Source organism: Talpa europaea, assembly GCF_964194135.1.
Source record: "Talpa europaea genome assembly, chromosome: 8".
Taxonomy (NCBI): Eukaryota; Metazoa; Chordata; class Mammalia; order Eulipotyphla; family Talpidae; genus Talpa; species Talpa europaea.
The window spans coordinates 58,802,130-58,874,218 of NC_140075.1; the positions used below are offsets into that span (position 1 = coordinate 58,802,130).

Genomic DNA, 72,089 nt, shown 5'->3' on the forward strand with positions numbered 1-72,089 from the left:
ACATAGATAACCAAGAAAAGTACAAAGAGAAGAAACTGAATATTATGGGAGCTGGTCAGTCCCAGCAAAATGAATTCTGACACTTGGGACTGATTCAATTGTTCCAGGGACTCCATGTATGGCTTGTTCTGGGATGATCTGTAGAGAGAAAAAGAGAATAATATATAATGTAAGTTGCTGATATTTCTCTTTCCTTTGAGTCTTTTCATCATTATTTGTTTTTGAAATTGAGTATTACCTTTTTTATCTCTAGAAGGAGGGCTTATCATCAAAATTTTCTACCTCTAACATTGGCTAGTAAGCAATAATTTATTGATTGATATATTTCTTGGTTCACACAAACAATCCATGAGCCCAGATGCTTCTTCATAGGACAATGGAGATACTATCATGTTGAAGAGTTTTGTGTTTTTCCCATGAGATGAAATCCCTTAGTCTGAATTCTTGGAAGAATTTTGGGGCTCTGAAAATGGATGAATCTGGGTGTTATTGTCTGCCCACAATTGCCTTAAGGAATTCTGTTTTAGTTCTGAATCAGCCCCGGAGTTAAGAATGTCTGTGATCCTGGAACTCTGGATAGTTGAGTGAGTAAGATTGGAGTGAACCCGGCTGCTTTTTCATTCTTGAATTTCTACCAATCCAAAGTGATAGATATCGGATATCTACACACTCTTGGAAAGCCTTTCTGGCAGAGACTATTATCCTAATGTGTCTCAACTCTTTATACCTTGTCTGCTGTGACTGAAGCCCAAATACTAGATAGTTCTTATAAGATCCATATGTTACAAGGGCAGCTGTGGCTAAGCAGCAGGAATATATATATTCTGTTTCTCAGTGGCCCTGTCTTATCTAAGAAGGGTCATATATTACAGCGGGAGCAAGGAAGACTGAGAAGTATAAGAGTTATCACTTGTGACATCTAAATATCACAGCATTTAGATTTATTGCCACATCACATGTGTTTTTATAAAACTATTCTTTGAGAGAACCAGGTTTTGCAATTCATATATTAGTTATATATTTTCCATCAGACCTCTATTCACATGCAAAACAATACTGACCTGAATATTGTGGGCCACAGTCCATAATGGACCTCAGTCTGAAGAAGCCATTCTAACTTCCTTAATTCTGACAAAATTGGCAGAACATTATTGTCCAATCTGGAGGATACTGTTTTTTTTTTTTTTGGTGTGTGTTTGTGTGTGCGTGTCTGATGCACAAACAACGTGAATAGGAGTACAGTTAATCACCAGGCGAGAAATGAAATTCAGTGTCATGATTTCCATGCTTTTATGACTAAGATGTGAGAAGAATGAGTATGATGCATATCGAAATAGAGATGAAAGCTTGGGACTAAGAACCAGGTGCCTCATCTTTCTTTCCAGATCTCAGTTTCCCGGACTTAGACAAAAAAAAAAAAAAAAAAAAAAGGTTGTGCTCAACCTCTGAATTCCTTTAAGCATAGTTCTACTGGACCTGTTGTTGCGATGCCCATTACTGTCCTTTATGGAGCTGTTATTACATCCTCACTTCAGAGTTTTATTGCTTAATAGGTAGTTTGATTTTAATTTTCAACCAATTCAGATATAAATAATACTTATAAATTGTTGCCTGAAGTTTCTCTATGAGTGTTTTTTTGCCTTCTTTATAGGTAGTGTATTTTTTATTTTCTTTTCCCAAGGAACCTATCACATCCCTCTGAGCTTGTCCTCCACTAAAAGTACCTTACAGTTCAAAATGTTTTGTCATTTTCCGCATTTCAAAACTTTACAATATGCAGAACCTTTGTGACTAATCTTCCTCTTCTCAGAACTTATCATAAGGCAATGATTAACTACTATGTGCTATAAAATCATTATGGTAGCATTGTATATGCAAAAATTTGAAGCAGTAAATGGGGCTTTCTGAGTGTATATAATTGGAAATTTGGACTGCAATGTTATGCCAACAGTGAGATGATGCTTGTGATGCTTGAAACAACTGTTTAAGAACATGGAAAATGTTTTTTGTTTTTTTTTTTTTTTTTGTGGGACCCTCGCCTGCGGCCGGAGAATTAACCGATGAACCGGCGCTGCAGAGGCTGCGGGCAGCCTCGCAGCCCAGCTCTCAACCGCTGCGCCACCAGGGGAGGCCCGAAAATGCTTGCTTTTTTAAAAGTGAAAAAATGCACTATAGAAAGAATTGCTCCCAATGATCTTTTTTAACAATAACTTATAAAAACAATAATATTAACTTTCAGATAATAATATTATAGTCATTTCATTCAATAGTAATTCCAACAACAGATATATCTATAAGGGAAATGTGTCTTTTTATTAATAGTCAGAAAAAATGCAATGTAAAAAGAAAACATCTAGAACATTGGGTCCCAGGCATGAAACACTGTTTTGAAATCTTGAAAGATCTATGTTATCCATTATTTTTCATATCACTTTTATGAGTAATTATGCTATATACCAAAAATTATAATTAAGAATGTGAGACCTTAAAAGATTAATTTTTATTAAAATTTGTGAGAAAAGGACTTGCCATATAATCTAGCATTGTGTGTCACACAATAAATGTTACTTGTTATTATTCCTATTATTAACTTCCACATCTTTATACAGATTGGAATTCAAGCTTGGGAATTCATGACATGAAAGTTAAATGTTATTTAACCATAGATTTAAAGATTACCTCCAGCAGAGTCTTGCATAGCATCATAAGCTTTAAATATTATAATTTTGGATAATACAATTAGAATAGGCAAATACCTACTGAAAAAGAAAGTGTTAGATAATTGAAAAAGTTTCACTATTACCATTTTAGAGCACATAGTAATTTATCTGTATTATATAGTCCCATTTGAGTAGAAGTGCCTGCTGCCAAGAGTTAAAATTCTTATATGGCCTCGTTTATCAGTGAGCTTTCTTGGTATGGAACTCATACTGTGCTTTCCTCACAGCAGACTATAGTCTACTCTACAGCATAATACCTCAGTCTTTACTATGACCATTAGCTACAGCAAAAACATGAGACTCAACATTGAGTTGAACGTTATGGTTCACCAGATGATCATTGGACAACAGTTTGAAACCCATGCATACCTAGGGAGCAACTTCCTATAATGGCACCTTAGAATTTTTTCTTCTATATCATAGGACTTTTTTTTTTCAGCCTGAAGTTGGATGTTTCATACATTTGTATCTCATGTGAAATACTTTGGACTTCAGGGTAAAGCATTATTAAAGTTTGAATGTTGCCTTTCATTTTCCCCATACTCCTTTCACCAGAACAATAGACTCCCCTGCTCTGGTGTCCTGTGTTTTGCCACAGCAGAAATATTTTGCAAACCTTTTCTTGTTTAGAAGATGATTTCAGTTTCAAGGACTTGATCTGATGCTCTGAACTTCTCTGAATTTAAGTTGTTGTTCTCCAATCAACTAATAAATAATAATCATATATGATAGATTCTCCCAACCTGAGACTACTTTTTCATGACTGATAACAAATTTTATTGATTATTTTTGCAATTGTTGTCTCAAGATTCAAACATTCATTTCCATTTGCAATACGGAATATAGGTTGCCATGTTTCTGAGAAATTTTACTTTTTTATAGGTAGATTTTGTGGGGGACATTAGTCTCATTATTTTGTATGCCTTCTCTTACAGTCCAGAAAGAATAGTTCTAAGTTCATAACAAAATATGAAATTATTTGAAACACATTAAATGTATATTTAGAGGACTCCTCTAATGGAGATTTTTTTCAACTGCTATAATATGATAATCTTAAGAAAACTTATTTGGACAATGTATCATCAATCAAAATCTCTTTCAACTGTTATGAAATGTTTTAACAATAGAAGCACAAAAGGTAATAGGAAAGCAAAAAATAAGATATCTATTTTGGATGAGTTGTAATTGACAAATACATTGACATTATTATAAAATGTGTCTTTTGCTCACCAGTTCAGAAGCAGTTACAATGAGTTCAGATGGCAAAATATCTCGATGGCCAGGAGCCTTCTGCATACATAGGTCCTTAAGTGGGAACAGATCATGAAGTAGACGAACTGTAATCTGGGGACTTCCTAATATAGTTTCTGCTGTTATTAGGTAGTGTCCAGTAAGTGCTGCAAAGATCAGGAAATATCGTAAGTGATTCTAATGGGAATTCTGTCTGTTGAGGGAATAATGCTTCATAAGTAAGTGTTTCGTGGCAGTGTAGTGTTAGATAGTTTGAATATGACAGATGAAATCAAGCCTGCTAGGGAGATGGGAGAGGAGTTGATGCTAATGGTTTGCTTTCTTCTCTCTCTTCAGCAAGGTTAAGACTGGTGTTTGTTTGTTTTTTTTTTTTGTAATTTTGATTTGTAAAATTAATTAGATGAAGCAAACATTTTTGGTACCAATTCCAGAAAATGAATGGTCATTTCCAGCTTTATTATTTATATGACTCATTTTCAAATAAAATTCCTACAAGAATTTTACTTACAATGATGGGTGGTGTGAGACTTAAAATGATTTAGAGTATTGAGAATTAAGTATAATAAAGAGACAGGGCAGTGAAATATAGCTTGTGATTCCATGATTGGTTCTGGACTATTTTTTTTTTCATTTATAAAGAAGTTTCTTTTTTATAATTGACAGAACTTATGTCTTTAACTTATTTTCAAAGTTCAGAAATAAAATCATGTTTATATATAATATACATTTATTAAAAACATAATATACACCTATGAATATTTTGGTGTGCCTATATGATTATTTAGTTTAAAGTAGACACATATTTAAATGTATCCACATATCTGTATAAAATATATACACATAGATATATTTATACTAGTGCATTTACTTGTGTGTGTATATATATATATATATATATATATATATATATAAAACTAAAAAACAATAGTAATGATAGTAGACTATAATGAAAAAAGCCCATTACCCACAGCAGACAAATTTAAAACAAAGTAATAACCACAAAAATAAGGGAGACCACTATGCAGTAAATTTATAAACTCTGTCAGTAGATATAATTTACAATTTATTCAAATGGGAGTATATACCATTCTCATCAACAGGATGATGTATATAGCCAAGACAGTTACTTTTGTCCTATATGTATGCATCCTAACAAACACAGTTGTTCCTTTAAGTCTACACATAGTAAAACTTAAAGATGCATGATTTATTAAATGATCTTTTTTTAACATGGTTCATTATATATAGTTTATTTAACTTTTTAAAATTGAGAATAGCATTGGTTTACAACATTGTATATGATTTAGAGGTATAGGGTTATACCCTTCAGATGTATGTTAGCACATTATACCCACCACCAAAGCACCAATTATCTTCCACCACAGGCCATTATGATCACAACCCATTTTGCTCTTACCCTCTCTCACTTCCGCTGTAGTAGTCTCAGTTCTGCAATCAGATGGTTAGGGTTTGCTATTGGTTTGGTTTTGTCTGACCATTTGTATTTCCACAGTATCCCACATATGAATGAAACCATCTGGAACACCTGACTTATTTTGTTTAGCACCAGCCTCTTCTGTTCTATCCATGTTGTCACAAATCGCAAGCAGCTTATAAGTTTTTATAGCTGTGTGGTGTTCCATTGTGTGGATGGATGGATTGATGGATGGATGAACGGACACACACACACACACACACACACACACACACACACATACCATCTCTCTAATTCACTCACTCATCTTTCATGGTGATTAGATTATTTCCATGATGTGGATATTGTAAATAGTTCTGCAATGAACAGTTCTATCCATGTTGTCACAAATGGTAAGAGTTCATAACTTTTTATAGCTAAGTAGTGTTCCAATGTGTGGATGGATGGATGGATGGATGGACGGATGGACAGACAGACATACATACACACACACACACAAACACACACATACCCCATCTCCCTCATTCAGTCATCTTGTAGGGCACTTAGATTATTTTCATGATGTGGCTATTGTAAATAATTTTGCATTAAGCATAAGAGTGCACATATCCCTTTGAATTAGTGTTTTTACATTCTTCAGATAGATACGTAGGAGTAGAATTGCTGAATAATATGACTGGTCTTCTTTTTAATATTTTGAAAAACCTCTGTACTGTTTTCTATAGATGCTGAGCCAGTCTACATTTCCTCCAAGAGTATAGTAGGAAATTTGATAAAATGTATTTATAGAGACCTAGCTGATTAAGGCTAAGTCACCAGGAAGAAGCAGAATATTTGAATTTGATATCAAAGAGGTCATAGTGGTTTTATTCTAAAGTCCATGGACCATACATCATGTTATAATTTAGTATACTTTATGTAACTTCACAGGAAACTTAAATGCTTCCAGTTATGTTGTGAAGTGAATGCCTGGAACATATAAAGTCTTTTTCATTTATTCCTTGATTATGGGATTAAAACAATAGCAACATTCTCAATTAGTATTTGAGAGATATATGGAAAATATGAATAAAGGAAAAATAAGCTGTGCATAACTTACAAGCCAGGAGGAATTTCTCTTTTCTTAAGAAATAACTATGTGGGGCCTCTCCTGGTGGTGCAGGTGGTTGAGTGCTGCACTGTAAAGCTGTCCGCAGCCTCTGCAGTGCCTGTTCAATACTGGCCAGCCAGCCTGCGAGAGTCCCACATGGCTCTGCAGACCTCTCCTGTCACACCCGCTGCTCCCCTCAGCAGTGTATTTCGTCAGTCTGCCTGTTCTGTTCCCCGCTCTGTGTCTGTTGAGTCTCTCACCCTCCCGTGCGTCTGGCCTATATGCTAGTTTTTGTGTAAATTAATAAATAAATCTTTAAAAAAAAAGAAAAAAGAAATAAATGTGTTTCTTGGAAGTGGATGACACTTAACATTTGGGTCTATCTATTCATGAAAGTAACATGTTTGCTTAGTTAAAAATGTAATAAACTTACTAATATTAGGAATCAAAAAAGCGTGAGTGTAAGAGCTTATTGGCTTAGAAAAGTTCACGATTTTGTAGATACTTAGTACTAGAGAATTTAGTTGAAAGATACCATGTTCTGGGCCTCCCTAGTGGCGCAGCGGTTGAGCGCTGGGCTGCGAAGCTGCCTACAGCCTCTGCAGCGCCGGTTCGATCCCCGGCCACTGACGAGGGTCCCACATGGCGCGCAGACCTCTCCTGCCGCCCGCTGCTCTCCTCAGCAGTGTACTTCGGTCCTTCTGCCTGTTCTGCTCCCTGCTCTGGCTCTGGTGAATTCTCTCACCTTCCTGTGCTTCTGGTGCTTCTGACTGTAACCAGTGCTTGTATAAATAAATAAATAAAAATTAAAAAAAAAAAAGCTATAAAAAAAAAAAAAGATACCATGTTCTAAAGTGAAAATACATAAACATTCTCATATTTGATTTCTCTTTGTTTTAAATTTGTTCTTATATCTTTCTGGATATCAAACTATAGTCTGTGAGAGATTTATTATGTATAATCTTTTATTGAATTAAAAAAATACACCAAACTGAATTTCAATTTTAATGAGTATTCTTACAATAAAACAATCATGTCATAGAAATAACAGTTTTTGATAATTTTAATATACATTATGAATATTTAAAAATTACAGGCAAATCAAATTACTACCAACATATTCTGGGATGCAATATAGGTGGGTGTTGTGTGGAGAACTTTGTTCATGCTGATTGTTGTCTAGAAATTCTGTCAGGAGCTGACATGTTGGGTCCTCAGTCTACTCATGGCCGCTTTCATCTCCTGATTCCTCAGAGTGTAAATAATGGGGTTCAGTAAAGGTGTGATAACGGAATAAAACACAGAAAGAAATTTATCCACTGAAAAGCCACTGAATGGCCAAGCATAAATGAAGATACATGGTCCAAAGAAGAGTGTGACCACAGTAATATGAGCTGACAGTGTAGATAGAGCCTTGGAAAGTCCACCAGAGGATCGCTGTCTGACAGTTACCAGAATAACAGTGTAGGAAACAAGCAAGAGAATGAAGCAGATGAAGACAACAGTTCACTGTCAGCAATTACCAGCAACTCCAGAATGTAAGTCTCTGTGCAGGCAAGCTTTAGGACAAGAGGGAGGTCACAGAGAATATTGTTCACTACATTGGGACCACAGAAGGGCAAGGTGATCATAAAGGCTCATTGTATGCACAAAACCAACAGCCCAGGACAGCAGCACACAGCCCAGAGGCACCCGGCATTTCATAATGATGTAGTGCAGATGCCTTCATATTGCAATGTACCGATCAATGGCCATAACTATGAGAAGAGTCATCTCACTCCCTCCTAAAAAGTGGAGGAAGAACATCTGAGCCATACAGCCCCACAAGGAAATAGTTTTCTTTTCCCTGAGAAAATCGATGATCATGCTAGGGGTGGTGATTGTGGAAATAGACATATCGAGGAAGGAGAGATTTCCAAGGAGGAAGTACATGGGTGTAGAGTGCAGATGAGAGTCAAAGGTTACAGTGATCACAATGAGAAGGTTTCCTGCCATAAGGGCTGCATAGGCCAACAAAAATATGCAAAAAAAGAAAATTTCAAGTTTTCAATTGTTGGTGAGTCCTAACAACACAAACTCCGGTATTACTGAGCTATTCATCATCTCTATCTAGTCTTCAGGAAGTCTTCAAAATGAAAATAATGGAAAAATGATAATTTAAACTAGTAGTTTTGAAGATATGATATATAGAAATAGCTTGATTCCTCTGGACAGAGAGAAGACAAAAATTTCTGAAAAAAAAAGAGTTAACTTTAACAACACTTACTGTATTTTTTCAAACAAAAAGTCACAAAAGCTTTGAAATTCATTATAAATTTTGTAAATATTGTTTCCAGGCTTATATTTTTGTCCCTAAATTTTTTACCGTGTTTCAGTTTTGATTTAGATCTTTCCCATATTCTTTTACATTTTCTTTTTTTCAGATGCTGCCTTTCTCTCAGCACTTCTTTGAGAATTTATTCTTTAGCTCTATCATAAAAAAAAACAAAAAACCTGAACTAAGAGTACTGATTTAGATTCCAGCTATGGCTTCAATCTTTCACAAGGATTATATGATATTTTTGAATTTAGATTTATTTTTTGTAAAATAAAATTAACCCCCTTCAACCTCAAGGGTATAGGTTAAAAACAACAGAATAAGAATTCTTTCTAATTAAGTCACAATTAAGCCTCAAGTCCAAGATTTACTTTTTTGAGTGGTATAAATTATACTAATAATCCTGATCGTAGAAAAAAGGAATGAAAACTAATTAAACTAATTGAATAAATTGTTTCAAAGAGCTTTTGGTTTATTTCTGCTAGGAACTTCCTCTGAGACTGGATGAATAGGCTGCAATGAAGGAGACTAACTTTTCCTGTGCCCTTTATGTGACTAAAGATGAAAAATTGCTCTCTTCAACTGTCATTGCTTTCTTGGTGGGGAAAATGCTGCGAATGCCTAGTACTATGTATCTTTATTAATGAAATCACCTACATGTATTTCTATAAAAGCACTTAAATAGTGTATGTGGAAATGTGTAACAGACAGTTCTTTAGATAGGAAGAAAGTGTATAGTTTCTACTGACAGTGAGTTTTTTTATGGACTAGATAGCCCTCTGGTAATTTTCACTTATCATACCCCAAAAATTGGAAAAGTAAAAAATAAGTTTGCTGGTTACTTTACTATTATAAATATTTTCCTAATGAAAAAATTTACCTGTACATTTAATAGAATAAGCCTGAACATTAAAAGTGTACAATGGGCTTGTTCACATATATTGACCAAGTTTGAAATATTTAAAATAACTGTTTTAAATATAGATAGAACAAGGTAGTATGTTTAGAAAAATGGGGACTCTCTCTCCTTAATTGTAAAATTGCCAAAACAAATGTATTAGCAGTGCAATTAGACCATTGCACTGAAAAAAAAAAGTAATATGATTGTAATCATATGAATTAAATGACAGAAAAATAAATATTTGTACTGTAAGATAGATTAGTGGTTTCTGAAAGGGAAAGGGATGTGTAAATAAGCACAAAGGGGAAAACTTTGTTGTGAAGTATATCATTAGACATTAACAGGGACTTAATGTGATACATACACATGTTGTTCTCAGTGATGCATACCTGAAACTTATATAATGTTATATGATGTTATAATGCAGTGTTACTTCAATTAGAAAATATGTATAGGGCCTCCCTGGTGGTGCAACGAGTTGAGCATTGTGCTGTAAGCTGTCCACAGCCTCTGCAGCGCAGGTTCCATTCTCGGCCAGCCAGGAAGATACCCACATGGCGCGGCAGACCTCTCCTGCCTCACCTACTGCTCCCCTTAGCAGTGTTTTCAGTCCATCTGCCTGTTCTGCTCCCCGCTCTGTCACTGGTGAATTCTCTCACTCTTCCTTGCCTCTGGCCTGTACCCAGTTCTTGAATAAATACATAAAAAATAAATCTTTAAAAATATATATGTATAGATATTTATAGAGGAATTATTGATTAAGTTAATCATTTCTATCACTTAGAATTCCATGCATTTTTTTGTTTAGAAATACTTAATATATCAAAGTAAAAATAGTGGCAAATTAATATGGAATAAAGTAAGTTAATATTTTTCATTTTCTGGATCTGAGATTTTAGATCTAATAATCTGATTGTATGATTAGATTAGATTTCAGATTTGCTCTAGACCTAAATTTACCTAGGCAAGAATTGAATTTTTCCATTATTTTGCCATATTATACGTTGTTTGTCTCTATATTTCAAAGGGATAAAACTAACCCAATGTGTATCCACCCATAATTTAAGCTCAAGCTATAAAATTGCCTCATTGGATCTGGAATGTTAGTGAATTTATCATCAGACTGGCTCATCTTACTGAAATTATACACATTTGTTTATGCTAGTTCAAAATTACCTTTTCTGATGCCTTAATGATCAGAATATTATGGTTTTCATTCAATTATAACTTATATATAAAATGCTTCCTCTTTTACATGCAAATGGCCAACAGACATATGAAAAAATGTTCAACATCACTTGTAATCAGGGAAATGCAAATCAAAACTACCATGAGATACCATCTTACACCAGTGAGAATGGCACATATTAAAAAAACTAGCAACAACAAATGTTGGCGAGGTTGTGGAGAAAAAGGAACTCTCTTGCACTGTTGGTGGGAATGCAAACTGGTCCAACCACTATGGAGAGCTGTGTGGAGATTTCTGGACCTACTAAACATAGAGCTTCCATATGATCCAGCAATTCCACTCCTAGGTATTTACCCAAAAGACACAGAAACATCAATTCCAAAGAATACCTGCACCCCTATGTTTATAGCAGCACTATTTACAATAGCTAAGCTTTGGAAACAGCCCAAATGCCCAAAATGACTGGATCAAGAAGATGTGGTACATATATACCATGGAATATTACTCAGCATTCAAAAAAGATAAACACATGCAATTTGCAGCAACATGGATGGCGCTGGAAGGGATCATGCTCAGCGAAATAAGCCAAAAAGAAAAAGAAAAATACCGGATGGTCTCACTCATAGCAGGAATCTAGAAAACTTAAATAAGGGATCAGGAAAAAGAATAACTATAAGAAAGTGAAAATCAAAATCAACAAAAAACTATGAACCAGAGACACTTTTTGGGGGGTGGGGGCCGGGAGGGGAGGGATTGGGGTCAGAATGGGGCATGTGCAGTTGTATGGGGGAATATAAAAATAAAATTTATTATTTAAAAATAAATAAATAAATAAAATGCTTCCTCTTTTATTAAAGTATACAATTACATCATTTTGTTAGCAAGTTATCAAAACCTACCTGTTCTAGCTGAAGAGTGTTCTGCTGACATTCTTCATGAATACTCCTTGAATATGTATGCCAGCCATTGCAGGTTAAAAAAACAGTAACACATACATAAGATACAGGCTGGTGATCAGCCCCCAGAAGGAATTATTAAAATATGCATGCTGGATTTCCAGAGTTTATAGCAAGGACATATTTTCTTGTTATTTTAAATGGATTGTGAATTCACCAAGCGTATCAGTCATGTGAACTTTCTTCAGTGCCTTCTGGAATGCACTAACTCAAATGTTTGTTTAGTGGTGGGTGACATTCATAGAAAATGAATCTATCATGCATGATGCACTTGAGGAAATTATAATTCTGGTAGTTTTATTTCAACAATTTAAATATAATTTGATGACTGAGTGCATTCATTAAAATAAAATTTATAAAATAGTGTCTACTCTGAGTAAGTTTTTAAATAAAATTCATAGACTACAGACCAGTTCTTAACAATCTCCTTTTATAATATAAAGGTCAAGAGAGGAGGGAGTAAGGAAGGAGAGAATAAGAGAGGCTTATACCAGTTTTAATACCCTTTACTTATTAATGGTAGTCAGTAAATGATAAAGTTTTTTAGTCACGCATTTTAAATATGAAGCATTCTCTTAGTTCTCTATAACTGCGTGACATTTCTGCTGATTCTGCAGTATTAGAGGACTATCATGACTCTAGTAAAACTTTTACATAATGTAATTAAGCAAGTATATTCTAAAGGCTGAGTAATAATACATGATTCCTCGGCTATAGGAACTGTTCAGTGTTTGTTCCTATATGCTTCTTTTCCATTATTATAATCCTCTTAAAAAGATAACAAGGACATGATGATAGTAAACATAATTATCCCATATTCATTTTTGAAGTCCAGAGCAGATGCTGCTAGTAGATTTCTCACTTTTTCTTAATGAGACTCAGATTTGTTGTTGTTGTTCAGTTCTACACATAGTCCCTAGGCATTAGGAATTGCCATGAAAATAAACCTTTTAGAAATATTTCCACTGAGGAAATTTATACCACAGCTTAGTGTGGCATTTGAAGAGATGTTTACAAGGATACAGAGGTCTTTAAAACATTGAAATGAGAAAGAAAACAGGAGTGCATATTGGATGACCCAACCACATTAACCAACCCAGTAAGGATGGCACAAAGAATAAAGCCGAAATGATAGGAGCACGTAGTCTAGGGCCAAATTAAAATAGAACAATATATGTGAAAAGGAAGAGAGGAATGAAGGAAGTATTGAAGTTTGATAATCAAGGGGCAATTACATGTTTAGTACCCTCATATCCTTAGAATGTTGTGTAATAATGACAGACTTCAAAAGAGTATCTCCAAGATGTTTGTGTAATTTTACTTTTGTATTTGTTTTTGGAAGGCTTTGCACTCTTTCCATAAAGTTAGTGTCATTTCATGAGCTGAGGCTTACTCCATGTTAACATTCCAATTCTCTTCTCTCTGCTTTCTCATTTGTTGTAACTTAATCTCTGCTTACAGAGACAGACCTACCTTAGGCAAAAAGAGTAAATATAAGGAATCTGTTGCTACATTAGGCAAATATATTAAATCTAGTCCCTCCCCCTCTCCAAACTCTGTGATGGTTCTGTATTACCAATAGAAAAGGATCCACTAGGCCTGAATGCCCTGTTCTCATCTTTCTATGAAATTTCAGCAAAACTATGAGATTTTTGTATGATGTTTAGTCTTTGGTTGTCATGTCTTCTACAGTAAGCATATTTAATTGTTATCATCAGGCAAAATATAAATATTTGAGATTATTTTAATTATAAGTATTACTAGGCATGATTTTTGTTCCCATAGCAAACTCTAATTTGCCTGGATTTTATTGATAAATGAGAATATTTTGCATTACTGTAATTAAGTAATAATTCATTGAACTTTGTACTGTTACCTTTATCACTTAAACTTACAGATAGAAAAGATTCTGCTTCAGGTTTATCTGTTTTTATTCCCTTTTTATACTACAGTTTTTAGAGAAATTTTTGTTTTTAAGAGAACTTTTGTGTTCACAATAACTGACCAATGTTATTCACCTATAATCCTTGCCTCACACAGGCATATTCTCTCCCCCTTTCAACATCACACAACCAAAGTGGTATATTTGTTAGTATTGATGAACTCTAACCAAAGTGTGTCGTTGACAATATATTTCAGTCTTGCTGTTGTACTTTCTGTGGATTTTAATAAGTTTATAATGGTATATATCCACCACTATAGTATCCTGCAGCATCACCTCAGTGCCGCAAACTCCTCTGTGGCCCACCTATGTATCCTTCGTTACCCGTCGTCCCCTGAAAATTACTCTTGTTTTTACCATGCTCATAGTTTTGCTTTTCCAGAACTTCATATACTTGGAAACCTACATATGTATCCTTCCAACTCAGTAATACACATTGAAGTTACCTTTATGTAGTTTGTGGTTTGATAATTAATTTCTATTTAGCACTGAATAAAATTTCATTGTCTGATGTACCACAGTTTATCTATAAACCTACTAAAGGACATTTTGGTTGCTTCCAAGTCTTTGTAATTATTAAGTAAGCTGCTGTAAAAATCTGTTTGCAGTTTTTGTGGATTTACGTTTTCAAGGCATTTGTAAATCCCCAGGAGCATAATCTGGATCATATGCTAAGTGTAGGCTTCATTTCATAAGAAACTGCAAAATTGTCTTTTTGCCTATCTGTGTCATTTGAATTCCCATAAGCAATGAATGAATGTTCTTATTGCTGCACATTTGGTTTTGTCAGTATTCTGAATTTTGGCCATGCTAATAGCTATTTGTAATTTTGTCATTTGATTTGAATTATCCTGATATAGGATATAAAATATTTTTAGTGTGTTTGCACATTTTAATAAGATTATTTCTTGTTGATTTTTAGGTGTTCTCTGTATATTTAGGATAGAAAACTTTTATCATATTTTGTTTTTTTGCAAATATGTTCTGCCTGTGGATCTTGTCTCTTCATTCTCTTGATATGGTCTTACAAACAGTGGAATTTTTAATTTTAATGAACCCATCTTATACTTCTTTCATACATTGTGTCTTTCTTTGGTGTTATATCTGTAAAGGCATCATCTAACCCATGGTCAGCTAGATTTTCTTCTGTTATCTTCTAGGAATCTTCTAATTTTTCATGTTACATTTGGTTCCCTAATTATTTGGAGTTAATTTTTGTAAACAGCAAGTTTGATATCTAGATCTTTATTTTTTACATTTGAATGTCCAGTTGTCTCAGTACCATTTATTGCTTTTATCCATTGTGTTACTTGTGCTCCCTTGTAAAACACTAGTTGAATATATTTATGCAGATCTCTTCTGTTCCTCTGATCTATTTGGCTATATTCCCTTGTATTGTCTTAATTTTGAGAAGGCACTACATTTTGCTTGTACTGTTGTGTTTTGCAATGCACTTTACTATGCATTGCATTATATTTTACAAAGTCATTGTTTTGATCTTTCAGAATTTCTATAGATATATCAATATTCTTGCAGTGAAATGTAATTCTTTTCTGATTTTAAAACAAGTCCCAGTCATATTTTCTTTCTTTTTTTTTTTAAAGAATTATTTATTTATTTATTTATACAAGCACTGGGTACAATCAGAAGCACGGGAGGGTGAGAGAATTCACCAGAGCCAGAGGGGATAGCAAAGCAGGCAGACTGATGAAGTACACTGCTGAGGGGAGCAGCTGGTGGCAGGAGAGGTCTGCGCGCCATGTGGGACCCTTGCCTGGTGGCCGGGGATCGAACAGGCGCTGCAGAGGCTGCAGGCAGCTTCGCAACCCAGCGCTCAACCACTGCGCCACCAGGGGAGGCCCCCAATCATATTTTCATTAACAGCATCTAAAAACTCACAAATAAAAAATGTACAAAATTGAGTTTTTCTACCAGAAAAATTCATTTTATAAAGACTAAAAATATTTCACTACAACTCTAGTATTTTGCAAATACTACAAATACATTTTATAAATTTTACAAATATATTTCACAAATACTACAAATATATTCTGTTATTAATTTTTTTATGTTTTGTTATTTTTTATTTAAATATTTTATTTTATATAATTCTTATATCTTTTTTCATCTTTGCACAATGTATGCATTTTCATTTTGGTTATATTCCCCATACAATTGCACCCCCCCACCTTATTTTGACTCTAGTCCTTCCTTTTCCCGCCCCTCCCTCCCCCCCCAAATGTGTCTCTGGTTTATAGTTGCTTGTTGATTTTGATTTTTACTTTGTATTGATTAGTCTTTTTCCTGGTCTCTTATTTAGGTTTTCTAAATTCCTGCTATGAGTGAGACCATCCGGTATTTTTCTTTTTCTTTCTGACTTATTTCGCTGAGCATGATCCCTTTTAGCTCCATGTTTTGTTATTTTTTGTTACTAAATGCAGTTTTGCATATTTCATCCTTTTGTTGCTATAAATAATGTGATCATTTTCCTGAACAAAATTTGCCTTATTGCTATAGTTATTTCAAAATGTTATTATACGATAAGTGGTAAATGTCAACATAACTAAAATCTAATTTTTATTTTTATAACAAAAGTCATAGCCCAGATTGGTTAACTGAGAGAAAAATCCTCCTTCCCCATGTAAAGTGTTCTCTGAGAGAGGTAACAAGAGAATGGGAGAAAAGCAAAGAAAAAGAGAGAACTAGAAGAGAGAAGGGAATCTTTACCATCTTAAAGCAATTGATAAAGGTTTGTAAATGATTAATTAGTAGAGCTTAGCTGTCAACCATTCAAAAGATTTAGAATTTTCCAAAGTCTTTTGATATTTTGTAGAACTTCGTGATGTTGGTCAGCAATATAAATATAAGTTAATGAATGCAATGCCAGTACAAACTTTAACAAACAATACAACAATGTACTTTAGCAAGCAAATTGTGTTTATTTATATATGTAACCTTTTATTTTTCTCCAGTAGTTGAAAAATTCTGGAAAAGATTACATAGAAATAGGGTAGTAAATATATAATAAATAGGGTGCAGTAATCATTTGTAAGCCTAGAGCAGATATTGATAGCAGATTATTTACTCTTTTTGATAATCAGAAAAAAAATAGCATCTCATGCAGCCACTAGCAATCTAAAAAATTAAAAATATTTTCTGCCAAGAAATACATACCAGTACTATTGTTATTGTTACATGATTGTAAGAGAAAGCATTTGGAAGAAAGGGAAATATTCTTGATGTTGTATATACTGGATGATGTTCCTTTATAAGATATTTAATTTGCAAATATTTAGCACTTTTGTGTTTCAGCTTCTCAATCACTTGACATTGTCTTTCTCAGAGCAAAAGTTTTTTATTTTAATGAAGTCCAGGTTATCATTTATTTTTTCATGCATCTTTAGTCATTGCCACACGCAAGGTCATTTAATGTTATATTCTAGAAGACTGATGTTTTGCATTTTAATTTAAATCTATGATCTATTTTGAGGTATTTTTATGAAGGTATTTTATTTTTAAACAATCTATGTTTAAATTCTTTTTTATTTATTTATTTTTTTAGTTGTTCTTTTTTTTAAGATTTATTTATTTATTTATACAAGCACTGGGTACAGTCAGAAGCGTGGGAGGGTGAGAGAATTCATCAGAGCCAGAGCAGGGAACAGAACAGGCAAATTGACGAAATACACTGCTGAGGGCGGCAGGAAAGGTCTTCGCACCATGTGGGACCCTCGCTGGTGACTGGGGATCGAACCGGTGCTGAGAGGCTGCCTGCAGCTTCGCAACCCCGCTGTGCCACCAGGGAGTCCCCGCATGTTTAAGTTCTTTTTTCTTTTTTGCATCTGGAGAAACCGACAAAATTAAACCAAAATAAACCCCCAAATTGAGAGTACTAGAGGAGAGAGCGGGTGAGGAGCAAAAGAGGAAAGGGGCCCAGTGGTCTACGATTGAGGATTATTGGTGTTTTGAGGAGGTTTAAAAATGTGTCTTATAATGAATTGTGTGTAAATATGAATTTTTAAATATTTAGGAATGTAGAAGGTTTGAAAAACAAAATTAAAATTCAAAAAAAAAATTCTAGTTTTATGATATGCTCAATGGTAGAAATATTGAGAAAATAACCTACCAAAAATATTTTTTTTATCTTTTGTTGTCAAGACTTCAGTTTGCTTGCAAATAGACTTGTTAAAGATAAAATACAACTTTCCATATTTGCTGATTTTTATCTCCTGTTCAATGCCATAAATTACAGAGAAGATTAAATGACAATTTGTGAAAGAATTTATTCAAATTTTCAACAAAACAAACTCCACTGAATTGTGATTTACTAATGGAAACTAGAAGTGACATGATGGCATCCAAATGACATAATATTTATTCTCCAGAAAATCATAGTGTGTGTTATATACATTTTATTAAATATATTATAAATTCAAATTACTCCTAGGAAAAAAATCAGTTTCTTTTCTGAGTTTTGTAGCTTTTTGTAGTCAGGAAAACAGTTTTGTGCAATTGAGAAATATAAATAAGCAAATAGGAGTAAGTTTTTGTTAGCTAACTAAAGGCACTGACAGCTCTCCTTTGAGTAAATAAAAAAAAAAAAAAACACATTTGAGTATTTTTTGGTAGTGTGGGTAGAGATACCACACCTCAGAATCATTCTTTTCTTAGTAAGTAGCACATGTGAGTGTTGACTCAAACATAAACATCATAGAAAAGACAGAGAAGCAAACAACAACCAAACATTCTGACTATTCAAAAGTGTAGAGGACTTTCTGAGTATTGACTGTGCTTTCTCTTTCCACTGATACTCTCTGAATACATTGAAAAAGCATATATTTACTAACTCCCCTTGAATTCAAGTTAGTTTCTCATTGAAAGTATTGGCAACATCTTAAAAAAAAATGAAACCATTTATTTTTGTATTATTTTTTAAAGATTTATTTATTTATACGTGCAAGAACTGGGATATAGGCCAGAGGTGTGGGGGTGAGAGGATTCACCAGAGACAGAGTGGGGGACACAACAGGCAGATTGACTGAAACACTGCTGAGGGGAATCAGCTGGCGAGTGTCAAGAGAGGTCTGCTACACCATGGGGGTCACCTCCCTGGCTGGGGATCCCACTGCTGCTGCAGTGGCTGAAGATTGTTTCATAGTGCTGCATCTTAACCCCTTGTGCCACCAGGGAGGCCCAAACCATTTATTTTTTGTTGGCATTACATTCAAATGTAATGTGTTATTTTTATAAATTTGCTGTGTTTACTTGGCTTACTTTGTATGGATCCTATCATATTTTTAAAAAAGAAAACCTACTATGGTGTAACACTTGATGGGGGAATCCAAATAGCACTTCAGTTACAAATAAGTAAATGAATTTAATTTTTTAAGTAAAGAAACCCTTTAGAAACATAAAAATTACCTTGTATCTAACTTCTACATTTTTCCTACATATCCTGTTTAGGACTCACAAAAGCGCTCCAGAGTTTCTTCATGGCTGTCTTCATTTCTTTGTTTCTCAGGGTATAGATAATTGGATTCAAGATAGGGGTGACAATGGTATAAAATACAGCAAGGAATTTATCCACTGAGTGGTTGCTGAAGGGCCAGATATAGATGATGATGCAGGGGCCAAAGAAGAGAATCACCACAGTGATGTGGGCAGTCAAAGTGGAACGGGCTTTGGCCTGGCCAGCAGAAGAGTGGCTCCTGATGGTCATGAGGATCAGACTGTAGGAGATAAGCAAAATACTGAAACAGCTCAGAGAGATCATCCCACTGTTAGCAACAATGACTATCTGTACAACGTAGGTATCTGTGCAGGCAAGCTTAGTAACCAGAGGGAGATCACAGAAAATGCTGTCCACTACATTGGGACCACAGAAAGGCAAGTGCACAGCAAAGGGTATCTGAAGCCCTGCATGAAGGAGACCTAAGAACCATGAGGCCATGACCAGCAAGACACACACCTTCCTGCTCATGATGGTCATGTAATGTAGTGGCTTACAGATAGCCACATATCTGTCATAGGCCATGGAGACCAGAAGTACCATTTCAACTCCACCCAGGAAGTGAAGGAGAAACATTTGTGTGAAGCATCCAGCAAAGGAAATAGTCTTACGCTGTTTTATCAAGTTTACAATCATCTTTGGGGTAGCAAATGAAGCAAGCATCATATCCACAAAGGAGAGGTTCCCAAGGAGAAAGTACATGGGGGTGTTCAAGCTTGAGCTGTAAAACACTGTGACCACAATGAGAAGGTTACCCGAGACTGTGAGCACATAGATAACTGAGAAAAGTACCAAAAGAAGAAACTGAATATCATGGGAGCTGGTCAGTCCCAGCAAAATGAATTCTGACACTTGGGACTGATTTAATTGTTCCAGTGACTCCATATATTGCTTGTTCTGGAATGACCTGTAGAGAGAAAAAGAGAATAATATATAATGTAAGTTGCTGATATTTCTCACTTCTTTGAGTCTTTTAGTCATCTTATTTGTCTTTGAAATTTAGTGTTTTTTTTAATCTCTATAAGGAGGTCTTATCATCAAAATTTTCTACACTGGCTAGTAAGCAATAATTTATTGATTCATACATTTCTTGGTTCAAACAAACAACTCATGGGCCCAGATGCTGCTTCTTCATAGGACAAAGGAGATAGTATCACCTTGCAGAGTTTTGTGTTTTTTCCATGAGATGAGATCCTTTAGTCTGAATACTTGGAAGAATATAAGGGCTCTGAAAATGGATGAATCTGGGAGTTATTGCCTGCCCACAATTGCCTTAAGGAATTCTGCTTTAGTTCTGAATCAGCCCCAGAGTTAAGAATGTCTGTGATCTTGGTGGTGCAGGCAGTTGAGCGCAGCACTGTGAAGCTGTCCTCAGCCTCTGCAGTGCTGGTTCAATCCCTGCTGGCCTAGAAGCAACCCACCTGAAGGGCAGATCTCTCCTGTCTCGCCAGCCCTCAGTCAGTCTGCCTGTTCTGCTCCCCGGTCTGTCTCTGGTGAGTCCTCTCACCCTCCCGCGCATCTGGCCTGTACCCCAACTCTTGTATAAATAAAATAAATCTTTAAAAAAATAATGTCTGTGATACTGCAGCACTGGATGGTTGAGTGAGTGAGTGGGAGTGAACCAGGCTGCTTTTTCATTCTCGAATTTCTCCAATCCAAAGCGATAGTTATCAGATATCTTCACACCCTTGGAAAGCCTTTCTGGCAGAGATTGTCCAAAGGTGTCTCAACTCTTTATACCTTGTCTGCTGTGGCTGAAACCCAAATACTAGATAGTTCTTACAAGATCCATATGTTACAAGGGCAGCTGTGACTAAGCACTAAGCAGGAGGAATATATATTCTGTTTCTGAGTGGCCCTGTCCTATCTAAAAGGAGTCATATATTACAGAGGGAGAAAGAAAGACTGAGAAGTATAAGAATTATTACTTGTGACATCTAAATCTCACTGCATTTAGATTCAATGCCACATCACACCTGTTTTTATAAACTATTCTTTGAGGGAACCAGGTTTTGCAATTCATATATTAGTTATATATTTTTATCAGACCTCTATTCACATTCATGCAAAACAATACTGACCTGAATATGGTGGGCCACAGCCCACACTGGCCTTAGTTGGAGATGCCATTCTAATTACCTTAATTCTGACAAAATTGGCTGAATATTATGGTCCAGTCTTGAGGATACGTTTTCCGTGTGTGTGTGTGTGTGTGTGTGTGTGTGTGTGATGCACAAACAATCTGAATAGGAGTACAGTTAATCACTAGGCGAGAAATGAAATTTAGTGTCATGATTTCCGTGCTTTTTTGACTAGGATGTGAAAAGAATGATTATGATGCATCCTGAAATAGTGAGGAAGCCTGCGACTAAAATTCAGGTTTGCCTGCTGTTGGTGCCTAATCTTTCTCTCCAGGTCTCAGTTTCCTGGACTTAGACAAAACAGGGGTTGAGATCAACCTCTGAGTTCCTTTAGGCACAGTTTCTACTGGGGCTGTTATTGACACACCAGTTACTATCCTTTATGGAGCTATTATTCCATCCCCATTTTAGAGATTTATTGCTTTTAGTGAGTTTGATTTTAACTTTTAATCAATTCAGATATAAATAATTCACAAATTGTTGTCTAAAGTTTCCTTATGAGTGTTCTTTTCCCTCTTTTCTTAGGTAGTAGTATTTTTTATTTTCTTTAAATAAAATTATATATTATTTATTTTTTTAATTTAAATATTTTATTTTATATAATTCTTATATCTTTTTTCATCTTTGCACAATGTGTGCATTTTCGTTTTGGTTATATTCCCCTTACAATTGCACCCCTCCTTATTTAGACTGTAGTCCTTCCTTTCCCGCCACTCCCCCCCAACAGTGTGTCTCTGTTTTATAGTTGCTTATTGATTTTGATTTTTACTTTGTATTGATTAGTCTTTTTCCTGATCTCTTATTTAGGTTTTCTAAATTCCTGCTATGAGTGAGACCATCCAGTATTTTTCTTTTTCTTTCTGACATTTCGCTGAGCATGATCCCTTTTAGCTCCATTCATGTTGCTGCAAACTGCATGTGTTTATCTTTTTGATTGCTGAGTAATATTCCATTGTGTATATGTACCACTCTTTTTGATCCAGTCATCTATTTTTGAGCATTTGGGTTGTTTCCATAGCTTAGCTATTGTAAATAGTGCTGCTATAAACATACAAAGGAGCAAATAATACACACTGGAGCAAAGAACGTTTGTTCAATAAATGGTGCTGGGAAAACTGGGTCGCTACATGCAAAATAATGAAGCTTGACCACTACCTCACACCATTCACAAAAACAACTCAAAATGGATTAAAGAACTAGACATAAGACCTGAAATACATAGAAGAAAATATAGGTGAAACACTACATGACATGCACATCAAAGACATCTTTACAGACACATCACCCAAAGCAGTGATAGTGAAGGCAAGGATAAACAGCTGGGACTACATCAAATTAAAGAGCTTCTGCACAGCAAAAGAGACAATAACCAAAACAAAGAGAAATCCCACCGACTGGGAGAACATTTTTGCACACAACACTAACGATAAAGGACTGATCACAAAAATCTACAAAGAGTTGATGAGACTCAACAAAAACAAAGAAAATAATCCAGTCAAAAAATGGGCAGAAGAGCTAAAAAGAAACTTCTCTGAAGAAGAAATGCAAATGGCCAACAGGTAGTAGTATTTTTAATTTTGTTTACTCCAGGGACCCATTACACTTCCTTGACCCCATATGCTCACTCCCTTGGCCATCACTCAGTGCTTGTCCTCCACTAAAAGTACTTTACAGTTCAAAATGTTTTGACATTTTCCATATTTCAAAACTTTACAGGGCCTCCCCTGGTGGTGCAGCGGTTGAGCTCTGGGCTGCAAAGCTACCCGCAGCCTCTGCAGCGCTGGTTCGATCACCGGCCACGGGCGAGGGTCCCACATGGTGTGCAGACCTCTCCTGCTGCCTGCTGCTCCCCTCAGCAGTGTATTTCGTCAGCCTGCCTGTTCTATTCCCTGCTCTGCTCTGGTGAATTCTCTCACCCTCCCGCGCTTCTGACTGTACCCAGTGCTTTTATAAATAAATAAATAAATCTTAAAAAAAAAAACTTAACAATGTGCAGATACTTTGTGACTAATCTTCTCATAAGGCAATGATTAAATGTGTGTTATAAAATCATTATTGTAACATTATTGTATATGCAAAAATTTGAAGCAATATATGACCTTCATTGGGGCTTTCTGTCTTAACACATTATTGGAAATTTGGACTGCAATGTCATGTTAACAATGAAATGATGCTTGAAACAACTCTTTAAGAATATGGAAAATGCTCACTTTTTTAAAAGTAAAAAGTACACTATGAAAGAATTCCACCTAATTATTTTTTAAAGATAACTGTCAAATTTTAGATAATAATATTAATAATTTCATTCAATAGTAATTCCAACAAAAGATAGATCTATAATGGAATTGTGTCATCTTGTTAATAGACAAAAAATAATAAAAGAGCAACATGACAGCAATTTTCATGTAACTGATAAATATTAAAAACAAAGTAGCAGATATTGTGAAATATCACTGAAGGGCACACATTACAAATTTATTTTGAAAGAAATATGACTTTATTCATTAAATTTAATGACACTTAGTTTTTGTAAGTATCCCATGGAAATGAAGTTACAACATATAAAATTACATGTTGATGAACACTCTTTTTACCACAGTTGAGGTGTCAAAATAGAGTTGGGGGGGGAAGTGCAAGCTGCTCTCTAAGGGAATAGTTGAGTACAGCTAGCTATATTTATATTTTGAGAATTTATACAACTATTATTATTATGAAGAATAAATCAGAAATCCATCTATGATCTAGCAGTGTATCATACAAATTGAACTTTGTTTCCTTTTTCATGTTTATATGGTCATATGAAGATTATACCTCAAGCATTAAACATTGATTGGGGGGCACTTGAAAAGTGGGTAAGACAAAGGGAGATAAAAGAGAAAGAGAAGTTAGATGAAAAGCAGAAGTAGAATGAAAAGGTGTTTTAAGAAACTGAAAACCGGGCCTCTCCTGGTGGCACAGGCAGTTAAGCGCCACGCTGTGAAGCTGTCCACAGCCTCTGCAGCGCTGGTTTGATCCCTGGCCACTGGCAAGGGTCCCACATAGTGCGGAGAACTCTCCTGTTGCACCTGCTGCTACCCTCAGCAGTGTATTTCGTCAGTCTGCCTGTTCTGTTCCCCGCTCTGTCTCTGGTGAATCCTCTCACCCTCCCGTGTATCTGGTCTGTATCCCGGTTCTTGTATAAAATAAATAAATAAATCTTAAAAAAAAGAAACTGAAAACTGAATATGCTCATGTATAAAAAGTGAAAGTTCATGAACAAAGGAAATGAAAATGATTTGATTTTGAAATATATTCATACATCATTTTTGTACTAGATTCCTAAAATTTTGATACAATGTCTATAAAATATGACTATAGTGAAGTACATAAATATTTAGGAGGAATGTTTAAAGAAATATATTCATTTTAAAGAAATATATTTTATGCCTGTACTTATATGCCTTTATGCTGGAATCCATGAATAAGGGACACGACTGTTGGCATGGGACAAACCAAACACTTGAATCAAGATAGGCTGTAATATGATCTGTATTCAAACCAACTATGGATGCAGACAGAGAAGGAAAACTTTAATCCAACTGGGGACATCTGGGAAGGGCTCAGAAAAGAGCTGTGATATCAATCTTTAAGGAGATTATGTAAATAATTATTTTTTTTTTCTTATGGCATAGGGGGTGATTACAAATGACCTTAGGGAAGATTTCCTTTTCTAAGGAGAAAAAATAAGTTGTGTGTCCCCTCTTTTCATGAGTAGGCAAACTTTAATCTAGGGAGGGGATGTAATGTAACATTTACTTCTTTCTTTGTGGCTTATCTCCAGTAAGATATCTCCATAATCTATTGTGCCCCCCAAATCTGAAGGAATCAACATAACATTTATTCCCAAGATTCAAAGTTAGGATTGTTCTTTTGGGACTGTACAAAAAGAAAGGAAAGCCAGGGATTCAAGAAGAATTCACATTGGAAAGGGGGTCTTGTGGCATGTTAGCCTAACTTGAAATATTCCTTGGAGGCAGCTGTTTGAAACTGAGTAACAGACCAGTTCCTTGAATCTTTTGCCAATAGGGAACTTGTGAAATGTAATTTAGCAGGTGGGTAGAAAGAAAACATCTAGAACATTGGGTCCCAGGCATGAAGCACTGTTTTGAAATCTTCAGAGATCTGTTGTCTGTTATTTTTAATATTACTCACTCTTATGAGTAATTATGCTATACCTCAAAAACTAATAATTAAGAATGTGAGACCTTAAAAGATTGAGTAGTTTGATTAAAATTTGTGAGAAAAGTTCTTAGCATATAATCTAGCATCATGTGTCACACAATAAATGTTACTTGTTGTTGCTATTCCTATTATTAACTTCACCTTTATACAGATTGGGATTCAAGTGTAGGAATTCATGACATCAAAGATTTAGTTTTAGAGCTTACTTTCAGCAGAGTCTTGCATAGCATCACAAGCTTTAAATATTATAATTATGGATAATACAATTAGAATTAATAGGCAAGTATCTACTGAAAAAGAAAGTGTTAGATAATTGAAAAAGTTTCACTATTACCACATTAGGACACATAGTAATTTATCTGTATTATATAGTCCAATTTGAGTAGAAGTGTCTGTTGCCAAGGGTTAAAATTCTAGCATGACCTAGTTTATCAGTGAGCTTTCTTGATATGGAATTCATACTGTGCTATGAATCTCGCCCCTTACTCACAGCAGACTATAGTCTACAACATAGTAACTCAGTCTTTACTATGACCATTAGCTATAGCAAAAACATGAGACTTTCAACATTGAGTTGAACTTTATGATTCACCAGATGATCATTGGACAACAATTTGAAACCCATGCATACCTAGGGAGCAACTTCCTATAATGGAAGCTTAAATTTTTTTCATCTTTATATCATAAGACATTTATTTTCAGCCTGAAGTTGGATGTTTCATACATTTGTATCTCATGTGAAATACTTAGGACTTCAGGGAGAAGCGGTATTAAAGTTTGAATGTTGCTTTTCATTTTCCCCATACTCCTTTCTCCAGAAAAATAGACTCCCCTGCTCTGGTGTCCCATGATTTGCCACAGGAGAAGTATTTTGTAAACTTTTTCTTGTTTAAAAAAATCATTTCAGGTTCAAGGACTTGATCACTTGATCAGTGCTCTGATCTTCACTGAATTTAAGTTGCTCATCTCTTAATTTACTTTAGGATCTCTGACACATTCTCTCAACCTGAGACTACCTTTCCATGACTGATAACAAATTTTATTGACTATTTTGGTAATTGCTGTATCAAGAGTCAAAGTTTATGGGTATTTGTCTTTATGTCACATACATTTCCATTTGCAATTCAGAATACTGGTTGCCTTGTTTTAAAATCGTGTTTCTGAGAAATTTTACTTTTTTATGCAGGTTGATTTTTTTTTGGGGGGGGGAGGCAGTAGTCTCATTATTTTGTATGCCTTCTCTTATAGTCAAGAAAGAATAGTTGTAATTTCATAACAAAATGTAAAAATACTTGAAACACATTAACTGTAAATTTAAAGGTCTCCTTTAATGGAGATTTTCAGGTGCTACAGTATGATAATCATAAGAAAGCTTATTTGGGGCCTCCCTGGTGGCGCAGCCATTGAGCGCTGGGTTGCGATGCTGCCCACAGCCTCTGCAGTGCTGGTTCGATCCCTGGTTGCTCCCCGGCCACCGGAGGAGGGTCCCACATGGCGCGCAGACCTCTCCTGCCGCCCGCTGCTCCCCTCAGCAGTGTACTTCGGTCCTTCTGCCTGCTCTGCTCCCTGCTCTGGCTCTGGTGAATTCTCTCACCCTCCCGCGCTTCTGACGTACCCAGTGCTTGTATAAATAAATAAATAAATCTTTAAAAAAAAAAGAAAAAAGAAAAAAGAAAGCTTATTTGAACACTGTATCAGCAAACAAAATTTTTCAACTGTTATGAAATGTTTTAGCAATAGAAGCAAAGAGACAATAGGACCAAAAAAAAAAAAAAGTCTTTTATATGACTTGTAATCAACAAATACATTGACATTATTATAAAATGTGTCTTTTGCTCACCAGGTCAGAAGCAGTTAGATGAGTTCACATGGCAGAATACCTAGATGGCCAGGAGCCTTCTGCATTCATAGTTCCATAAGAGAGAACAGGTCATGAAGTAGATGAACTTCAATCTGGGGACTTCCTAATATAGTTTGTGCGGGTATTAGGTAGTCTCCAATAGTGATGCAAAGCTCTGGAAATATCGCAAGTGTTTCAAAGGGAATTCTGTCTGTTGAGAGAATAATGCTTCATAAGTAAGAGTTTTGCAGTGGTGTAGTCTTAGATAGTTTGAATATGACAGATGAAATTAGATCCCTAGAGAGATGGGAAAGGAGTTGAAGCTGATGGTTTGCTTTTTTCTCTCTTTCTCTTCAGCTATGTTTATAATGTGTTTTTTTTAAAAAAACAAACAAAAAAAAACCATTTGCTTGTAAAATTAATTAGATCAAGCAAACTTTGTTGGTACCAATTCCAGAAAATGAATGGTCATTTCCAGCTTTATTATTTGCATAACTCATTTTCAAATAATATCCTTACAAGAATTTTACTTATAAGTGATGGGTGGCATGAGAGTTAAAGAATGATTTAGGAGCATTGAGGATTAAGTATAATAAAGAGACAAGGCAGTGAAATACAGCTCGTGATTCCATGATTGGTTCTGTCATTTTTTTCATTTCTAAAGAACATTATTTTATAATTGGCAGAACTGATGTCTTTAACTTATTTTCAAAGTTCAGTATAAAATCATGTATATATATATATAATATACATTTATTTAAAAACATAATATACACCTATGAATATTTTTGTGTGCCTATATAATAATTTAGTTTAAGAAGACACAAGTATATTTAAATTTAGCTACATAGCTGTGTAAAATATATACACAAAGATCTTTTATACAAGTATATTTATTATTTGCATATAAATGTTACATGTATATATACACCAATAAAACCAATAATCAATAGTAATGATAGTAGACTGTAATAAAAAAAGTCCATTTATTAACTATGTTAGGCAAATTTAAAACAAAATAATAGCCACACATTGAAAATAATGGAGAATATTATGGAATAAATGTATTAACTCTGATAGTGGATATAAAATACAATTTATTCAAATAGGAGAATATACCATTCTCATCAATAAGATGATATATACAGCAAAGACAGTGACTTTTGTCCTAGACTTATGTATCCTAACAAACAGTTGTTCCTGTAAGTTTTCACATAGTAAAATTTAAAGATGATGATTTGCTAAATGATTTTTTAAGCACTGTTCATTATATACAGTTCATTCATTTTAACTTTTTTTTCATTGAGATAGTATTGGTTTACAACATTATATATGATTTAGAGGTATAGGGTTATATGTATGTTAGCACATTATACCCAAAAGCACTGATAATCTTCCACCATAGGCCATTATGACCCCAACCCATTTTGCTCTTACACTTTCTCACTTCCGCTATAGTAGCTTCAGTTCTGCAATCGAACTCTTGCTATTTGTGACAACATGGATAGAACTGGAGAGGCTGGTACTAAGCAAAATAAGTTAGGTATTCCAGATTGTTTCATCTATATGTGGACTACGGTGAAAAAACAAGTGGTCAGAAACAACCAAACCAATAACAAATCCTTCTGAATAAGGATAACCAATAGCATATCCTTTTGAATTAGTGTTTTTACATTCTTCAGATAGATACCTAGGAGTAGAATTGCTGAATCATATGGTCTTCTTTTTAGAATTTTGAGAAACCTCTGTACTGTTTTCTATAGATGCTGAGCCAGTCTACATTCCCTCCAAGAATGTATCAGGCTTTCTTTTTCTCCATACCCTCACAATCACTTGTTGTTTCAGGTCTTTTTGATGTGGGTCATTCTTATAGATGTGAGATGGTAACTGGTTGTGCTTTTTGTTAAGTATTGAGCATATTTTCATGTGTCTGTGACCATCTGATTCTTTTCTTTGGAGAAGTGTTCATTTAGATCTTCTAACTTTTTTTTTTTTTTTTGATTCGGCAATTTGTTTTCTTTGTGTTTAGTTGGATGAGTTCTTTGCAGATCTGGGATATTGTTCTATTTTTAAAAGAGTGATGTGCACATACTTTCTCCCATACAATAGGATGCATTTTTGTTTTAACGATGGTATCTTTTGGGGCCCCCCCGGTGGTGCAAGGGATTAAGTCTCAGCATTATGAAGCTATCTGCAGCTACTGCAGCATGAGTTCAAACCCCGGCCAGGGAGGTGACCCAAATGGAACAGTAGATCTCTCCTGTCTCTCTCACTGCCCCACTCAGTAGTGTATTTCGGTCAATCGCCTGTTCAGAGTGCTCCCCACTCTGTCTCTAGTAAATCCTCCCACCTACTGTACCTCTAGCCTACACCCCAGCTCTTGTATGCATAAATAAATAAATCTTAAAAAAAACACATGGTATCTTTGGCTGCAGAGAGTCTTATCTTTGCTTTTGTTTTTTGTTGCTTAATATTGGTCTCTTCAGGTTTTCTATTTCTTCCTGATTCAGTCTTAGAAAGTATTTTTTAAATAAAATTTTAGTCTAGATATGTAATACACATATGACTAGAAATTCATCTTTAAAATACTATGTAGCCCACAATTAGTATATAATATATACTGTTAGAGATAATGAAAAAAAAAGTATTTGTAGAAACTTAGCTGAGTTAGGCTAAGTTACCAGGAAAAAGCAGAATATTTGAATTTGATGTCAAAGAAGTATAGTGTTTTTACTATGAAGTCCATAGATCACATAATAATTTAGTATACTTTATGTAACTTCACAGGAAGCTTAAATACTTCCAGTTTTGCTGTGAAGTGAATGCCTGGAACATACTCATTTTTATTCCTTGACTGCAGGATTAAAACAATAGCAATGTTCTCAATTAGTTCTTGAGAGATATATGGAAAAATATGAATAAAAAAATAAACTGTGTATAACTTATAAGTGAGGAGGAATTTCTCTTTTCTTAAGAAATGACTATGTGCTTCCTGGAAGTGGATGACACATACCATTTCATTCTGTATATTCATGAAAGTAACCTGTTTGCTTCAAAATATAATAAACTGACTAATATTAGGAATCAAAAAAGTGAGTATGTGAGCTTGTTGGCTTAGAAAAGTTCACGATTTTGTAGATACTTAGTACTAGAGAATTTAGTTGAAAGATACCGTGTTCTAAAGTGAAAATACATAAACATTCTCATATTTGATTTCTCTTTGTTTTAAATTTGTTCTTTTATCTGTCTGGATATCAAACTATAGTCAGTGAGACATATTTATTATGTATAATCTTTTATTGAATTAAAAAAATACACCAAACTGGATTTCAATGTTAATGAGTATTCTTACAATAAAACAATCATGTCATAGAAATAACAGTTTTTGATAATTTTAATATACATTATGAATATTTAAAAAATTACAGGCAAATCAAATTACCACCAACATATTCTGGGATGCAATATAAGTGGGTTTTGTGCTGAGAACTTTGTTCACACTGATCGTTGTCTAGAAATTCTGTCGGGAGCTGACATGTTGGGTCTTTAGTCTACTCATGGCTGCTTTCATCTCCTGATTCCTCAGAGTGTAAATAATGGGGTTCAGTAAAGGTGTGATAATGGAATAAAACACAGAAAGAAATTTATCCACTGAAAAGCCACTGAATGGCCAAGCATAAATGAAGATACATGGTCCAAAGAAGAGAGTGACCACAGTAATATGAGCTGACAGTGTAGACAGAGCTTTGGAAAGTCCACCAGAGGATCGCTGTCTGACAGTTACCAGAATGACAGTGTAGGAAACAAGCAAGAGAATGAAGCAGATGAAAGACAACAGTCCACTGTCAGCAATTACCAGCAGCTCCAGAATGTAAGTCTCCGTGCAGGCAAGCTTTAGGACGAGAGGGAGGTCACAGAAAATATTGTTCACTACATTGGGACCACAGAAGGGCAAGGTGATCATAAAGACCATCTGGCTCATTGTATGCACAAAACCAACAGTCCAGGACAGCAGAACGGAGCCCACTAGCACCCGGCGGTTCATAATGGTGGTGTAGTGCAGAGGTCTGCATATTGCAATGTACCGATCAACAGCCATAACTATGAGAAGAGTCATCTCACTCCCTCCTAAAAAGTGGAGGAAGAACATCTGAGCCATACAGCCCCACAAGGAAATAGTTTTCTTTTCTCTGAGAAAATCGATGATCATACTAGGGGTGGTGATTGTGGAAATAGACATATCGAGGAAGGAGAGATTTCCAAGGAGGAAGTACATGGGTGTAGAGTGCAGATGAGAGTCAAAGGTTACAGTGATCACAATGAGAAGGTTTCCTGCCATAAGGGCTGCATAGGCCAACAAAAATATGCAAAAAAAGAAAATTTCAAGTTTCCAATTATCGGTGAGTCCTAACAACACAAACTCGGATATCATTGAACTATTCATCATCTCCATTTATTCTTCAGGAAGTCTTCAAAATGAAAATAATTTGGAAAAGCTGATAATTAAAACTGGTAATTTTGAAGATATGATATATAGAAATAGTTTGAGTCCTACAAAAGGAGAGAAGACAGAAATTTCTGAAAAAATAAGTTAACTGATTAATAAAAAATCATTTACATTACTGTATTTTTTCAACCAGAAAGTTACATAAGTGAGAAATTTATTGTAAAATTTTGTAAATATTGTTTCCAGGCATATTTTGTGCCAGAACATTTTTGACCTTTTATCTACTCTCATTTTTTTTAAGATGTATTTATTTTATATAAGAACTGGGGTACAAGTCAGAAGCGTGGGAGGGTGAGAGAATTCACCAGAGCCAGAGTTGGGAGCAGAACAGGCACACCAAGCGAAGACACTGCTGAGGGGAACAGCAGGCGAGGCATGTGGGGTTCTACCTGGCTGGCGGGCAATCTAACTGGCACTGCAGAGGCTGTGGACAGCTCCTCAGCACAGCGCTCAACCGCTGCGCCACTGGGGAGGCCCTCTACTTTAATTTTTGAATAGATCTTTCTCAGCTTGCTTTCTTACACATTTTCTTTTTTTAGATGCTGCCCTTTTCTCAGCACTTCTTTGAGAATTTATTCATTAGCTCAATATCAAAAAAAGAAAAAAATGAACCAAGAGTCCTGATTTAGAGTCCAGTTTTGGCTTCAGTATTTCCAAAGGAAATAGACTTTTTAAATTCAGATTTATTTTTTGTGAAATAAAATAACACCCCTTCAAACTCAAGGGCACGGGTTGAAAGAAAAAGAGAATAAGAAAAAAATTCTTTCTAAGTATCAAACCACAATTAAGCCTCAAATGCAAGGTTTACTTTTTTGAGTGGTATAAATTATAGTAAAATCCCCGATCGAAAAAAAGGAGAATGAAAACTAATTGAATAAATTGTTTTGCATAGCTTTTGGTTTCTCTCTAATAGTGACCTCCTCTGACACTGGATGGATGGGCTGTGATGGGAGAGACTAACTCTTTCTGTGACCTTCATGTGACTAAGATGAAAAATTGCTCTTTTCAATTGCCATTGCTTGTTTGATGGGAGAAATGCTGTGGGATGCCTAGCACTGTGTATCTATCTTTATTAATAACATCACCTCCATGTATTTCTATAAAAGCACTTAAATTTCTATAAAAACACTTAAATAGTGTGTGTGGAAATGTGTAACTGACAGTTCTTAGATAAGAAGAAAGTGTATAGTTTCTACTGATTGTGAGTTTTTTTAAAAATTGATTCTTTTTTGTGAGATTGTTAATCCATGAATGGATTATACTTCCTCTAGTAATTTTCACTGTATCACACACAAAATATTTGAAAAATGAAAGATAAGTTTGTTGGTTTCTTTACCATTGTAAATATTTTCCTAAAGAAAAAATATTTGCTTGTACATTTAATAGAAAATGCCTCAACATTAAAAGTGCACAATGGGTTTTGTTCACATATATTAACCAAATTCGCAATAATTAAAATAACTATAAATATAGATCGAACAAGCCAGTATGTTTAGAAAAATGGAGACTGTCTCTCCTTAACTTGCAAAATTGTCAAAAAAAAATATTAAACGCACGCTTAGACCATTACATTGAAAAAAAAAAAAGGCTATCTGACTGCAGTCACGATGAATTAAATAACAGAAAAATAAACATTTGTACTGTCAGATCAATTAGTGAAGGGGATGTGTAAATCAGGAACAAAAGTTTATATAATGTTACCTAAAGTTTATATAATACCTAAAGTTTATATAATGTTATAACGCAGTGTTACTGAAGTAACATAAAAAATGTATAGTTATAGAGGAATTTTTAAAAAATTTAATCACATCTATCACTTAGCATTCCATAAGTGTTGTGTTGTTTTGAAATCTTCATGTATCAGAGTAAAAATAATGGCAAATTAATATGGAATAAAGTAAGTCAATATTTTCCACTCTCTGGATCTGAGATTTTATTAGATTATATTTCAGATTTGCCAGAGATTTAGCTAGGGAAGAGCAGAAATTTTCCATTATTTTGCCATATTCTACATTGTTTTGTCTTTATATTCCAAAGGGATGGAGTTAATCCATGTGTATCTACCAATAATTTAAGCTCAAACTATAAAATTGCCCACTAGGATCATGAATGTGAGTGAATTTATAATCAGACTAGCTCATCTTACTGAACCTAGACACCTTTGTTCATGTTAGTTCAAATTACCTTTTCTGTTGCCTTCATGATCAGAATAGTATGGTTTTCATTAAATTATAAATTGTGTATGAATTGTTTCATCTTTTATTATAGCATGCAGTTAAATTATTTTGTTAGCAAGTTATAAAACCTACCAGTTCTAGCTGAAGAATGGCCTCTTCAAAGACTGGCTGACAGTCTTCATGAATACTCCAAGAATATGCATGCCAGCCATTGCAGGTTAACAAAAAAAGTAACATACATGAGATCCAGACTGGTGATCAAACCCCAGAAGGAATTATTAAAAAACACGTGCTGATTTCCCTAGAGTTTATAGCAAGGACTTATTTTCTTGTTACTTTAAATGGATTGTGAATTCACCAAGTGTATCAGTCATGTGAACTTTATCCAACAGTGCTTCCTGGAATGCACTAACACAAATGTTTGGTTAGTGGAGGGTGACATATTCATAGAAGATGAATCTAACATGCATGATGCACTTGAGGAAATTATAATTCTAGTAGTTTTATTTCAACAATCTAAATATAATTTGATAACTGAATGCATTTATTAAAATAAAATTTATAAAAAAGTGTCCACTCTGAGCAAGTTTTTCAATAAAATTCATAGACTATGAGGCCTCCCTGGTAGTGCAGCGCTGCACTGTGAAGCTGTTCGCAGCCTCTGCAGTGCGGGTTCAACTACCTGCCAGCCAGGGAGAAACCCACATGGCGGGGCAGACCTCTCCTATCTCGCCCGCTGCTCCCCTCAGCAGTGTATTTCAGTCAATCTGCCTGTTCTGTTCCCCTCTCTGTCACCGGGGGATCCTCTCACCCTCCCACGCCTTGGACCTGTACCCCAGTTCTTGTATAAATAAATAAATCTTTAAAAAAAAAATCAGAGACCATAGACCAGTTCTTAACAATCTCCTTTTATAATATAAGGGTCAAGAGAGGAGAGAGTGGGAGAAGAGAGCATGAGAGAGGCTTATACCATTTTTAATGCCCTTTATTGATTAATGGTAATAAGTAAATGATAAGTTAGCTGAGTTTTGCAATCTGCCATTCTAAATATGAGGATTCTCTTAGTTCCTTATAACTGGGTGAAATTTGTGATGACTCGGCAGCATTAGAGGAATATCATGGAGGTGACTAGTAAAACTTTTATGTAATGTAATTAAGCAAGTACATTCTAAAGGCTGAGTAAAAACACGTGATTGCAGATAAGTTCCTCTGCTAGAGGAAGTGTTCAGTGTTTATTCCGATATGTAACTTTTTCATGAGTTATAATCCTCTTAAAAAATTGACAAGGACAAGAGGTACATAATTGTCCCATATTCATTTTTTAAAGCCCAGAGCAGATGTTCCTAGTAGATTTCTCAATTTTTCTGAATAAGCCTCAGATTTTTTGTTGTTGTTGTTCACTTCTACACATAGTCCATAGGCATTAGGAATTGCCATGAAAATAAACCTTTTAAAAATATTTCCACTGAGGAGATTTATACCACAGCTTAGTGTGGCATTTGAAAAGATGTTTACAAGGATATAGAGGTCTTTAAAACATTGAAATGAGAAAGAAAATAGGAGTGCATATTGAATGACCCAGCCACATTAATCAATCCAGTAAGGATGGCACAAAGAATAAAGCTGAAATGATAGGAGCACATAGTCTAGGGCCAAATTAAAATAAAACAATATATGTGAAAAGGAAGAGTGGAATAAAGAGAGAAAGTATTGCAATTTGGTAATCAAGGGGCAATTATATGTTTAATACCCTCATGTCCTTACAGTGATAATGACACACTTGGAAAGAGAATATCTCCAAGATGTCTGTGTATTTGTTTTTGGAGAGCTTTGCACTCTTTCCATAAAGTCACTGTTAGTGGTGTCATTTCACGAACTGAAATGACATTCCAATTCTCTTCTCTCTGCTTTCTTGTTTGTTGTAACTTAATCTCCACTTACAGAGACAGACCTACCTTAGGCAAAAAGAGTAAATATAAGGAATCTGTTGCTACATCAGGCAAATATATTAAATCTAGTCCCTCCCCCTCTCCAAACTCTGTAATGGCTCTGTATTACCAATAGAAAAGGATCCATTAGGCCTGAACACTCTGTTCTCATCTTTCTATGAAATTTCAGCAGAAATCTTTTTATTCATCAAAGTCCTTTAGCAGCTTCAGTACCTTTACTACCTACAAAATGTTATTCATCTCAAAATATCTGTGTACACTGACCCTTCTGCCAGGAATGCTCTTCACTGCTCAAATATGAAATTCTTTAACTTTCTTAATGTGCTGGAAGAAATATCTTCATAACACTGGTCCTCTGAGGCCACAACACCTGACATCTATCACTGGCCCTTGTTATTCTCCCAGCTCAGGGACCAGTTCTGTATTTAAATAATTCCCATAATGCTTTGGACAGTGATGGTAGCTAGTAAATGCTATTAAAATGTTTCATAAATGATTGAATACAGTTAAAAGAACATTGATTTTCTATATTATCCTATTTAGGATGATATAATAAGCAGCTTTTGGTTTTAACATATAAGTTTCAGTTGCTAGTGGTTGTTAGAAAGCTATTAGGGTGCTAAGGGATAATTCTGAAATATTTATCTTGAGACTTGTCTTAACGTCTGCTAATGTTGGTAGCTTCACAGGGGACCATACAGTGAAAAAATGTTCTTCCTCCATATGGTTAACATATAGTATTTCAACAATGATTGTGACTACATATAGCTTTGGAAAAAAAACAACAAACTAAACTCAAAGTGTACTTTCCTACTAAAGTTTCCTGTTTTTGCCTATTAATTCATAGAAACTGCATAATTTTTTGTCAGAAGACACTCTACTTATGTGTTTTAAATATTCACCATGTTTGTTTCCTTGAACTCTAACACAAAGATGTACATGATCATACATTAATTTATGTTATAAAGTCTGCCCTATAAACAATTTCCATTAGGATTTTAAATAAGCACTATCTTAATAATTCTGTGAGATTTGAAGGAAGAAATATGGCATTATTTAATATTTTAATTTTAATGGCTTGAATAAATATTTAAGACTCTAAACCCCCCAAATAGCAGAGGATATAAGCAGTCAGCTGTGGGGTCAGCACTTAGGGGATCAACACTTAGGGGGTCAGCCAGGAACCAATATGCTGGCTTCATAGTCTCTTAATGGCTATCTTCATTTCCTGGCTCCTCAGAGTGTAAGTAATTGGATTAAGGGGGGGTGATTATGGAGTAAAATACAGAAAAAAAAATATGGACAGTATAGCTATTGAATGGGAAAGCATAGATGAAAGTGGCTGGGCCAAAGAAGAGAGTGACCATGGTGATGTGGGCAGAGAGCGTGGACACAGCCTTGGAGGGTGCACTGGAGGGGTGCTTCCAGAGGTGACCAGCATGACAACATAGGACATGAGCAAGAGAAGGAAGCAGATCAGGGACAGCAGCCCACTGTTTGCGATCACCAAGTGCTCTAGGCTATAGGTCTCTGTGCAGGCAAGCCTGATGACCAGGGGAAGGTCGCAGAAAATGCTGCCCAGTATCTTCAGTTTGTTACTTGTTCTCTTAGATTTGTTTGTACTCACAGTGACTTTTGGTTCATCTAACCTTTAACTTTCATAGATGGAAATAAGTCCTATTGTATAACTGTCTGAGGTGGACACAGTTAAGCTAAGTGAAGAATTAAAAGTACATACACACTTACATTGAGAGGGGTAGATTCAGTGGGCAGTCTAGATAAGTTCAGTTATGTCAGCTGTTCCCATGTTTGGCTGATTTTAGCCATATATTTCAAGATTTTTTCCAGGATTGTTGCTGATCTCCAGTTCTTATCTTCCCCGGAGCTAACCCAGAGTAAATTCAGATTATGAGAGAAAAAAATTAATATATATATTTGGGGCATTCCTGGGTACATTTTAAACCTTTCAATACACTTTAAATTTAATAATACAGTGCATCTAATTACCATGTGAACATTTAATTATATAACTTTTCCACATATGGAGAAACACTTACCACAGACACACATTTATCATAAGTGGCCCATACTCTAAGCATTATGTTGATACAGTCATTCAGAGTACCATAAAACTTCTTTCTTTTGTAAGGCAGTAAAATAGTAAAAGGACATCTTCCATAACTCTCATTCATTAATATGAATCATTACTCCCTTTTTGTGCTCATTTTTACCATAAGGCAATATTTTACTTCAGCTATACCCTCATGTTTCTCTACAGTCCTTTTGTGTTTCCCTGATTTATGTAAATAAGTAGATTTGCAGGTGCATGTGGCAAAATTAGAGTCCTAGGCAAGAATATGTCTCAGTGTTTTTACAACTTAATCAGTCCATTTAAATATTTGGGCATTTTCGTTCCCTAATCATAGAAGAGCTAATTCTCCTTGTATATTCCTCTTCATAATTATTTTTTAAAGATTTATTTATTTATGCGTACAAGAACTGGGGTGTAAGCCAGAGTTGCAGGGAGTGAGAGGATTCACCAGAGACAGAGTGGGGAGCAGAACAGGCAGATCCACTGAAATACACTGCTGAGGGGACCAGTGAGTGAGGCAGGACATGTCTGCTGCACCATGTGGGTATCTCCCTGGCAAAGGGGATTGAACTTGATGCTGCAGTGCTGACAATAGCTTGATAGCACTGTCTTTAACCCCTGCACCACCAGGAAGACCCCCTCTTCATAATTCTTAACAAATGTAATGATGCCATCAAAATTTTGTGAGTGGTGATTTCTGTGAATTTTTTGAGAAATGTATTAGGCATTTTATTCTTGCAGTTCTATTAATGATATCCTTGAAAATAATTGCATACCAGGGTCACATAGCAGCTTTATCTATATTATGCAATAATTCAAAGAATGAAATTGTTCAATCTGATCAGTAGGGCCAAACATTTAAACATACCTGATCCCTTTTCTCTAAGAAACACTTCTTTCACATCAAGTGCTGGATTATTCATTTCTAACACATGTTAATAACGTTTCTTGGATATTTTCCAGTTGTGACAAAATCAAATTTGTTCCAGTTTATTGTCCTCCTTTTCAGTTCTCCCTCAGTAATTATTTTTTTTTTAGTTTCCCCACTATGGGTACATTTAATATTATAAAAGAAAATAGAATGACTGATATAATTACAGTAACATTAGAATTATGTAACCTACCACTTTGCACTTGGACTTGAGAAGTAACATCAATATGAAATCCTGGACGCTAAACTTCATCATCCAGTGATTTTATTTTCTGCTCTGAACTTCAAAAGACAACAGTATATAAAGATATCCCTTGATAGGATGCATAAAGAGGAAAACTTACTTGATTGTTATTAGATCCCTCAGAGACTGGCACTGAGAAAGTAATTAGGTTTGTTAAAATAGACTTTTAAAAATACAGAAAAAAAACACCGTTTTTGCCTATCAAGTTGCCAATACTTTAAGGCAACAATCAATACTCAAGAGAATGTGGATAGTGTCACAAGAGGTGAATTATGAGATTTTTGTATGATGTTTAGTCTTTGTCATATCTTCTACAATAAGCATGTTTGTTATCTTCAGGCAAAATATAAATATTCAAGATTATTTTAATTCTAGTATTACTAAGCATGATTTTTTTTTCCACAGCAAACTCTAATTTGCTGGGATTTTTTTGATAAATGAGACAATATTTTGCATCACTGTAATTAAGTAATAATTCATTGAACTTTGTGCTGTTACCTTCATCACTTAAACTTACAGATAGAAAAGAATCTGCTTTAGGTTTTTCTATTTTTATTCCATGTGTTTTATTTTAATTCTACAGCTTTTAGAGCACTTTTGGGTTCACAGTAATATAGAGCAGTGGTATTCTCCTATAATCCTTGCCGCACACAGGCATATTCTCTCCCACTTTCAACCTCACACACTAAAGTGGTATATTTTTTAGAATTGATGAACTCTAACCAAGGTGCACAGTTGACAATATATTTAAGTCTTACTGTTGTACATTCTATGGGTTTTAATAAGTTTATAATGATATAAATCCACCATTGTAGTATCATGCTGCATATTCTCACCTATTCATCCATCATTCCCTGCCATCCCCTGGAAATTACTCTTGTTTTCACCATGTTCATAGTTTTTCCTTTTTTCAGAATTTCATACACTTGGAAACTTACCTATGTAGCCTTTTAACTCAGTAATACACAGTAACATTTCCTTTATGTTGCTCATGGCTTGATAATAATTTCTATTTAGCACTGAATAAAATTTCATTGTCTGATGTACCAGAGTTTATCTATAAACCTACTAAAGGACATTTTGGTTGCTTCCAAGTGTTAGTAATTATTAAGTAAGCTGTTATAAAAATTTGTCATTTTTTGTGGATTTATGTTTTGAAGGCATTTGGGAAAATACTAAGGAGCATAATAGCTGTATCATTTGCTAAGTGTAGGCTTCATTTCAAAAGAAACTACAAAATTGTCTTTTGACTATCTGTGCCATATGAATTTCCACCATCAATGAATGAATGTTCTTGTTGCTACATATCCTTGTCAGTATTTGGTTTTATCAATATTCTGAATTTTGGCCATCCTAATAGCTATAAGTAATTTTGTTATTTAATTTGAATCATCCTGCTATATGATGTAAAACATTTTTGGTGTGTTTACACATTTTAGTAAGATTATTTCTTATTGTTGATTTTTGGGTGTTCTCTGTATATTAAGGGTAGAAAACTGTTATCATTTTTTTTTTTTTTTTGCAAATATGTTCTGCCTATGGATCTTGTCTCTTCATTCTCTTGATATGGTCTTACAAACAGTGGAATTTTTAATTTTAATGAATGCATCTTATACTTCTTTCATAAATTGGTGGTGTATACTTCTTTCGTACATGGTGTTGTATCTTCTGTAAAGGCATCATCAAACCTAAGGTCAGCTAGATTTTCTTCTGTTATCTTCTGTGAATCTTCTAATTTTTCATTTTACATTTAGTTCCCTAATTATTTGGAGTTACTTTTTGTAAGAGTGCAAGTTTGATATCTAGATCCTTATTTTTTATATATGAATAGTTGTCTCAGCACCATTTATTGCTTTTATCCACTGTGTTACTTGTGCTCCCTTGTGAAACACTAGTTGAATATTTTTATGCAGATCACTTCCGTTCCACTGATCTACTTGGGTGTATTCCCTTGTATTGTCTTAATTTTGTGTTTTGCAGTGCATTTTACTATGCATTGTATTATATTTTACAAAGTCATTGTTTTGATCATTCAGAATTTCTGTATGTATATCAATATGCTTGCAGTGAAATATAATTCTTTTCTGAAGTTGAAACAAGTCCCAGTCATATTCTCATTAATAGCATGTAAAACTCACCAATGAAAAATGTACATAATTCAGTTTTTCCCTCCAGAAAAAATTTATGTGTCTCAAATTTCTCTTTTTTATGAATCATAACAAAATTTATCATCTTCATTTTATAAATACTACAAATATATTTTATTATTAATTTTTGTTTATTTTTGTTACTAGTGCAGTTTTGCATATTTCATCCTTTTGTTGCTATATGTAATATGATCTTTTTCCTTAACAAAATTTACCTTATTGCTATAGTTATTTCAAAATGTTATTATACATATAAGTTGTAAATGTCAACATAACTAAAATTTAATTTTTATTTTTATAAGAAAATTCATTGCCCAGATTGGTTAACATAGAGAAAAATTCTCCTTTCTCATGTAAAGGATTCTTTGAGACAGGTAAAGAGAGAAAAGGAGATAGGCAAAGAAAAAGAGAGAACTAGGAGAGCGGAAACTTTACCATCTTAAAGCTATTGATGAAAGTTAGTAAATGATTAATTAGTGGAGCTTAGCAGTCAACCATTGAGAAGATTTAGAATTTTGCAAAGTCCTTTGATATTTTGTAGAACTTCATGATGTTATTCAGCAATATAAATGGAAGTTAATGAATGCAATGCTAGTACAAACTTTTACAAACAGTAAAGCAATGTATTTGAGCAAACAAATTATATTTATTCATATATATAACCTTCCATGTTTTTTCAGTAGTTGAACCTTCTGGGAAAGATTACATAGATGTGAGGGTGGTAAATATATGATAAATAAGGTGCAATAATCATCTTGTAAGCCTATAGCAGACATTGATAGCAGATTATTTACCCTCTCTGAGAATCAGATAAAAAAAAAATTATCTCATGCAGCCACTAGTAATCCATGAGAATTGCCATGCAAAATATAAAGTTAAAAATATTTTCTGCCAAGAAGTATATGCCAGTACTTGTGTTACATGATTGTAAGAGAAAGCATTTGGAAGAAAGGAAAATATCCTTAAGTGCAGAATTTAAAGATAATAATAATAATAATAATAATAATGCACAAAATTATAAGGCCAGAATAATTTCTCAACCTAGTCAGTGTTTGGAATATGTAGAGTTTTCTTTAATAAAGCTGAAATTTTAGGAACGGATAGATGAGATATTAAAGTACTGCTAAATATTCTCAAAAGGGGAGAAGATTGGGAAGAAGTATGTGTAAGTTTGATTTTCAATGTGGCTACTATTTGAGGTAATCTGAAATTTTGTACTGGAGTTTGTAAGACCTCACTGTAAAGTTTTAATTACTGAATCAGGATTAGTTATTAATCAGTATTTATTCAATAGTATTAGTATGGGGCTGATTAACTGAACAACTTACTAACTGTTCCTTCTGCTCTACTTAAGAGGACAGAGTACACAAAGTTGAAATGTTTATGGCATTCTATCCCCCGTTTCTCAAAACCTTCTAATTGGGCCTCCCTGGTGTCACAGGGGTTAAACTCTATTAGACACTCACCAGCCACTGTAGCATGAGTTCGATCTCTGGCCAGGGATCTGACCCAGGTAGCAGTGTATTTCAGTAGATCCACCTGTTCTGCTCCCTACTCTGTCTCTGGTGAATACTCTCACCCCCTGCACCTCTGGCCTATACCCCAGTTCTTGTAATACATAAATAAATAAAAATACATTTTTCTAAATCCTTGTAATCACTTTATATTGCCAATAATAAAAAAAATCCACTAGGTTTGACTAGTCTGCTCTGCTCTCTTTCAATAAAATTTCTAAAGATCATTCTTCCTTTTTCTGATCCATTTCCTTCACAAAGATCCGCCTTCAGTTGTAACCACTCTTTCTCGCTGTGCTATAATTATATAAACTGGCCCTTCTACTTGGAATGCTCTTTTTATCTCTCAAACATTTACTTCTTTAGCTTTCTTTTTTTAAAAGATTTATTTATTTGTGCATATAAGAACTGGGGAACTGGCCAGTGGTGCAGGAGGGTGAGAGGATTCAGCAGAGACAGTGAGGAGCAGAAAAGGCAGACTGACTGAAAACACTGCTGAGGGGAGCAGCCAGCGAGACAGGAGAGGTCTGCTGCGCCATGTGGGTATCTCCCTGGCCGGCTGGGGATCGAATTTGTGCTGCAGAGGCTGCATAAAGCTTTGTAGTGCTATGCTTTAACTCCTTGCACCACCAGGAAGGCCCTCTTTAGCTTTCTTTATATGTTGGTATAAATATCTCCTCCTACAGTGGTCCTCTGAGACCACCACACCTAACCTTATTATTCTCTCTAAGGCAGAGACCAGCTTGCAAATTAGATGGTATCTGTACTGCTGACAGATTTTGGTCCTAATGAAATTTTAAAAATGTTTAATGAATGACTGAATTCAGTTAAAAGAACATCTAGTATCCATGTTATCTGATGGGGTAAAATACAACAAGCAGCTCATAGTTCTAATAATTAATATTTCAGGTAATATTAATGCTTTGAAATATATTTGGGTATCAAATATTTGAAGTTTTATTTTCAAGACTTATTTTTATATTTTATTAAAGATGATTAATCTACAGAGGCCACACAGTGAAAATTATTATTCAAATCATCATTCAAATCACAACTCCTCAGTGAAGCCTCAATATGACTTTCATATACTAATGGATGTTTTAAATTCTATTAAATTACTACATATAATTTTAGAAATATAAACTTATACTAAACACCAAAAATGTGTACTTTTAGGTTTTCTATTTTACATATTAATTCAATAAGACTTAAAATTTTTGTCAGAAGATAATCTGCTTATGTATTTCAGATATTCATCATGTTTGCTTCCTCCAAGTCTAACACAAGATGTACATGATGATACATGTTTATTTATATATAAAATCTATAATATGAATATTTTCCATTAGGACTTTAAATAAATGCTATCCTAATATTTCTGTGAGATTTGAGGGAAGAAATATGGCATTATTTAACATTTTAATTTTAATGGTTTGAATAAATATTTAAAGCTCAACCCCCCCCCCCCAATAGCAGAGGATGCAATCAGTCAACTGTGGAGTCAACACTTAAGGGGTCAACACTTAGGGTTTCAGCCAGGAACCAATTTTCTGGCTGCACAGTCTCTTAATGGCTGCCTTCATTTCCTGGTTCCTCAGAGTATAAATAATTGGATTAAGAAGGGGGGTGATTATGGAGTAAAATACAGAAAGAAACTTATCAACAGAATAGCTACTGAATGGGAAAGCGTAGATGAAAGTGGCTGGGCCAAAGAAGAGATTGACCACAGTAATGTGGGCAGAGAGCGTGGACAGAGCCTTGGAGGATGCACTGGAGGAGCGCTTCCAGATGGTGACCAGCATGACAACATAGGACATGAGCAAGAGAAGGAAGCAGATCAGGGACAGCAGCCCACTGTTTGCAATCACCAAGAGCTCTAGGTTATAGGTCTCAGTGCAGGCAAGCTTGATGACCAGGGGAAGGTCGCAGAAAATGCTGTCCACGACATTGGGACCACAGAAAGGTAAACCCACTGTGAAAATCATCTGACTTGTGGTATGTATGAACCCAACTGTCCATGAGAGAATTAGAAATATGATGAGCATTCTGGGACGCATGATGGTCTTGTAGTGCAAGGGTTTGCATATAGCAATGTACCTGTCGATTGCCATGGCTATGAGAAGAGACATCTCTCCGCCCCCAAAGAAGTGCATGAAGAACATCTGACCCATGCAGCCCCACACGGAGACAGTCTTGTGTTTTCTTAAGAAGTCTGCAATTACTTTTGGAGTTGCCACAGAGGCAAGACAGAAATCAAAAAATGATAAATTTGCCAGTAAGAAATACATGGGGGAGTGAAGGTGGCTGTCAAATATCACAGATATCACAATGAGGAGGTTTCCCGCTACGATGGCTACATAGACAAGAAAAAAGATTGCGAAAAAGAATATTTGAACTTCTGGAGAACTGGAAAGTCCCAGCAAGATGAACTCTGTAATGTTTGTTCTGTTATTCAGGAGAGCCATTCATTCTTTGTATGAATCTGTCACAAGTTGTCTAAAAGGGGAAAAACACAGAAATTACATGAACCAAAGATAAATGAATCTAAAGCAAATTTATGCAACCTTTTATTCAAACAACCCTCTGGCAATGCAAGTACTTTGTAGGTATTCATTGGTGTTTTTAGTAGAAAATGTGTCACAGGAGCACAAGCAAGTAGAAAAAATGTGATGGAATAGAGGAAAATTAAATCATGTTGTGTTTTGCTTCATAAGGGACAGGGACAGTTAAACCTTGAAAAACTTTTTTCCCATCATGTTCAGCTCTAGATGAGACTGCACATGATACTGAATTACCACAGTGATGGAAAAGAATTCTGAAAAGCATCAGTGGAGATTTTTATATTTTGCAGGTCTCAGAAAGTACTTTTATTGACACTTTTTGTCATTACCTCCATATGCATATGCAGGAAGATGTTCCCCATAAGTAAAGAAAAATCTTTCTGAAATCACCAAATTTACCTTATGACTCCTGAAAAGAACTAATGGTTGACCATGACCATGTTATAGATGCAAATGTGAATGTGAGGCAGTTATGTTGTTAGCTGAGCTTAAACTCAATTTCTGAGGAAAGATGAATGTTTTAAAAATGGAATGTAAATAAGAGGGGGAGGTGCAATTGTATGGGGAATATAACCAAAATGAAAATGCATACATTGTGCAAAGATGAAAAAAGATGTAAGAATTATATAAAAAAATATTTAAATAATTAAAAAAATAAAAATAAAAATGGAATGTATTAAAAATGGAATGTCTCTCAAAACTAAAGATATTCTTCTCATATTATTGCCTAACAAGTTTATAATGAGTAGACATGTTATCCCATGTGTGCATTCTTATCCAGTTGTTTCAAAATTGGACCAAATGACCATATTTATTTATTTTAAAAAGAGTGCTCATTTCTTTTTTTTTTAGATTTATTTATGCATACAAGAGCTGGGGTACAGGCCAGAGATGCAGGATGGGGGACGTGAGAGGATTCACCAGAGACAGAGTGGGGAACAGAACAGGCAAACTGACTGAAACACGGCTGAGGGGAGCAGCGGGCGAGACAGGAGAGGGCTGCCTCGCCATGTGGGTTTCTCTCTGGCTGGCCAGGGATCAAACTCTGCCACAGAGGCTGAGGATTGCTTCATAGTGTGGTACTTAACTCCTTGCACCACCAGGAAGGCCCAAATGACTGTATTTATAGGATATTCCTGTTTAAACCTTGTGTTTTTGACATAGAATGACACACCATCATCACTGTGAAGACTATGACTAGTGAGATTGTTCTGATATGATTTTGCAGAACTTCTCTTGTAAAGATATATAAAGATTACAGAGTGCTTCCTAAACTAAAAGCAAAAATCTGTGATTTATTTTTGAAAGACTATTTTCTTTGAGCTAGTTACTTTTACCCCTTGCACCTAGGTTTATTTACAGCGATTTTCCTTTAAGCTTCATTTAACCTTTAACTTTATCAGGAAAGACATATGACAGATATTATGTTATCCACTGAGGTAGACTCAGTTATATTAAATGAAATCTTAAAACATACTTACAATTAAAAGATATTGGTTAGTGTGCAATCTATATTTACTTATTTAATCCCCTTTGGCTAATTTTAACTCTACTTTCAAGGTTTGTTCCAAGCTTGTTGCTCATTTCCCATCCTTATCTTTGATCTTAGATCCAGACCTAGTTCAGATAAGTAGAGAAGAAAATAGGACATATGTGACTTGTCAGGGTACATTTTGACCTTTTCATCACATACTTTAAATGTTAAAAACAGTCTATCTCATTAACCATAATGAACACTTAAGTACCTGCCCTTTTCTATGTGAAATTACTATCATAAAGACACACAACTTCTTCCTAACTGACCTATATACTCTATTATGTTGATTACATCATTCAGAGTAGCATAAAACTTTCTTTCAGAAGGTAATAATTAAAAATGGGAATCTTCAATAGGTCTTGCTCATGATGTGAATTTTCTCTGTTTCATTTCAAATTTTTACCATACAACAATAATTTTATCACAGCTACAACCCATCAATTTTTTGTAATTCTCTGAATTATGCAAATAAATATATTTGGTGCTCAAGAGCATGGCAAATTTAAAAAAGAACACTGGACAATGGGCCTCCCTGGTGGTGCAGCGGTTGAGCGCTGGGTTGCGAGGCTGCCTGCAGCCTCTGCAGCGCCAGTTCAATCCCCGGCTGCTCCCCGGCCACCGGAGGAGGGTCCCACATGGTGCACAGACCTCTCCTGCCCCCCACTGCTCCCCTCAGCAGTGTGCTTTGGTCCTTCTGCCTGTTCTGCTCCCCGCTCTGGCTCTGGTGAATTCTCTCACTGTCCCGCGCTTCTGACTGTACCAGTGCTTGTATAAATAAATAAATAAATAAATATTTAAAAAAAAAAAAAAGAACAAGGACAAGGTGATTTCGCCCAATGTTTTTACACAATAATGAGTTCATTCAAATGTTCGCTCACTTTCAGACTGTAGTCTTAAGAAAACTAAATTTCCTTAGATGTTCCATTGCTCTCCATAATTTCTAGCAAATATTATCATAACATCAATATATTGTGACTGGTAAAATTCTATGGTTTTCCAACATATGGATCAGGCATTTTATTTTATTAATAATCTCTCTTCAAAAATAACTGCATCCTGGGCCTCCCTAGTGGCCTAGGGGTTAAGTCTCAGCTCTGTCACTGCGAAGGCCTGAATTCGGTCCCTGACCAGGGAGCTCACCCATATGACACAGTAGACCTCTCCTGTCTTGCCCACTGCTCCCCTTAGCAGTGTATGTCGGCATATCTGCCTGTTCTGCTTCCCACTCTGTCTCTGGTGAATCCTCTCATTACCCCCTGCACCTTTGGCCTACACCCCAGTTCTTCTATGCATAAATAAATAAATTAAAAATAAAGCAAAAATAACTGCATCCCTAAATGCAACCAAGCGAGTTTCACTACACTATACTATACAATAATTCAAAGGATGAAATCATTCTATGTGATTATTGTAGTCAAACAATTTAAAACATACCTGATCCCTTTTCTTTAAGAATAACATGTTTGGCCTGGTTTGCTGGATTTTCTCCTTATTTCCAATACACATAGGTAAGGTGATTTTTATATTTTCCAGTAGCAACAAAATCAAATTTGTTCCATTTTCTCCTTCCTGGTTCCCTCCACAGCTGGTTATTTGACATTTATATTTTATCACTTATGGACATGTTGAATATTATAAATGAAAGTAATATGATAGATGTGGCATTTAGATAGAATAACATCAGGATTATGTAACCTACCAGTTTACACTAAGACTTCAGAAGTGACATCAATATGAAATCCTGGATGTTTGACCTTCATCATCCAGTCATCTTTCTTTCTGCTTTGAACTTCAAAAGACAACAGTATATAAAGGTTTCCCTTGATAGGCAGCATAAAGGAGAAAACTCGTTTGATTGTTGTTAGATCCCTCAGAGACTGGCAGTGAGAAAATAATTGGGATTGTTAAAACAGACTTTTGAAATTGCAGAATAGGAGACACCATTTTTTTAGCCTATCAAATTGGTGACATTTTAAAGGCAATAATCAATACCCATAGGAGTGTGGAAGGATATGGGACTATGAAGTGAGGCAAATTATGCAATATATGCATGGCATTTGTTGTTTTGTTGTAGTTTACTTAAAACAATTAGCTTTGAAAATTGTTGGACAACATATAAATTATTTTAATTCTAAATTTTGTTTAGGTTGAAATTTTCACTATTAACTCTTATCTACCTTATATTGCTCCATTTACTCATTCATTCATTCAACTGTGATGGGATTATGTGTTCAAAGTCTTCGTTACAAATTCTTTTGCCATAAAGGAGCATAAAAGCCTGTGAATAGCCAGTCCTCTTCAGGGAGAGTTTTCATCATTTTCTCAATTGCTTCCACAGGATTTCTCTTCCCTAGGCATATTTAAAATCTTATCCTTAACATAAGTTAGAAATGAACATGTGCCTGGATTAGCATCACTCCCACTAGAATGTTCCACAGTACACTAGTGTTCATAGCTAATTGGCATATTCTCCACTAAGGACTGAACAACTCTTTTCCAACATCAGTCCTATATATACTTTGTGTTAGTAATTTTAAGATTCTTCACCATGAGCCTTCTGTTAGGCACTTCCTCACTGGGTAGACCTATTTGACAACCTGTTTTGTTGTTACAGGTTTAGTCCTCTACTGAAATTCACATTGGTTATGTACACAATAGGGTTGGAACTGTATTTCCTAGGAGTTTCTGCCTTTGTGGTTTCAGGTAAAGGGATTCAGAAACTTGTTGACTTGTTTTTGACATTGAGCCTTGCACTTTGGCAGCATTCTGGAGGAGAAAGAGCCTTCTTTGTGTCTTTTGTCCTTTGCAGAGGAACTCTCTTCAGCTTCTACTTATATTCTATCACAGAATAGTCCTTTATGCCTTCTACACTCATATATTTCTACATTTAAGTCAAGTTACAATTTCATTGCTGAGTAACAACTACCCAAGAGATACCAGTAACATTCAAGATTTGCCTTTTGAATTCCGATCAAAATTTGGGGCAACCATGATTGTGTGTTGCTGAGCACTTTGAGAAGCAATTTGCCTTTGTCCTCAGATATTAATGTTATCTCTGTTCTTGCCCTTGTCTTTCTGGATAATTTAGTGATAAACAATTAAATCTCACCCTGTCATTTTTTTTACACTTCTTTTTTTTTCTTTCACAGATGGAAAGAAAGTGCTTGAAAACTCCTGCTGAAAGTATATGGTGATAACCTTCTAGACATAAACTTCCCTTCAACAACCAGGTAATGCTGGTTTTTTTCTGTTTTTGACATGGTCTGTCTGGAATTTATTTGTAGTATTGGAGGATTGAATTCTGAGCCATCTGATGGAGCTGTAGCAGCAGCTACCATCCTCTTGGACTGCACTGCTGGAGCAAGAGCTATGCCATGCTGAACATGCTGTTAATCTGTAGGCTGTGCTCCTCCTCCCTCCCTACACACACACACACACACACACACACACACTCTCACACTCACTGTCAGCAAGATAGTGACCTGACCTCTGGCCCCTCATTAGGGTCAGCCACTAGTGACCTCTGTGTCCAGCTGCCCCTTTGCTTAGGCCACTGCTTCAGCTTCTCCCTGCAGCTGCCAGGCAAGACTTGTGTTGCTGTAACAGGATTGGCAGCCTTCCCCCACCAGCTGCCCTGAGGCCACCACATAACTTTCTGAAAGAGGGAAGCTGGGAACGAAGAGAGGAGCAGGGTGGCCATGAAGCTTTTAAAAGTCAGAGTAGCAGACAAACTAGCTCTTTTGTGTATGTGTGTATTGAACATAGCTTTACCTACAATCCCTGTGCTCCAGCCCCTGCTGATCAGCCGGCTGCCCTTTCACCCTCCATGTGTCCCACTCCTGGTCCTAGCACAAAGCTTCTGATTGATAGATTTCCCCCTCCCGCCTGCCCCTCCATGAGGCTGCTGAGTGGGCCAGGGTCATTTTGTCAGGCAGGCTTCTGCTTAGACCCTGGTCTCTGAACCATGGACACTATCTGGGACAGGAAAGACTGCTTTTGGCCAAATGCCAACCTGTAAACTTTTCTCTCTCTCCACAATCCCTTTAAATAAATTCTGTTGTTGTTCTTCCCCACATGTCTGTTTTTGAGTGGTGTCCTGCAGTAGCATGTGCATGGGTGAGAACCCACCAAACAAGTCACCCCCCCACACACACAGGTTTGCTTGGTTTCAGTAAATGGTGTAATTTTTCACCATCCCAATTGAATAATGATTCATTCCACTAAGTATGTGTCATACTTTCCTTATAATCCATTATATTTTCAGGTCAGTTAGGTTCTTCTTCTGGTCTAGTCATTGTCTTTCTTGTTAATTTTCAAGAAGCTAATATATATTTTATTTTTACTCATGGTGTTTTGCAGTGAATTTTAATGTATGGTAAGCCAAGGCCCCTCTTATTGCTTTATTCATCAAAGTTTTCTTGGCTGTTTTCATACCTTTGTAGTATAAAATAGGATGGATTTCTTTTCTGAAATTACAAGTTCCACTGATATTTTTGTTAGCATTCTTGTCTGGCTTTATATGGTGAAAGGAATTTAGATCTGAGTTTCAAGCAACAGATGTTTATTGTGGATCACACAACAGGAAAGAAGGAGAAACAGTCCTGAGCCACACTCTCTGCCCAGAGATGAGTGGGGGTCCTGGTTTTATAGGGTTGATCACCAGGGAGGGCTAGCAAGGAAACAGGAAATTGACTGGTCAAGGTTTGGTGGTTTTCAAAGCAAACAAGGACCAGATTAACTCAATAACAGGAAGGGGTATAACTAACAAGGACCAGTTTCCAGGGGCCTTGTAACATTTTCATATCATAGTGTCAAACTTATAAGAAATGTAGAAAAAATGATTAGAATCACAATATTGTTATCTTTTCATCCCAGAAGTATTTTGTCTCTTTAAATATTTGCCTTCTTTAATGACACACAACCCAATTTTGTCATGTTTATGTTAATACAGTTTTGTAGCATTTTTTCTTAAACATAATTTTGAATATTTCCTACTTTAGTGTTATATTGATATGATCTTTTATCTTAATGTAATTGATGTTGCTATGGTTTCCTGCATACATTATGCTACATACATGTTATCATTGCTGAAATCTCATTTTTAATTTTTCCCTAGTTGATTCTCTTCTGTGTTTTAAGTTACTCATAAAATGATCCCAAATATGAATAATATTTTTCTACCACCTTTCTTGTACCTAATTTCATTAGAATTTTTGAAAACTATTGAACAACAGTAATTGTAACTGGATTTGGCAGAAATTATTAGTTTTCCATTATTGTAAATCTTATATAATTCATATAAATGATGAGAAAGTAATGTTTAATAAAATTTAAGTAGTGAAACAATTATGTCACTTAAGACTAATATTGCCAATATTTGGATATTTTTGATGCAGAAGAGACAGGTAGTGATAGACTCTATTATGCTCAAACATTTTTCAGGGATAATTCTCCTTAAAGAAGAATAATTTATGGTTTCCTAGACTAGTCACTCTAGGAATGTGACATATCAAAAAAATTCTATATTTACTTCACTGTTTGAACATATTGTTCCTGGTGCTGCTATACAAAAATGAAGATCTTTTGGTGTTTCAGTTAAAGAATATCCCATTGAAGAAAACTTTGATCACACAAAATTAATTTTACTTAGTTTTTTTTTTCTTATTTAGTAAAAAAGACTCAATAAATCTGAGTTGCATTAACATTAAATAACAAACTTTACTTTTCCAAGAGAAATATATAGTTCAGTATACTTTCATTCAAGTTTATGTTCAGTTAAGCCAGAAATGCAGTGAAAGATGCTGGAAAAATGAAGTTGTCAAGAGGGAGAAATATTGTTTGTACCATTTTCCTAATATAATCTGTGCTAGAAATAAATATTTTTTAAATTTATCATTTTGTTTTTTGTGAAAGTTTATCTGTTGGATAAATTCCCAGAAAGACAGAAAACTAGAAATACAATTTGAAAAGAGGGAAGAACAGAAAGAAAAATGGATAGTCATGTAAAATCAATGGGAGAAAAGATGAAGAGACAGAGAATTCATGTACCTGGAGATATATGGTCCATAAAGCCCTTTATACAGATTCAAGAAAAAGGAGGTTGGATAGGGACATGATAAGAGAGAGGGAAGGGGGAAAGAAGAGATCTTTGGAAATGCAAAGTTTTTTGTTTTGGTTTGTTTTCATTTTTTGATTTATGTACTTACTCCCCAGGGATCAATCTCATTTCTTAGAATTCATCACTATGCTTTAGAATTAACCAAAAGTAATATTAAAATCTCAGCTAGTCTATAGTCAGTCTCCTCTCTACTGAGAAATTTTTTATCTCAGACATTAAAAAGAAAAATGTGTGTTTGTGTTGTGTGGGTGTGTGTATGAGAGCGAGAGAGAGAAAAATTTAGAATTTTCAGATTGACCAGAGCTAGTTAACTAAACAAGGCATCCAGAAATGAGACTACAACTCAAAAGACAAGATTACAATAGTGGCTATACTTCCACATATGTTTCTCCTTAAAAAAAAAAAATGAGAAACCTCTGCTTTACAGGAAATTTGAGTGCCTGTCATTGGGAAGATTTATTGAATAGGCAGGTCAGCAATTCGGCACTGATTATGAGGTATCATATATTATTTTTTGGTCTCAGGGACTTAACATTTTGTTAGAATCTGTCAAGAAAGCAGGAGTAAAAGGCAATAAAAAGAATGTTAGAGATCAAAAGAACAAAATAATGACATGTTGGAGAATGTATGGGGTAAAATAGGATATTACATTAGAGTATTAGAAAATTCCTTTCTGAGAAAGTCAAGTTTAAGCTGAGGTCTGAATACTAGAGTAATACAGCTCTGGAAGAAATAAGGGGAGGGTATTTCAGACAACAGGATAATGAAGAACAAAGACCACTTAAAGAGGGAAGAGCTGGTGATGACGAAATAGAAAGGAGACCATGGTAACGAGAAAGTGGTAGGCAAATGTAGGAAATGCATTAGGTGCTATCAGAGGGGTAGGCAGATGCTGCTCAGGATGTGCCATTTAGTAATTATTCTAAGTGTGTAATTATAAGGACTTTTGTAAGATGAAGACCATGCTGATTACTGTGTAGAGAATGGATTTGAGGAAGGAAAGTGTAAAAAGAAAAGGGAATTTTGGAAATTCTGTAGTACAATGAATAAGAAATGTTGAGTTTTGTGCTGGAAGATGTGGGAAAGGAGGCAGTTGTAGAAGGAATAAGGAGGCTTGACATATATTTGATGGCAGATTCACAATGGCAGAGAGACATGATTTTACTGAAAAGGCATGGGAAAACCTCCCCAAAATGTTTTTTTTTTTTAAATTTACCCCTATACCATACAAAGACAGAATACTACCATCATGTCAGGATGTTTCTGTAAGACCCTTTTCAGTTAAGTACATCCCTAGAAGTATCGATTGTCCCTATCAATACTTGGGTAAGTTTTGTATGTTTTTGAATGGAATGTAAATTGAAACATAAAAAATGTATTCCCTTGTGTCTGACCTCTTAAATTCAATATTATTCTTTTAATATATCCATATTTACTGCTGAGAAGTATCACATTTTAAAAATATATAACATTTTGTGCCTCCCCAGTGGCACAGTGCTTGAGCGCTGGGTTGCAAAGCTGCCCGCAGCCTCTGTAGCGCCGGTTCGATCCCCGGCTGCTCCCCGGCCACCGGAGGAGGGTCTCACATGGCACACAGACCTCTCCTGCTGCCCGCTGCTCCCCTGAGCAGTGTACTTCAGTCCTTCTGCCTGCTCTGCTCCCTGCTCTGGCTCTGGTGAATTCTCTCACCCTCCCACGCTTCTGACTGTACCCAGTGCTTGTATAAATAAATAAATCAATCTTTAAATATATATATATATATATATATAACATTTTTTTCTGAGTTTGGGGAAGAACATGAGTAAAGCTAACAAGAGCATTCATATCTGCAAGTATACATTTTTCTATGGACATTTGCTCTCCTTTCTCTTATGTATATATATCTATGAATCAGATTAGTGGAACAGAGGGTGACAGGGTTAACTACTTGAGAAATGGCCATAATGTTCCATAGTTGCTGTAACATTTTATACCCCTACTATCAACAAATGAGATAAATAATTCTTTCATATCCTAACTGACAATTTGTATTTTCAGTCTTCTAACTTTAGCAGTTTCAGTGATGTGTAGTGGCATCTCATTCTAGTTTTCTGTTTACACGTCATTGATGAGGAATGATGGTGAGCAAATCTACAAATGTTTATTGGCTATTTGGTTATCTGCTTCTCTGTAACACCCTTCCAAGACCAAGAGGACTCTTCATTTTATACTTTCTGCTCTTTTTAATTCAAGTGGGTATCTCTTGGCCAGAATATTTTCTTGTGATTTTAGGAACCATTTGGGGATTTATTCCATACTCCAAAATCACATTCTTTCTGTTACAGATATTTTTCTCAGTAAGTGTATCTGGCTAATTTGGGACACAGCCTGTAAAATTCTTAGAATAATTTCTCTTTTCTATGAAAGAGTTCTGCTAGGAAATGCCTTGTCTTTCTGATAACTTAACAAAAGGTCTTGTAGCCATGTCATTGATTCTCTATTTGAGGTGATTTCTTACATAGAGAATTTTTTTTAATTGTAGAGACAGTCTTAGACCCTCTGTGTTTTCTCTAAATCTTGAAAACTGACAGCCTCTCTCTCTCTTCCTATACTTTATCACACACAACTCAAATAATCATCTGACAACTGTCAACATTCTGCATAGAAAACTCTGGAACTATATCTTCAAGTAAATATTTACATTTTCCATATTTATTTAGGAGACAGTATAACCAAACATTTCAGTATCACCTAAGAATTGCTCTTTTCTATCTTCCAACTGAATTTCCTCATTACTCTTCTAGCCCCAAATAGATCTTTATTCCAAATGCAGTGATTTTGGTTTTTGCTCTAACAGCACCCCAATGCTGGTATGTTTTCTATTTCAATTACTTATAACTGAATAAAGATCCCATTAATTAGTAGATGAAAATGATAATTTTATTGTTTTTGTTAATCATGACTGTTTTTGTCAGCCATATTCAAGTCTTCTCTTTATGGTGTTTAATAAGTATGTCACCTAGACACAAAATTTGTAAAATAGCTTCACTTATATGTTTTGCATGTCAGCCAGGCTGATTTGAACCTCTTACTCGATGTTTCAGAAACTTTCTCTTCATATGAGCTTTTATTTTAGAGGAGATTTTCTATACATACTCTTTTATTGCATTAAAAAATACGCTAGAGCCTCCCTGGTGGCGCAAGGGGATAAGATGCAACCTATGAAGCTATTCACAGCCACTGCAGCATGAGTTGGATCCCAGGCCGGCCAAGGAACATCCCACATGGCACAGCAGACCTCCTCTGGCTCATCCACTGCTCCCCTCAGCAATGTATTTCAGTCGATCTGTCTTTTCTGTTCCCCACTCTGTCTCTGGTGAATGTTCTCACCCCCCGCACCTATGGCCTATACCCCAGTTCTTGTATGCATAGATAAAATAAATCTTTTAAAAAAATACACCAAACTGGACTTAATTTTAAATGCATATTCTTGAAATAAAATCAATCATGTCGTAAAAATATCGTAAAGTTTTTGATAATTTTAATATACACCATGAATTTAAAAATTTACAAGTAAACCAAATTACTGCCAATTTATTCAGGGTACAATATATGTGGGTCTTGTACTGAGAACTTTGTTCACACTGATCGTTGTCTAGAAATTCTGTCGGGAGCTGACATGTTGGGTCCTTAGTCTACTCATGGCCGCTTTCATCTCCTGATTCCTGAGAGTGTAAATAATGGGGTTCAGTAAAGGTGTGATAACGGAATAAAACACAGAAAGAAATTTATCCACTGAAAAGCCACTGAATGGCCAAGCATAAATGAAGATACATGGTCCAAAGAAGAGAGTGACCACAGTAATATGAGCTGACAGTGTAGACAGAGCCTTGGAAAGTCCACCAGAGGATCGCTGTCTGACAGTTACCAGAATGACAGTGTAGGAAACAAGCAAGAGAATGAAGCAGATGAAAGACAACAGTCCACTGTCAGCAATTACCAGCAACTCCAGAATGTAAGTCTCCGTGCAGGCAAGCTTTAGGACAAGAGGTAGGTCACAGAAAATATTGTTCACTACATTGGGACCACAGAAGGGCAAGGTGATCATAAAGACCATCTGGCTCATTGTATGCACAAAACCAACAGTCCAGGACAGCAGCACGGAGCCCACTAGCACCCGGCGGTTCATAATGGTGGTGTAGTGCAGAGGTCTGCATATTGCAACGTATCGATCAATAGCCATAACTATGAGAAGAGTCATCTCACTCCCTCCTAAAAAGTGGAGGAAGAACATCTGAGCCATACAGCCCCACAAGGAAATAGTTTTCTTTTCCCTGAGAAAATCTGTGATCATCTGAGGGGTGGTGATTGTAGACAAAGACATATCGAGAAAAGAGAGATTTCCAAGGAGGAAGTACATGGGTGTAGAGTGCAGATGAGAGTCAAAGGTTACAGTGATCACAATGAGAAGGTTTCCTGCCATAAGGGCTGCATAGGCCAACAAAAATATGCAAAAAAAGAAAATTTCAAGTTTCCAATTATTGGTGAGTCCTAACAACACAAACTCGGATATCATTGAGCCATTCATCATGTCCACCTATTTTATGTAGAAGTTTCCAGAAAGTCTTCACAATGAAGATAATCTAGAAAAAAATATTTTTTAAACGTAGTACTTTTGAGGATATGGATCTATAGAAAGTGGTCTTTGATTCCTATGGAAAGATATAAAATGATCATTTTTGAAGAATAGATTTTAATTGTTAACTCAAGCAACATTTGCATTACTGCATTTTTTTTTAGCCAGCTAGCCCAAAAGTTGAGAATTTATTGTAAATTTTTGTAAACATTGTTTGCGGGTATAGACTATGTCCTCATATTCATTGTTTCTATTTTGACTTCATAAACCAGTAGTTCAATGGATGAGTTAATAAAAAGGTCATATGGCTATTAGTTGAGTTAGTTCAAGCGTATAAAAATATAATCCTGTATACATTTTGGTGCCTATCATTCAGTCTTTTAACTCTTTCCCCCTCCTTTTTTTATATATTCATATATGTGAATGTGAATTAATTAAATACCCACTCAGCAGAACTGTCTTCTGTCAACTAATTATATTTTCATTCATTGCAAATTAATGTACCTACATACCATTATACTGTTGCAACTGATATACCAATGTATTCACTTATTTCTGTAGCTTTGTTCTGGCTATAGTCTCTCATATGTTCTTATTGCTCTACTCCCAGTGATAATAAGCAGAAAATTTCTGGACGAGAACTGAAATGTTTTCAGTGTCTAGGTTTTTCTCCTTTTCTTTTCTAAGTAGTGTTCTGTATCTTATAATTTTGGTTCCTGATCAAAATCCTGACTGTAGTTAAGAGCTTTGTCTATTTTCCACAATCTATTGTTGCCAAGTTCCTTGCTAGATTTCTTTTCTTGTACCTAGCATTCTGTATATAGATAATCTCTGAACAATCAAAACAATGACCGAACAACTGCCTTTTGCAAGTAGTGTTTGTGTTTCCTTTGCTCCTAAATGTTTCTTTTTTGAATCCAAAATGCTTCCCTGTGACCTTTCACACTTATTTACAAACTCTTGACTATCATCCTGTCTCATACATTCTTCACATTTACATTCTATATATTTTTCCCATATAGAGCAGAGACTTTTTCACTTTTATCTACTTTTTAGTTTTAATTTAGATCTTTTGGTCCCACCAAGTTTTTCCTTTTTTTCTTTTCTATTAAAAAAAAATTACTGTTAATGATACATACCAAACTCACAAACACAGATACAGAATCACACATACATAAAAAGAATGCATACTTTCATTATAGGTATGGGGCATCAGAACAGAATGGGGAAAATCAATTCTGATTTTACATTTTTACTTAATAGTTCATGAAATATCCATAAACTTTTCATCCCAATTATCTGAACCAAAAACAACATCAAATTGAGTCATGATTAAAATTCTAGACATTCCTTATCATTTATTAGTGATGGGCATATATATATATTCATTCTAGTTTTTATTTATCATTCACAAAATTCTATAGGGTTATCTCATCTTCTTAAGTGATAAAGATATCAAGCTAATAAGGACCACAGAAGAATTTTATTACAGAAAACTTGGTATGAATGAGATTGATGCACTGCCTATTGTGCTAAGGAGGCAACTCAACTTGGTATTAGTGAAAGTATTTTTCTCTATTTAATATACAGGGTAAAAATTTGTCTTCTTTATAAAGAATTATTGTAGTTGCCAGTGATATTGCTTTATGCAACAATAGAGCCTACATACTAATTATGAAAGTGTTTTCAAAAGTATGTATTCTTCAATCTCAAGACCTAAAAGAAGTCTTGAGAATCAAAAAAGTAATTTCATAGTTTAATTTAGAAAATTGAAAACAATGTAATGTTTACCCATTTTAAGAAAATTTAATGTGTGTGTATGTATATATATCCAATAAGAGTACATATAGATGTATTCAAGTCAGGTTATAGATCAAATATTAAATACCTTTAATATATATATACATTAAATTAATTAAAGAAAATAAGTTAGAGTAGGAAAATAAAAATCTTTCCTAATTTTAGTCACAGTTAATCCTTAAATGAAAAGTTTAAATTTTTGAATGGTATATATTATGGAAATAATAATGAACTCTAAGAAGAACTGTGGAGGAGCCTAATAATTACTTCTGTGCCAATCATGTCACCAAAAATTAAAAATTACCCCCTCTTTTCAACTGTGGTGGCTTACTTGGGACAAAAACCTGTGGGATCCCAAATACTGTGTGTATGTGAGCAGAAAAAAAAATTCCCATTTGTTTCCACAGAGGTATTTAAATAGTGTGTGAGAAATATGTAACTACCAGTTGTTTGGGTAAGAACAGACTGTACAGTTTCTCTTGCTGTGGAGGGTTGTTTTAAATGATTCATTTTTATGTGTATGTTAAGCCATGGATGGATTAGATAACCCATGGGTAACTTTCATTTATTACAAATATATACTTAAATGTGAAAAATACTTGCTGTTAAAATAACCACTATAAATATTTTCCTAATTAAAAAATAAACATGTACATTTAATACCATACTGTATTATACAAAGGGCTTTGTTCTCATGTATTGATCAAGCTTCAAATATGAAATAATTGTTTTCAACATCAGTAGAAGAAGACTGGTGGTTTGAAAAAATAGGGAATATTTTTCATGGGTCTCAAAATTACTACAAAAATATATTAGCAGTACCATTAGAGAACTGTATTGAAGAAAAGGTATATGATTCAACCAAAAAATAAGAGTAGGCTTTAAGGGAATTTTTTTAAATAATTTAATCATTTTTTTCTTTTATCATTCCAAAAATGTTTTCTGTGTGGAAATAAATATTCTGAGTGGGATAGTAAAACTATAGATAAATTAGTTAATATAAAATAAAATAAGTCATTTTTGGATTTGAGATTTGTTAGATCATTTTTGGATTTGAGATTTGTTAGATCACAACATTAGAATTAATCAGATATTAAAGTTAACTAAAGAAGAACCCAACTTTTTCATAATTTGACCATATTCCACTTTATTTTGTCTTTTTACCATATAGGAACTCAACTAGCCCATGTTTATCTTTCACAAATGCAAGCTTATACTATAAAAATGACCTCTCAAATCAGGAATGTGTCATTTATTATCAGTCAGACTGACTCTTCTAACTGAAACTAGATATATTTTTCCAGATGCTAGTTACATAGTTTCCAGCTTTTAATATTGCCTTTATGATCAGTATAATACAGTTGTCATTTACAAGTTTCTTGTAAACTATCTCCTATTTTTAAAAGTATACAATTGCAGTGCTTTGTTAGCATTGCTACTTAAACCTACTAGTTCTAGCTGAGGAATGGCCTCTTCAAAGACATACAAATATAGTGAGATTCTGAATATATGCTGTTTAGCTTTTATCACCATGAATATTCATGAGAATAATTTTCAGGTTAAACAAAAAGGACAAGAAGCACAGATAAGATGTATACTGGCCATCAATTCCCAAAGAGAATTATTAAGATAAACATGCTAGAGTTCCCTAGAGTTCAGATTAAGGACTTATTTCTCATTAGTTAAGTAGAATGTGAATTCACCAATGTATTAGTCACATGAACGTTCTCCAGTAACTTTTTTGGAAAGTAGTGGGTCAAGTGTTTTGCTTTGTGGAGGTTGACACATTCATAGAAAATGAATCTGTCATAGATTATGAACTTGAGAAAATTATAGTTCTATTCAGTAATTTTAAATATGTGAATATTAATAATTTGATAATTTAATACATTTATTAAAATAAGCAACATTCAAACTGAACAGTGTTTATACAAAAACACATAGACTAGAGACCATCTCTTAATATAAAGACAAATTTCCTTTTACCATGCAAAAAGGGAGAGTGAAGAAGAAAGCAAGAATTATTTTTAATTTCCTTTACTCATTAATGGTAATCAATAAGTGAATTGGTGGTGGGAATTTCACAGGGACTATACCTGAGATGATAAAGCATACATTGTATAAAAATGAAGAATGATGTAAAAAATATATAAAATAAAACAAAAAAGAAAAAAGAAATCAGTTAAAAAAGAAAAAGAAATAAATGATTAATTAGTTTTTAATGAACAATGATACTGAAGATTTAGGATTTTGTCAGTTCTTTTATTCTTAAATAGAATTTCATGCTCACTTAACAGTATTAAAAGATCATGGAGGGGCCTCCCTGGTGGCGCAGTAGTTGAACGCTGGGTTGTGAGGCTGCCCGCAGCCTCTGCGGCGCCGGTTCGATCCCTGGCTGCTCCCCTGCCACTGGAGGAGGGTCCCACATGGCGCGCAGACCTCTCCTGCCGCCCGCTGCTCCCCTCAGCAGTGTACTTCGGACCTTCTGCCTGCTCTGCTCCCCGCTCTGGCTCTGGTGAATTCTCTCACCCTCCCGCGCTTCTGACTGTACCCAGTGCATGTATAAACAAAACAAAACAAACAAACAAATAAATAAATAAAGCATGCCTCTATAAAAAAAAAAAAAAATCATGGAGGTGATTCTACTGAAAATTTTATAGTAAAACAATGTAATTAATCAGTTACAATTTTAAAACCTAACAATACAGGATAGCAGATGAGTTCATTCACTAGAGCAATTTTTTTGTAGTCATTCTTTTTTTAATTTTGAATTTATTTATTTTCTTACATCATTGTTCATTTTTGTATAGTATTTGATTTCTCCCCTCAGATGTAATCCCCATAGTTCTCCCACCACTATATCACCCGTGACCCATCACCATAGTCCCTTGTGCTCTTCCCTCCCTGGTGTCACATGTATCTTACTGTGGTTTTTTTAACCATGAACTTTCTGATAGGAACTTATTCATTGAGGAGACACATTTAATGAACTATTTTGTTATATACACATGTGAACTCTTACTGAAATTTGCATTAATATGTGTACAGTTACCATAAGTTTCTCCCTGTGTGGTTCAGGTAGTCATACATTAATGAACATTTGTGAGTCCATTAATGGGAAGAATGCTACCATATCATCTTAAAAGTTGAAGTTAAAATATTATATTTTGTTCCTCAATCACTGCACTACTAAGAAGAAAGCATTTTTGGTGGTACCTTCAAGCTCTGGAGTTCTAAATTCCAGTTTATGGTATTTCTTATTTATTGATTGATAGTGAGACTTCCAGTTTTTTATGGAACTTAGCTCAGGAAAAGTGTTTTAGTACTTCTAGTATAGAATAAAAGTAGTTCTATCACTTGGGCCATATGTTCAGGTAAATTCTATGCTACTAAAGCAGTCTGGGCTGGGAAGTTTTGGCAAATACTAATAGGAGAATCATGATGTAGTTCCATAGATTTGTGCATCATGACCATATGGCCATGCCATCTGTAGCAGAGAACGATTAAAAGAATGGGAATTAGCTGCTGGCATTCTACAATGCCCTGGTAGAAACATTCTGCTCATGGAACTTCAACTGACAATAGGGACAAAGACTTCCATCATGAGCTGCATTATTTAATACTAATACTGATGAAGAGCATCACAAAAAAGGCACTAAACAACCAATGAGACATAATGGTTCAGTTAGTTAGCATGAGCTGCCCCCATCATTGAAGTAACAGTAGTGACAGAAAGGAAGGTTACTCATGGTCATATTCATGATATCCTACTCACTAGGGCTGATCTTGTTGTAAAGCAATAAATGTCCCACCCATCAATAAAGAACAACCTGAACCCCAAATCTAGTACTATCCCTTGAGGAGAATATCCAACCACTTGGGAAAAGTTGAATTTATTGAACCATTCTATTGTGAATGAGATGAGACAATGACTCGTCTTCACAGGAATCTACATACATACTGGTACAAGTGTTTTTTTTTTTTTTTCCATGCCCACAGGCCTTTGAACAACATCATTCTTATAGCTTAACTTAATTCATAAAGCTTTGTAGCAGAAGAGACTTAAAAATTGACTAGCAGAGATCCACTGGCTATACCATTTACTCTGTAGTGGAAAGCTTATGAGCTGACAGAACATTGGAATACTGACTTGATAACACAGCTAAAACATTAGATTTTAGATTGTATCCTTTCTAGGAATATCATCATTTCAGGTGTAATATACACTCATAATCATAGCTATTATATGCCATTTTGTTCCTAGTAGGTAAAATTTACTGACTTAAGAACAAGAAAGTCATGTGTATCTTCAATCCTTGTAGAATTTGTAGTTTTTTTTTTACATCTTTAGATTCTGTATACTAGAAGTTCTGGGACGTGCTTTCACCAGAAAATGTAGTGATATTTCTATTAACTTCAAGCTATAGTTGCCACTCCATCACCTTCCATTTTTCATTCCAGAGGCTTGAAAGTAAGAAAAGGTATCACTAGCTTGTAAAGATTAAGTTATCTAATTGTTAAGAAAAGAGGTAGCATTGCTATTATGTAACAGTGAAGTAGAGCCATAGAAGATAGAAAAACATAATGCAAAGTGAAATATGAAATTAAATTACTCTATTTTTGAGGTGAAAATGCATAGATGTCAAATGCGTTAACAGAGATGACATTGCTAAAGAAAAGATTAGAGAATTTGAAAACATAGCAATAGAATTATACAAAAGGAAGCATGAAGAACTAGAAGACAATTTTATTATATGAATCTCTTACAGATAAATGAAAAAGCAAAGCAAAAGGAATAACTATTGTAGAATTATTATCTCAGTAGATAATAGTAGGTATTAAGTATAAAACAATGCAATACAAGAGCTAAGAGAGAGCAAGTGAAAATATACTGTTGTAACATTTTCATGTGGTACCTGGAAAGATACAATATTGAAGTAAATCTGTGAAAAATTAAAATGTATAACATGTATTTATAATCCTAAAAATCACTAAAAACATTAAAAATAACTAGGAATCCAAAATTACCATACAAACAGATTTAAATGAATTAATTTAAATAAATAACAAATATAAGGAAATATTAATATCAAATAACAATCAAGCATCAAAGGCAATAAAATAAAGTAGAAAAAAAGATGAAACAAATATAAATTAGACTGTCACTTTTAGCCAAACTAAAATATGTAATCATGATAAATATTAGTGGACTAACAACCCAACAACTCAATCATTGTATCAGATAAAATGTATTACAGACAGGAAAACCACTATTAAAAAATAAAAACCCATATGGGTTAAAAGTGAATGGACAACTTTGTGGTTTCATTCACATGTGAAATATAGAGAAACATGAACAACAAAGAGTCAGATGATAGCAAACCAAAAACAAATCTAGAAATCTGATGTAAAGCCGAGACTACCACAGGAGATGACTAAAATATTACTATACATGCTACGAGACCATTTTTCCTTCTGTTTTTCAAGTAAACCAAAGGAAAGCAGAAAAAGTGGGGAAAGTATAAATAAACACAAAGCAGTTGGCAAGAAAGCAAATTCAGTCCCGTCATATCAATGATTAAACCCATGAAATGCAAATGATTCATTTTCACCATTATATAGATCAATATAGATATATTTTATTGATGTAGATATAGATAAATAAATGCATGAATAGATATATTCATCTCAAGTGTCAGCAGGGGATTGATCCCTGTGAGTATCAAAATCCACAGATGCTCAAGTCCCTTACTGAAATGGCATGTAACATACATACATACATCCTTCTGTATGCTTTAAGTCATCTCTAGACTACATATAATATCCAGTACAATATAAATGCTATTTCAATAGTTGTTATTTCATATTAGTTAAGGGACAATGGAAGAAAAAGTAGTCTCTACATGTTCAGTACAGGCTTAATCATTATAGGCCCAAATATACTATCAATTTTCAATTCACAGTTAGTTGAATCTGTGAATATGACACCCACAATGCTGAAGGCCTACTATATATATATGACAAACCCTTAAAAAGCATACTATTTTTAGTGTGTCATTATTTATTGTATAATTATTTACATATATCAACATATTTGATGATCTGTTTGTTCTTGTTCTTTATTCTTCCTTTCATTTTAGTGTTTCCCTCTAGGATTATTTTCTCATACCTAAAGAAGTTTTAATATATAGTTCAATTTCATAGGCAATATATTCTTTAATTTGTCTTTTTCTGAAATATCTTTATTTCACCTTCATTTAAAGTATGTGTTTAACCAAAAAAAAAATTACCTAGGAATAAATCTAAAAAGGAGATAAAAGGTCTATACAAAGAAAACAATAAGCCATTGTTGAAAGAAATAAAAGAAGACAAAAAAATAGAAAAATATTCCGTATCATGGATTGGATGAATCAACATCATCAAATGTCCATCCTATGCAAAGCAATATATAGATACGATGTAATTCAAGTAAAAATGTCAGTTGCATTTTTCAAAGAACTGGAACAAACACTACTGAGATTCATATGGAATAGCAAAAGTAATCCTGACCAAAAAAAAGAAGAGAATGGAATTATTACACTTTAAGACTTGAAAATATAAAACCATAACCATCAAAACAACCTGAAACTGGAACTAAAACAGACACACAGACCAGTAGAATAGAATTGAGAGCCCATACCTATATGGACAGTTAATCTATGACAAAGTAGCCAAGAAAATACACTAGTACAAGGATAACTTCTTCAAAAAATGGTGCTGGGAAAATTAGACAGCTGCATGCAAAAGAATGAAACTAGACCCTCTCTTGCACAATACACAAAAGTCAATTAAAAATGAGTAAAAATTTGGGTGTTAGACCTGCAGCCACAAAATACAAAGAAGAAAACTTAGGCAAAATATTTCAAAACATAAGCTTCAGTGATGTCTTTAAGGATTTGTCACTAACAGCAAGGAAAACAAGAGAACATAAAAAACTGGGACTACATCAAACTAAAAATCTTCTTCACAGCAAAAGAAACCATAACTATATCAAAAGACACCATACTGAATGAGAGAAAATATTCATATATCATACATCTGACAAGGGACTAATATCAAAGATATACAAAGAACTCATATACCTCTACAAAAACAAAACAAATAACCCAATCAAAAAATGGGTGGGGGCCACCCCAGTGCCACAGCAGGTTGAGCATAGCACCGTGAAGCTGTCTGCAGCTGCAGCAGCATGAGTTTGATGCCCGGCCAGCCAGGGAGATACCCATATGGCACAGCAGACCTCTCCTGTCTCACCCGCTGCTCCCCTCAGCAATGTTTTCAGTCTGTCTGCCTGTTCTACTTCCCGCTCTGTCTCTTGTGAATTCTCTTGCCCTCCCACACCTCTGGCCTGTACCCCAGTTCTTGTATAAATAAATAAATATTTTTTTTTAAATGGTGGAAGAACTATACAGATACTTCTCCGGATAAGACATACAGACTGCAGGGTCTCCCCGGTGGCTCAGCGGTTGAGCGCTGAGCTGCGAAGCTGCCTGCAGCCTCGGCAGCGCTGGTTCAATCCCCGGCTGCAGGCGAGGGTCCCACATGGCGCGCAGACCTCTCCTGCCATGCCCGCTGCTCCCCTCGGCAGTGTATTTCGTCAGTCTGCCTGTTCTGCTCCCCGCTGTGGCTCTGGTGAATTCTCTCACCCTCCTGCTCTTCGGACTGTACCCAGTGCTTGTATAAATAAATAAATAAATCTTTAAAAAAAAAAAAAAAGACATACAGACTGCAAAAAGACTTGTGAAGAAATGTTCACCATCACTTGCAAATCAAAACCACAATGAGATATCATCTCCCACCTGTGAGAACGGACCATATTAAAAAGACCAGAAACAAATACTGGTGAGAATGCGGAAAAAGGGAATGCCTCTAGACTAGTGGGAATGCAGACTGGTTCAGCCCTTATGTGAAGCAGTATGGAGATGTCTCAAAACATTAAAAATGGATCTGTTATATCACCCAGTAATTCTACTCCTATGTACCTACCCCAAAAATTAAAAAATGTGAAAGGAAACTTGCACTCTCATGTTTATTTCAGTGCTATTTACTATATCTAAATTATGAAAATAACCTAAGTGCCCCAAAACAGATGAGTGGATCAAAATATGGTATATATACATAATGGAATATTACTCAGCAATCAAAAAAGATCAGGCCATGCCATTTGTGGCAACATGGATGGAACTGAGAGGGATAATGCTAAGTGAAATAAGTTAGAAGGACAAAGATAAACACCAGGTGATATCTCTAACATGTGGAATACAGAGTAACTAAACTAAGAGTCAGTTTAAGACAAGCTTAAAAACCAGCCCTTGAAAGCTGACTGAGGGGCTAAAAAGTATTCTGAGCAGGAAGTATTCAGGGGCAGGGTGAGAACAAAAAGGGAAGGAAGCACAATGAACTTTATTCTGTTTGTGGTTCACAAAATTTGTGTGATTTGATGCATTTTATCAGTTTGTAAAAGGTATTGAAGGTTATCTCTTCAAATATTTCCCATTCTCCTATTTTTCTATCTTGTTTGGACTTTGATTATACAATCATAAGACATTTTCATTAAATCCCACATATATCTAATGTCCTTTCCCATATTTTTCCATTCTTTTTCCTATTTGATTTCAATTTGAATTTTTTCTGCTCCTTTGACTTTCAGTACACGTTTTAAACTTCTGTATTTAATTTGATTTGAAATTTATATGATGAATTTTCTTTGGATTTTTTTCAATTGTAGAATTTTTATTTAACTTATTTTATGTTCCAATTTTCTTTTGAAATTCTCTATATTTTACCTACATATTATGCTTTTTTCTATTATTTTGAAGATACTAATAATTATAAATATAAATTAAATTTATTTACTTTCATATGCTGGCTACTCCCTGCTTATATTTTAGTTACATTTTTTCTCTTATATTTTGACAATACATTCCTGTATTTCATCATTTCTAGTGATTTTCTATTAAATTATATATAGAGAGTCCATATCATATTACTTTCCCCAAAAGAAGGTTTACCCATCTAACTCTATATGAGTATAGTGAGTGTTCTTTGATTCAGCTGTGGGCAAATTTGCCCTCTAAAAAATATTGGGTAAAACACAGACATGTTTTTGGTTGTCACCAAGACATTCTTGGAAAGACCAAGAGTGCTGCTAAACAATCTATAATGCATAGAATAACTCCCCAAAACAAAGAGTTGTCTGAACCTAAATATTAATAATGCCAAAAACAAGCATTAATCCCAACAGAGATTCTATTTTTATCTGTGTTGGAGATAAATAAATAAATCCAGTGTTGGATTTAAACTGATTTGCAGTCTTCATCTATTAGTTTCTTTCTATTCATTTCCAAGGTGAAAATTGAACTCCAAAGTTTTCAAGACCTTTGATTACTTATGTTATATTTAAATTTAGAAATGATGGAAAAGGACATTGAAGCAAACAGAATGTAAGGCTCCCATTTGTGTAGGGATATTTGGTAGTACTAGAATAGCTCTGCAGTGTTTTCCTGATTACAGGTCATGTTTCAAGTACTGTGATCCTGGAGTCAGCAATTACAAAAAGAGTTCTACATCTCCCAGATTCAGATGCTATGAGGACTGTAATTCCTTGAGTAGACTAACTTGTTGGTAATGTTTTAGGATTTATTTATTACTGAATGCCAAATTAAATGCTATTCTTATAGCCTTTTGTATGACTACAGATACATCCAATGCTTTAGACTACCTCCCCTGCCCCCATTTAAACTAATAAGTGGGGATTTAGTTATTAAAAACCAAATGCCTGTCATCATTGCATTTAGGGTGGAAAGATCTTTGAGTAAACATATATTCTCCAAAATTTAAAGACTAACCATTAGGGAAAACCAAAAATCCCACAAAACTTTAAAATGTAAAGTTAAATAGTTTCATGACAGTTTCCCAAGGAATATAACAGCTTTCTTTTCCTCCCACTACCTAGTTAGGAAAAAAAAAAAAAAAAAAAAAAAACCTCTTTTAAGTGTCCTTAAAAATATTAACAGCAAGGCCTCCCTGGTGGCCCAAGGGGTTGAGCACTGCACTATGAAGCAATCCGCAACCTCTGCAGCACAAGTTCGATCCCTGGCCAGTCAGGGACCAACCCACATGGTGAAGCATACCTTTTCTGTCTCGCCCGCTGCTCCCCTCAGTAGTCAGTCTGTCTGTTCTGTCCCTCACTCTGTCTCTGGTGAATCCTCTCACCCCCCCATCTCTGGCCTGTATCCCAGCTCTTGTATGCATAAATAAGTAAATCTTTAAAAAATATATATTAACAGCATAATATTTTCTACTTAATGATATTTAACTAAGCTTAGCCCTTTTTTGGAATCCTACTTCTACTAACTTCTCAAAAATCAGTTCCAGCCACTTCACCCTCATTAACTTTGCTGCAGCTATAATATTCTCTTTTATCACCAAGCTGTATGTACCAAGCTTCTAATATATCTATGTCTTTGTATTGTCATCCTCTCTGCCTGAATTTTCTCTCCTCAGGTAATTGCATGATCGATTGATTTAATTAATCTGAATAAACACCATGTAATAAGACCTTGCTTAATAACCAAAGGTATTATCACCTCCCCAAACTCCAACATAATGTTATTTTTTTAACTTATTTCAATGCATGTTTCTTGTAGATATTATGAATATTTTTTCCAGTTACAGTTTTATCAATATATTCTTGAATCTGGAATCTTAGGTCTCATTCATATTCCTTAAATAATACTTGAAAACTGAAAGTGATTCATAAATATGGAATCTGATAAAGGACTTGGTTTGTTCATTAATGATTAAGAGATTTAATTAACTTAAATTGGAGTTTCTCCTGTCTTGATTTTCTCATTCTTCTTTTCTATTCAGCAAGTAAATGCCGACTTAACAACTTTCTCATGGAAGCTTTCACCTCTTGGTTTCGAAGGGTGTAAATCACAGGGTTCATCAAAGGAAAGATGACTGTGTGGAAGAGAGCAACTACTTTGTCTGCTGGGAAGGCCCTGAAGGGGCGAGTGTAGATGAAGATGGCAGGTCCAAACATGAGAAACACAATGATAATGTGTGTGGTGCATGTGGAGAGAGCCTTGCTCTTCCCCTCAGAGGAGGACCCACGTACTCGGTAGAGGATGACCGCATAGGAGGACAGAAGCCCCAGGAAGCACACAAGAGTGAGGAGGCCACTGTTGAAGACCATCAGGAGCTCCACCACGAAGGTGTCTGTGCAGGCCAGCTTGATGACCTGTGGCACATCACAGAAGAAGTTATCCAGCTGGTTTGGGCCACAGAAGGGCAAGTGGAGAATAATGGCCACTTGTACAATGGAATGAATAAAGCCCCAAAACCATGGTGCCAACAGCAAGACAAAACAGGCTCTAGGATTCATGACAGTGGAATAGTACAAAGGCCGACAGATAGCAACATAGCGGTCAAAGGCCATCACAACAAGAAGCAACATCTCCCCCCCTCCAAGGAAATGCAAGAAAAAGAGCTGAGTGATGCAGCCTCTATAGGAGATTACCTTCTTCTCAGAGAGGAAGTCCGCCAGCATCCTGGGAGCCACAATGAAGGAGTAGGATGCATCCATGAAGGCCAAGTTGCCCAGAAAGAGGTAGAGGGGGGCAGAGAGGCCAGGGTCTAACTTTATGGTAAGGATGATGAGGAAGTTTCCAGGGAGGATGATGAAGTAGAAAATTAAGACAAGCACAAAGACTAGAAGTTCAATATCTTGTGACTGGGTGAGACCAAAGAAGAGGAATTCTGTCACCACTGTGCTGTTCTCTTTCTCCATCATGCCTTAGACTGCAGAATAGCAATAAAAAATATTATTTGTTAATAAGCCCTTTCAAGCTTGTCCATAGCTCTTTCCACGTAAAAACAATATTCTCCACAACTAACACTTCCCTTGCTGGAAACAACTTAAGTTCCTTATCCCTTCTATCCTTCATTTTCAAATTCTCCCCAGATAATTCTTTCATCACATTCTCATTCTCATTTAGCCATGTGCTTCTCTGTAATGATGCTCCTATAGTACTCTGGACTACTTTGATCGAGGTAATTAAAATTTTCCCTATTAAAGTTAATCAATGTGCCAGTTGTCAGTTTTTCTTTGGTCTATTCTTAGTGGTCCCTTCTCTTCATCCACCCAGAACAAAATGCTTTTGCAGGTGCTTTTTTCCATCATTTTCGGTGGAATCCTGAGCTCCCGGTTGGTAATAATGTTTTCTTTTCTAATTTTGTGCTTTACTAATCCAATAACATTGTCCTCTTTTGGTAACCTTGTGCACTTTTACTCCAAACTGGTCACCAGGATCTTAAGCAAAGACCTGATATTTTGCCTAAT

At 35.0% G+C, this 72,089-nt stretch overlaps 6 protein-coding genes and 1 pseudogene across 7 annotated transcripts in view; all 7 read right to left on the reverse strand.

Annotated features, from left to right (window-relative positions):
- Positions 1-116, reverse strand: part of LOC311175297 (olfactory receptor 4K17-like) — a gene marked incomplete at both ends in the record, with an annotated part of 951 nt that extends 835 nt beyond the window's left edge. Inside the window, one exon of the mRNA XM_084240194.1 lies at positions 1-116. This exon is cut by the window's left edge and continues 835 nt beyond it. Coding sequence (XP_084096320.1) covers positions 1-116 — 116 coding nt within the window.
- A 7,571-nt stretch (positions 117-7,687) lies between these two features.
- LOC311175568 (olfactory receptor 4L1-like) lies at positions 7,688-8,599 on the reverse strand (annotated as a pseudogene). Its single transcript has one exon. The product of its transcript is annotated as an olfactory receptor 4L1-like (transcript).
- A 10,648-nt stretch (positions 8,600-19,247) lies between these two features.
- Positions 19,248-20,195, reverse strand: LOC311175298 (olfactory receptor 4K17-like; the record flags this gene model as incomplete). The annotated part of the gene is made up of 1 exon (XM_084240195.1): positions 19,248-20,195. The coding sequence occupies one exon, from the start codon at positions 20,193-20,195 to the stop codon at positions 19,248-19,250; it is 948 nt and encodes a 315-aa protein (XP_084096321.1).
- Positions 20,196-31,023: 10,828 nt separating this feature from the next.
- LOC311175541 (olfactory receptor 4K13-like) lies at positions 31,024-31,965 on the reverse strand (the record flags this gene model as incomplete). Its single annotated transcript, XM_084240470.1, has 1 exon — positions 31,024-31,965. One exon carries the CDS (start codon positions 31,963-31,965, stop codon positions 31,024-31,026), a length of 942 nt encoding a protein of 313 aa, XP_084096596.1.
- A 12,631-nt stretch (positions 31,966-44,596) lies between these two features.
- LOC311175542 (olfactory receptor 4K13-like) lies at positions 44,597-45,538 on the reverse strand (the record flags this gene model as incomplete). Its single annotated transcript, XM_084240471.1, has 1 exon — positions 44,597-45,538. One exon carries the CDS (start codon positions 45,536-45,538, stop codon positions 44,597-44,599), a length of 942 nt encoding a protein of 313 aa, XP_084096597.1.
- An 11,359-nt stretch (positions 45,539-56,897) lies between these two features.
- On the reverse strand, positions 56,898-57,962 carry LOC311175560 (olfactory receptor 4L1-like). Its single transcript, XM_084240489.1, has one exon. The coding sequence runs from the start codon at positions 57,857-57,859 to the stop codon at positions 56,924-56,926; it is 936 nt and encodes a 311-aa protein (XP_084096615.1). The 5' UTR covers positions 57,860-57,962; the 3' UTR covers positions 56,898-56,923.
- A 12,645-nt stretch (positions 57,963-70,607) lies between these two features.
- On the reverse strand, positions 70,608-71,540 carry LOC311175300 (olfactory receptor 4N2-like; the record flags this gene model as incomplete). Its single annotated transcript, XM_084240197.1, has 1 exon — positions 70,608-71,540. The coding sequence occupies one exon, from the start codon at positions 71,538-71,540 to the stop codon at positions 70,608-70,610; it is 933 nt and encodes a 310-aa protein (XP_084096323.1).
- Between the last annotated feature and the right edge of the window lie 549 nt (positions 71,541-72,089).

Bases quoted from the DNA above. Each gene is read 5' to 3' on its own strand.
- LOC311175560 (XM_084240489.1), bottom strand. From the start codon at position 57,859: ATGATGAATGGCTCAATGATATCCGAGTTTGTGTTGTTAGGACTCACC.